General features: G+C 35.9%; 3 protein-coding genes across 7 annotated transcripts; 2 read left to right on the top strand and 1 right to left on the bottom strand.

Annotated features, from left to right (window-relative positions):
• The first annotated feature begins 18,476 nt into the window (after window positions 1–18,476).
• LOC131150950 (protein NLP9-like) lies at window positions 18,477–27,728 on the top strand. 4 transcript variants are annotated; one of them, XM_058102039.1, is made up of 6 exons: window positions 18,477–18,816; window positions 19,784–21,058; window positions 21,887–21,934; window positions 22,094–22,819; window positions 25,349–25,472; window positions 26,130–27,728. In XM_058102039.1, the coding sequence occupies exons 2-6, from the start codon at window positions 20,096–20,098 to the stop codon at window positions 27,260–27,262; spliced, it is 2,994 nt and encodes a 997-aa protein (XP_057958022.1). In that variant the 5' UTR covers window positions 18,477–18,816; window positions 19,784–20,095; the 3' UTR covers window positions 27,263–27,728. The 4 variants fall into 4 exon arrangements, with proteins under 4 accessions (XP_057958022.1, XP_057958021.1, XP_057958019.1 ...); XM_058102038.1 differs by having other exon boundaries at window positions 18,484–18,816; window positions 19,900–21,058; window positions 21,890–21,934; XM_058102036.1 differs by having other exon boundaries at window positions 18,491–18,816; window positions 19,900–21,058.
• Window positions 27,729–31,679: 3,951 nt separating this feature from the next.
• Window positions 31,680–39,829, top strand: LOC131150948 (peroxisomal membrane protein 13). The gene is made up of 5 exons (XM_058102035.1): window positions 31,680–31,753; window positions 35,345–35,578; window positions 35,692–35,996; window positions 38,669–38,761; window positions 39,340–39,829. The coding sequence occupies exons 1-5, from the start codon at window positions 31,729–31,731 to the stop codon at window positions 39,559–39,561; spliced, it is 879 nt and encodes a 292-aa protein (XP_057958018.1). The 5' UTR covers window positions 31,680–31,728; the 3' UTR covers window positions 39,562–39,829.
• Window positions 39,830–41,259: 1,430 nt separating this feature from the next.
• On the bottom strand, window positions 41,260–70,320 carry LOC131150947 (uncharacterized). 2 transcript variants are annotated; one of them, XM_058102033.1, is made up of 6 exons: window positions 70,055–70,320; window positions 69,452–69,523; window positions 66,234–66,267; window positions 50,958–52,755; window positions 41,996–42,089; window positions 41,260–41,721 (listed from the first exon to the last, which is right to left on the bottom strand). In XM_058102033.1, the coding sequence occupies exons 1-6, from the start codon at window positions 70,132–70,134 to the stop codon at window positions 41,682–41,684; spliced, it is 2,118 nt and encodes a 705-aa protein (XP_057958016.1). In that variant the 5' UTR covers window positions 70,135–70,320; the 3' UTR covers window positions 41,260–41,681. The 2 variants fall into 2 exon arrangements, with proteins under 2 accessions (XP_057958016.1, XP_057958017.1); XM_058102034.1 differs by lacking the exons at window positions 66,234–66,267; window positions 70,055–70,320 and having other exon boundaries at window positions 69,452–69,517.
• Between the last annotated feature and the right edge of the window lie 1,769 nt (window positions 70,321–72,089).

The following is a 72,089-nucleotide window of genomic DNA, read 5'->3' as shown; positions in this document are numbered from 1 at the left end:
TATTTAATAAAATTATTATTATTATTATTATTGGAGAGCGTCGATCCAATGTGGGGGCAAGAGCACACCAACTACTATGTTTTGGTGCAATTATATATTGCCAACTAGACTGAAAGAGACCCATCATCCTTTCTAATATTAAAATTTTGATGTGAGGAATAAAATAAAAGATAATTTTTTTTTCTCTTTTTTAATCTTTCACTACACTTTTTCTCCTTTTTTAAATATTTCATTACTCTATTTGCATATGAGAAAAGAAACTTTTTATATTGCCCTTCAATATTTTAATTTTGGCATTATCCTTTAACTTGTAACCAAGTTATAGTGACATCCATTCATGTTAAAATTGACTAACATATTTTATTCTATTAATTATTTTGGTTCCTTCGAAGTTCGTTTTGTCTGGACTATATAATAAGAGGCAATACATCTCTCATCTCATATGTTTTTTATTCTATCCAGTGATTCAAACTAGATATCTTAAACACGATAGTGCCAAAACCTAACTATTAATATGCTATTTAGATTCTGTTTGCAACTAAGGAAAATTTTAGGAGAAGGGAAGGAACAATATTAAGGTATTTTCGTTATCAAGAAAATGAAAAATATATCAAATTTATTAACACAATTTGATTTTATACATCAGTAATAATTTTTAGTCATATTAAAATAAACATTTATTTTTAATAATATCTAATAAAAAATGAAAATATAATGGAAAATGAGTTTCTTCTTTCTTTTATTTTTATTTCCTTTCTCCAAGTAAAATTCTTGATCAAAACAGACTCTTAGGCTCCATTTGGAACTGGGAAAAATGTTGAGAAAATGAAAGGAAAATATCAAGAAATCTACATTTTCATGTTTGGTTATCGAAAAAAGTGAGAAAAAAATAAAAAATATATATCAAATCCATAAACAAAATTTCGATTTTATACATCATTAATGTTTAAAATTTTTCTTAATTTTTAATCATATTAAAATAAATTTTTATTTTTAATAATATTTGATAGAGAAGAAAAATATAAGGAAAATGAGTTTTTTTCCTTATTTTTATTTTCTTTCCTTTTTTTAAAGTAAAACCCTTCATCCAAACAGACCATTAAAGAATTCTTAATCCATACTTTTTTAACTCGTGATAACATTTACATTTTTTATCCATCTAAATAGTTAAAGAAAAAAGAAAAAAAAAAGAAAGACAAAACAAAATAGTTGCAATGACCTCCAAATCTAATTACTCTCCCAATGCAATTGTCATCTAAACCTTCACTTAAATCAACAACACATGTCACTATTTTTTTTTATTTTTTATTTTGTAAGTTATTTCTAAATATTTTTTTATTAATAATATTTTAGAGTAAATAAAATACCATAAACATTGAATTATTCACGATCTGAAAGAAACATAAATCTTAATCTAATAAAGAAACACTTTTCAAGACATGACATAAGAGTCAATGAATTAATTCTTTTGCGTAAAAACAACATTAAATATTGTTTTAATATTAACAAAACGAGAAACATCAATATGCCGAAAGCCTATTATTTGTAGCCTTTATAAAAAAAAAAAATATGTGGCAATGATTCATTTGATGTATCTTAAGTAGTCGATTCACATACTAATGCATATAAAATTTATTGCAAAATTAGTAACAAAAGCATAACTAGAACTTACGACATAATGTGTGTATGAGAGAGAGAGAGAGAGAGGGAGAGATTAGTACTTGTAAAAATTTATTATGAAATTTGGGTTTGAAGAAAGATGTTTATTATGAAATTTGTAATAGGTTTGAAGAAAGCTATTTGGTGGATTAGTCGAGTGACTAAAAGGTTTCAGATACTATTGTTTAAAAAAATTAAGAAAAAAATTACATTTGTGTCTGACATACATCATTCCTCATCATTAGATGGGTTCTATTTAACCATCTATGGTTTTGTTTCGGAATTGCTTTATGAGTGTGCCGAGATGTGATGTTTTGTTAATATTATTCATTTGCAGTAAAATGGTTTAGGCGCAATTTACAAAATGAAGAGTAATGATGAATTTAGTAACCTATAGATGGATACATGTATTTTTTATATTTTATATTTTGGTTGATTAGAGACCCACACTTGACCAAAAAACAACCAAACGACATAAGGTAGGCAGTAAAATGTAGTAGATCCTTTTAGTGGTGAAGCCACGACCTGTCCTCGATAGGGGTAATTGTTTGCACGTTCAACTCTTCTTTGTAAAATTAAAATTTTGAAAATGTCCGTGTTGGGAAAGTAACACGACAACTAGAACGACGGATAAATATTTCCCAAAATTAAATTTGTGACGAGCAAAATAACGAACCAACAATAATAATAAATCACACACCACAATAGGAATATTACAATTTTAATGTAGAAAACCCCTCCAATGTGAAGGGTAAAAATCACGGGGCTTATGAGACCTAATAAAATTTTCACTATAATAGAAGCAAAAATCACAACAGTACAAACACAAAAAATGCTCATAAACTTAGAGCAAAAAAAATTCCTAAAAGAATTGTGATAAAATAAGAATGAACGGAGAAAAATCACTCAAACGCAGTTACGGTTAGTATTGCCAAATCGAGTCCTCCAAAGTTCTGAAACAGATTTCCACCGTTCAGATCTGACGAATCCCAAAGGTGCTCTCAAAATTTCAGAAAAATCGGATTACAAAAGATCTTCCTATCGTCCAATTGATAAAAACTGCGCAATACACACTTTTTTACCTCACACACTGCCCCACAAACCTTTTTGACCTCAAAATTTTTCTCTTTTCAGCGGCGCACACACACTGCCGCCTCTTTAATTTGGTTGCTCTAATGGGCTTCAAAAAGCATGGGCCCCCTTTTGTTTTTATTTAACGTGGGCTGGGCCCAACAGTTTGTTGTCACATACTACGATAACTCATATTATTAATTCGATCATTTTCTTAGCATGGTCAATGGGTTAATTTTTTTGAGCTTACTAGGAGACTTCCATTAGTATGTAAAGATGAAGGTGTGTTTGTACTTGAAAAAATTAGAGCATATGGACTGTGAATTTTTGCTTATTAATTAGGGTAGGGAAGTAGGGTTGAGCATTCGGCCAATATGGTTATTTTGGTTAATTAACTAAATTAATCAAAAATATTTGATTAAAAAAACTTATTAATCAAACCAAAACGAAATTCCAAATTAATAGAACTCAAAACTGACTGAATCGGATTTCAGTTAAATCGATTAATAGATTTTAACCGATTTAATATTTTAATATATATAATATAAATAATATATATAATATATATATATATAAATTTAGTACATACAATATATATAAAATATTTTATTTTATTAATTATTAATTTATACTATTCGGTTAATTCGGTTACTCCAATATATTAAACAAAAAAATCGAACAAAAAATAGAAAATTAAAATTTATCAAAAATGAAAATCGAACCCTATCAAATGAATTTTAACTGAACCGAATTGATTGAATTAACTTGATCAATTTGGTTTTAATCAAATTATAGTTCCCGAAACTTTTGAAATCATGTAAAAAGTTATTATCTTTTAACTATATTTTAGAAAAAGATAAATATATTTTGTCCTTTCAATTATGATTCTAATGAACTCCTAAATAAAAAAACTCAAATTTCTAATAAACAGTGTTTACTGTTTACGATAAACAAGGACTGTTTGGATACGAGTGACGACAGGTAACTTTTCTTCCATTATTTTTTAAGTGCAATTTAAATTAAATAATTAAAGGAGGATTCCCGTTCGGGGTGACCTAAGATTCCGGTGGACTTTTCCCTTGGAAAAGAATTCCCGGGGCTTTTGGAATTGGATTCCTCGCCCATGTCCTAGATTCCAGATCCAGTCAATTTATCACCTCGAACCTGACACGTGTCAGTCACTTTGCCCATTGGCCATCAATCCCATGCTGCCTTGCTGCCCTTTTCTTGCAACTTGCCATGCCAAAAATGACTCTATTACCCTTGAGCAATTATTGCATGGTTCATATTTATCATTTCTAAAAATATGTAAAATAGCCTAAACTACATTGAAAATTTATCAAATTATACATTACTTCCTGATTTTTAATTATAATATTTCTAAACTTGTTAATAAAATTACAATTTTGTACCGAGTAGTAACCCAATATATATATATATATATATATAAAATAAAATAAAATTTAATAATAAATAAATAAATATAATAATAAACATTTTGGAGAAGATATTTTTAGATATTTATATATAAATATCTTGGAGAAAATATTTTAATTACTTAAGAGTTAAGTTATGTATTTCTCTCTCTCTCTCTCTCTCTCTCTCTCTCTCACACTTCGATCTTTTGCCGATCGTTGCTAGTTCAATGATCGGAAGTTACCACGACTGTAAGAACCCGGAAAAATAGAAAATGGATTCTTGCAGATTTCGTCGACGAAGGTACTTTTCGTCGACGCAAACTGGGCGGGTCAAAGGGGGTATAAAAGGAAAATTTGGTTTTCTTCTTCATTAAGTTTCCCTACTCTCTCTCTCTAAACTCTCTCTCTCTCTCTCTCTAGATTTCCTAGTCGATCGTTAATAGAATCAGAAATCTGAAGTTACCACAAGGATCGTGGTGGGATTCTCTACAACTTCTGTGGATCGGAATCTCGATTCGAGCGTTTTCGGGTTTCGGGCCAAAATCGAGGTAAGGCTCGGTTTTCATTTCTGATTCGGTATGTGTGTAGTAGTATGAATTATAAGCAAGTTTAGTATTGTGGTTTGTAGATTTCGAAGTCTCCGTTCGTAGTTTTGAGGGCAGTAGAGTTCATGGTTTGGTTTCAGGTTGAGGTAAGGGGATTCTATTTATATCAGTTCACTTTTGAAATCGGGATCAGTAAGCCTGTAGGCTACGATCGTATGTATGTTTTGACTACTTATTTAGGAAAATCTATCAGGTAAAAACACGTGATTTCTGGATTATAGTTTTCGGGAAAATTGGAGATTTCGGGTATCATCTCTTATTTGATTGGAAAACTGTTTATGCTATTTAAACTGTAATATTGAGGTGACCGTAATCCATATTTGCATAAACTGTATACTTGAAATTGTAAACGATATGATTTGCCATAAACCAAATAAGTGTGGTATGTGTGTATGTTTGTACGTTGTTTCAGGTATTTGTGAAAAACAACTATGTGGCGGCTTATTACCGTACGCTGAAATGTATAGGGACGTGAGTTCCAAAGTGATTCCAGGTTTTGTGAAACAGTTAGGGGCGGCTAACTACCGTACGCCGAAACGGCTAGGGGCGGCTAACTACCGTACACCATAACAGTTAGGGGCGGCTAACTACCGTACGCTATAACAGCTAGGGGTGGCTAACTACCGTACGCTGTGCCATGCATCAGCTAACTACCGTAGGCAAGAGTGGCTGGCTCTATATCCGGGGTGCGAAATATCACCAGTATGATTCGATTGGTCACTGAATGTAGCAATGGACCACAATGGGCCTAGGTTGACGCAGCGTTGTTTGCACATGGTAACGTAATCGGGGTTAGACCAGGTGACCTTGTGTAGTTGCATATGTAGCAATGGATTCACTATTGGGCTTGAGTCGGAAACCTTCGTAGTTTAATGTGTTGGAATGTAACCGCTGTGAGACTAGGTGACTTGTGCAGTTGTGAGTAGTGTGACGACACTGACCATATGTATGTATGTATGTATTTGAGTATCGTATGAACTGGAATGGATTTTGTGGAAATACTGGAACTGTATGGAATTGTATGAAACTTCTTTTGAAACTGTACGTATGTGTTTCAAACTGTATCGTATGTATGTGTTATTAAATATGAAAATGACACTGGTATGCCACATGCTGATATAACCTGTTTTCTCCCTTACTGAGAGGTGTCTCAGCCCAAATATATACAAATATTTTTCAAGTCCTTCGGGTAGCCAAAACTAGCATCTTAGCATCCGGAAGCAGGGGGTGTGTTTAGCTACTGTTAGTACCTGATAGGTACGAATTTTGTACCGGGTTGTCCTGATGGATTTTGTAGACACCCGTGATTTGTATAGTATTTGTAGGTATGTTTAACCTTGTATGGTATAGACTCTGGTATGGTACAGTTTGATGTAAAGAAAGACCGTATTCCGCTGCATATATTGATGAGTATGGACATGTTTTGTATGTATGTATATAGGGCATCCGTTACCCCACGGGGTCGGACCCTCTTGTATATGGTATCATGTATGTTTTATATTGATACAGAGACAGGTTAGGTTACTTAATTCACCCCTGGGTCCCATTTCAGGGTTCGGGGCGTGACAACGACAATCAGGGAGTGAATATCTACAAGTCTAATGGAGCGGATTCTCGAACTCAGGAAAAAGTTAGGGTTTAGTTTTCGAGCGTCTTTCGAGCGTCTCAGGTTGTTTTTTGGGAAATAGGTAAGGGGATATAGTTAAGTCAACTTTTTAATGATTTTGAACTATACGAAATGTTTATGGAGTAAGTATATTTATGTTTTCAATTGAGGTTTCAAAAACCGGCCATTCAAAAGGTCATTTTTCAAACCTAAGATATATGGTATCCTACTTTAAGTACAAATGAACAGTGGGAAGGCCGGTTTTATGTTTTAAACCATAAATACTATGTTTTCATGGTTGCCAACGGGTTATATTTAAAGTATAGGAGATTGTGTGACAGGTAAATAGTATGTATGTATTTTGTTATAATTGAAATGATGAATGTTTGTGAAATATTGAACTGTTTGCGAAATATACTGGAACTGCTTGTGAAAATACAAGCTGATGTTTACGGCCGTGAGGGTCAGGTATATGTTTAACGGCTGTGAGTCGGGTATGATATGACGATTGAGGACTGGAAGTTACATGTCAGGTTTTATATGAAATGATTATGAAATATAGTTTTATTACTTAAATTACACGATATGCTTTAGGAACCCTAATGAACCATTATGTCAGAAGTACGGTATTGTTGCTAGGATTTATATATGTGACCATGTGTGCCACACTGTAACGCGAGAGTGGGGTGGTGGTCTATGTCGATTAGCCTTGGTAGAGGGTGTACCATACCTGGAAGGCTGAACTTTCAGGACACGGTAGGGCAATCGGGGCACGCAAGTACGTTGCGGATGCCTGCGTAGTCGGAGCTATGACGCGGATGAATGTTGACTTTGTCTGGGTTGATCACCCCAAACTTAGTCCGGCCTTCGGGCAGCACAATCCTGATCACAGGGGTTTATACATGATATTAGTCTCAGGAGGTGTCTTTTATGCATATTTGTACATTTATGTAAATGGTGATGTTATGAAATGAATGAAGTATTTATGTCAGGAAAATGAAACGAGTATTTCCAACTGTATATGTATGTATGATGTTAAGACATCTATTTTCGGTTATATGAAGAATGAATGTGTTCTCTGTAAGCACTAAAAGCATGCTGCCCACACACTGATATTAATTTGATCACCCTTACTGAGAAGCATTTCACTCCAATATACAAATCATCTTTTCAGGAAACTACATGTATCGTGCTTAGTAGGATCAGGGGGTAAAAGTTAGATTATTCCTTTTTGAGAGTGTCTGTAAAAACTCTGGCGTATGTAAGTTATGTTGCCAGGCTCAGGGCCTGCGCATTTTTTAATATTAATTTTGCTAAGTTATAAAGATTTGTCTCGCAAATTCAAACCCACTTCTTCTCATTCCCAAACCACCTAAAAATAGGTGATGTTATTAATATTTTAGTTTTTATTCATTCAATTTTATTAACTAGTGTTTCATTTCAATTCAATTAATTTTTATGTAATTTTTTAGTTAATTCAATAAATATATATTTATTAAATTAACTAAACCTACCAAAATGCACACCCCTAATCCAAAACATGAGTCCCATTAAGAACAAAGGGTGGTAATGATGAGACTAAAACTGAAAACTGGGAATTTGCATCTAAACTAACTAATCATTTAATTGTCTTGACAGTTAAATCTATGACTCTTATCACCATACAACGTACGAGAAATACCTAATGGTGACCATTACTTCATAAAAAAAAATAATATTATGACAGAATGATATATTTGAGAATTTCATCTTGGGATTCAGATACCGTGATACTTTTGTTTGGTTTGACGTGGGAATCTGAGTTGACAAATTCAAAATATTGCTTATGTTCTATTAATATCTAGAAAGAAGAAAAAAAAAGAGATGGTTAACATAATGACTAATATTCAGAGATCATATTATTTTCATTATTTTGGTTAATTTGATTATTAAAGTGTTGAGTTTTTCAAAATTATGATTGTTGAAATTTTCAGGGCATGTAATTAATTAAATACATATTCTTAACCTATGTTTGGGGGCCTGACTTGAATTTGTATTTGATTTAAATAAAATGTAATGTAAAATTGTATTAAACAAGTGTAAGATTTCATATCATGCATTATTTATATAATTTTCAAGAGTACAATAGTCATCTTGTAGAAATGTCTATTAGTGTTCTCATGTTAAATAAGACTAATATGGTAATTCTATGTACATTTGTGAGAACGATATAAGTATTTGCAGAGATCCCACTCTTAGAAACGAATTTTCTAAACATAATATTATCAATAATTTTTTTAACATTTTGTAGTCTAGCCGGCCAAGGTGCCTTATAATAGGGGTGAGCATAATTTGGTTTCGTTTTTATTTTGTTGAATTTCAATTTTTGATTTTCGATTCAGTTTTTGGGTTAACCGAATTAATTGAACAATATAAAATAGTAATAAATAATTATATATGTAGCGACCCTCAAATTCTTTAACATAAAATGTAACATAATAAATAAAATGGTTAACCTGAACCCATGGGTAACGGGGACACCTGTCAATCACAGCGGAAACCTAAGCAACAGTAAAATAAAATCTCAATCATTCAACCATGAAACATAATACCAAAGTTATTTACATTCCCCAAAATACTATATTTATTTACAATCTTCCAAAAAGACAAAATAACACTAGGATCGTACAACAAAAATCTCCTGATCCTAGTTCAACGCTTACCCTTCAAGTAGGGAAGCTAAACCCACTCAACGGCAGCCCTGACCTGCCGATCCCTCTGGGTTTCTTGAAAATCATTTAATATTCGGGGGTGAGACACTTCTCAGTAAGGGAAAATAAATTAAATACAGTTGTGTGACAACATGAATATTTAAGGCACTTATACGTATACAATACATTTCATAACTTTGTAAACATTCATCATATCATATTGGATAATCATATAACTTCATATTTATAAATAAATCATAACATACATAAAACATTTGTTATAACTGTAATACTGAAAATATACCCAGGATGAATAGCTAGTTGGTGTCATGTATTACCTCCCATGACGGGTTGTGCAGCCCGAAGGCGAGACCCGACAATGGCTGGCCGACCACTGCCGAGTCAAATAGTCTGTAAGTACGATGGGCCCGCCACACCTTGGTCCGGATTTCCAGGTGGACGTCCACACTCTACTGAAAGTCACATCGACTATCCATCTCCCATCCCCTCGTGGGATGGTTAGCACTAATCTGAACGTAGATATCTGATCTACATATAGCTACGGTACCAAGCTTTTGGAACTAAACTAAACTAACATTCGGGTTCTTATAACATATAATACATGATATAATAGCGGCCTCGTGCCAATCATTTTCATAAATACGGCCTCACGCCGAAATCATAAATACAAACGGCCTTATGCCGAAATAAAAAATACGGCCTCGTGCCTAAAACATAAATACGACCTCGTGCCGATAACATAAATACATGGCCTCGTGCCAGAATCGTTTCAGGTATATACATTTTGAAAATAAATCATTTATCTTATATTCATCAAAATCATCACAACATAATTTATCTTTTCATAATACCTGAAAACATGTTTTGCTCGTAAAATCTTTCATATCATAATACATTTCACATAAAATAATATTCATGCCACACATGTGCTGTTAAAAGTCATATTTCATATTCTAAAATCGTGCTTTTCTGACATCTCATACATACATATACATTTTAATCATCATAACAGTATTTTCCCAATCGTACATTTCATTCGTAATAAACAATTATAACATAAGTTTTTATGAAAATAAATTTACTCATAATTAATCATAATTTACATGGAAATTAACTGCTTTAGTTTATTCCCTTACGTGGCTATTGAGAAAGCTCCAAAAATATCCTAGGCTAACTCCCGTATGATTTCTTGATCAATACCCTGAAACTCAAAACTCTCAGTATTAAACATCAGTATTTTCATGCGTACATCATTTTCTATAACTATCACAAGACCAAAATTGGCTTAAAAAGTCTTACCTCAATTCAGGGATGATTTCCAACTTCGTTTTCCTAACAATCAGTTCCGGCAAACTCATAGAGAACTTCGCCAGGAGCGTCGTGGTGATTTCGGATTGTCGATCCGGCGTATATTTGACCCAAAAATGATGAGAGAGAGAGAGAGAGAGCACCGAAGAGGAGAGAGAGGGAGAAGAGTTGGCTTCTTTCGTAAGTTAAAAATCAGATTTTTTATATTTATAGAGCAGAGGATTCGTCGACGAGCCACGTCATTCTTCGATGAGTCCTTCACAAATTTCGTCAATGAAATTCAGTTGGCTCAAAACCCCCCTCTTGGTATTTTCTCATCGACGAAGCCCTGTGTTCGTCGACGAAATACTTAAAGCCTTCGTCGACAAAACCTTGTGTTCGTCGACGAAGCTTGGTAGCTTTCCTTCCATTCTTGGTTCCAGTTTTCCTCTCTCTTTATTATCTAAATTCCATTTTTATTCGGGTCGTTACATTCGCCCCTCCTTATAAAATTTCATCCTCGAAATTTGCTATTCACATAATTCATCATCCCTTATTAGGCAAAATGATCTACTTGTTTTATTACTTACCTCACTTATGGCGGAGGAATACCGTGGTTACAACTCAAGTCTTAGGGGATTACATATACCAAAAGAAAATTTCCCCCCAAAACTAAAATGCTACACTACTAAAACCATACATGTACCTGCCAAAGAAATATTACATATTTACTCACATTTCTAATTATATTTAAACTTCTTGGAATAATTGCGGATATTTCTGTTTCATCTGTTCCTCAGATTCCCATGAAGCCTCTTCAATTGCATGATTCCTCCACAAAACTTTTACCTGAGGAATCTTCTTATTACGTAGCTCCTGTACTTTCCTATCCAGAATCTGTACTGGTACCTCCTCATACCCTAGTGAATCACTAAACTCCAACTTGTCATAACTGATGATATGAGAAGGATTTGGGACGTATTTCCTCAACATCGATACATGGAATACGTCATGAATTCTGGATAATGAAGGTGGTAAAGCTAACCTGTAGGCCACCGGTCCCACTTTCTCTAAAATATCAAACGGACCGATGAACCTAGAGCTAAGTTTACCCTTCCTACCAAATCTCATAACTTCTTTCAATGGAGCTATCTTCAAAAATATGTGATCACCCACGTCAAACTCTAAATTCCTGCGGCGATTGTTGGCATAACTCTTCTGTCGGCTCTGAGCTGCACTAATTCTTTCTTTGATAAGCCGAACCTTATCGTATGCCTACTGTACTAGCTCTGGTCCCATAACTCGCTGCTCACCCATCTCATCCCAATATAAAAGGAGATCGACATCTCCTATCGTATAGTGCCTCAAACGATACCATACCAATACTGGACTAATAACTGTTATTATATGCGAACTCTACCAGTGGTATGAACTGAGTCCAGCTACCTCCACAATCTAATACACACACTCGGAGCATATCTTCTAATATCTATATCGTCTTTTTAGTTTGTCCATCTGACTGTGGGTAGAATGTTGTGCTAAACGATAGCTGAGACCCCAGAGCCTCCTGCAAGCTCCTCCAAAATCGTGACGTGAATCGGCGGTCTTGATCTGACACAATAGATACAGGCACCCCATGAGACCGAACTATCTCCTAAACGTAAATCTCTGCCAATCGGCTGAGGGAACAGCTAATCTTGATAGGGAGAAAATGGGCAGACTTAGTCAACCGGTCTACTATCACCCAAATCGCATTCTGACCATGCGATGTTGATGACAGCCCTGAAACAAAGTCCATGGATATATGATCCCACTTCCACTCTAGGATAAATAGCGGCTGCAACTGACCCGCTGGTCTTTGGTGCTCAGGTTTTACTTGCTGGCACGTCAAACACTGGGCTACATACTCGGCAATCTCCCTCTTCATTCCACTCCACCAGTAAAACTCTCGCAGATCCCTGTACATTTTCGTACTACCAGGATAAACTGTATACAAGGATCTGTGAGCCTCATCTAAAATAGTCCTCCTAATGTCAGCATCAGCAGGAACACATAATCTAGAGCGGAATCATAAAGCTCCGTCATCTGTAATGCAGAAGTCCTTTCTTTGACCACTCTGCACTCTGTTCATCACCTCTACTAATTCTGGATCTTCTTTTTGGGCGGCTTTAATTCTTTCATGCAGAGTAGGCTGTACCACTAGGCTGGTGATACATACTGGAGTATCACTCTCTATCAACTCAATGCCAAGTCTCTCCAGATCCATTATGATCGGATGCTGGATCTCCATAGTTGTCAACTCTGATACTCCAGACTTCTTGCTTAGTGCATCAGCTACCACGTTTGCTTTCCCTAGGTGGTAACTGATAGTACAATCAAAATCTTTAATCAATTCTAACCACCTCCTCTGTCTCATATTCAATTCCTTCTGGGTGAAGAAATATTTTAAACTCTTGTGGTCGGAGAAAATCTCACACCGCTCACCGTATAGATAATGCCTCCAAATTTTTAACGTGTGTACCACTGCAACTAATTCAAGATCGTGAGTAGGGTAGTTCTTTTTATATTCTTTTAATTGTCTAAACACATACGCCACTACCCTGCCATGCTGCATCAACACACAGCCAAGTCCCTTTAAGGACGCATCACTATAGATAGTATAACCCTCACCCCCAAATGGGATGACCAATACCGGCGCTGTGACTAGCCTCTATTTCAGCTCCTAAAAACTCTACTCACAACTGTCATCCCATTCAAATTTGGTATTCTTCTTCGCCAGTTGTGTCAAAGGCCCTGATAAAGCTAAGAACCCCTCGACGAAACGACAGTAATAACCGGCTAACCCCAAGAAACTCCTGATCTCCTGGATGTTCCTCGGTCTAGCCTAATTCACTACCGCCTCAATCTTACTGGGATCTACAAAAATTCCGTCTCCTGAAATAACATGCCCCAAAAATACAACTTTCTTGAGCCAGAAGTCACATTTACTGAATTTGGCATACAACTTCTTCTCCCTAAACATCTGTAAAACCTGCCTCAAATGTATCTCGTGCTCCTCATAGCTCCTCGAATAGACCAGTACATTATCAATGAAAACAACCACGAATTGGTTTAGGTATGGATGAAAAATTCTATTCATTAAATCCATAAATACCGCAGGAGCATTCGTCAAACCAAATGGCATAACAAGAAACTCATAATGCCCAAACCTAGTCCTGAAAGCCGTCTTCGATACATCTTTTGCTCTCACTTTCATCTGATGGTAGCCTGACCTAAGGTCAATCTTAGAATACACCCGTGAACCCTGGAGCTGGTCAAACAAATCATCGATACGGGGTAGAGGATACTTGTTCTTGATGGTCACTTTATTAATTTCTCTGTAATTTATGTACATCCTTATAGACCCGTCCTTCTTTTTCACAAATAGCACTGGAGCTCCCCACGGCGATACACTAGGTCGTATAAAGCCCTTATCAAGCAAATCCTGTAACTGATCTTTCAATTCTGCCAACTCTGCCAATGTTATTCGGTACGGTGCTTTAGAAATCGGCGTCGTACCTGGTAGTAGATCAATGAGAAAATCTACTTCATGATCAGGCGGCAAACCCGGTAATTCATCTGGGAACACGTCTGTAAATTTTTTCACCACAGGTGTATTGATAAGCTTTAATTCATTTTGTGACATTTCTTTCACAAAAGCCACAAATCTTAGACTGTCATTCTGAAGTAATCTCATCGCCTGAACAGCTGAGACTATTTGAGGTAAGGATTGCACTCGTGACCCTGTAAATCTAAATTCTGGTTTCCCTGGAGGTCTAAATATCACTTCTCTACCACGACAGTCTATAATAGCAGAATTCGCCGCTAGCCAATCCATGCCGAAAATAATGTCAAACCCGTGCATATCTAATACCACCAAATCAGCAGATAAAATCTTCCCCTGAACATCAACTGGACAACCACAGAGTACCTTATTACATCTCACTACTGACCCGGTCGGTGTAGCCACTAATAGCTCGACGTCTAATGATTGCGTTTCTGCCCCATATAATTTAACACATTCCAAGGACACAAACGAATGTGTGGCACTAGAATCAAAAAGTGCAATAACTTTAAATGAAAACATACTAACAGTACCTGTCATCACGTCGCCGGCCACCTCAGCATCGCCCGGTGTCAAAGTGAAAACTCTGGCTGGGGCCGTATTCCTCTACTGGCCTCCTAGTGGTGCCTAGTAACCTCCTCGTGCAGGTCTCAGAGCACTACTAGTCTGTGTCGGACACTCCCTCATCATATGCCCTGGCTCCCCATACCTGTAGCATACACCTTGCTCGGCACGACACTCCCCTAGGTGTCTCTTCCCACAAGATGGGCAAGCTGGAGATGGCTGCACACTCTAGAAACCACGATGCCCGGTCTCCTGTCTCTATAATAGCCACCTCTCTTCCACGTCACACGACCAACTCCCTACTGGGAACCAAAAGGTGTAGACCTTTTCTTCTGCCTCTGCTCCTCAGCCTCCAACCGCTCTCCAATCTCTGCTATAGTGGCTCTATCCACTAGCTCAACAAAATCCTGCAACTTCAGAATCGATACCTGCTTATAAATTTCTCTCCTCAAGCCTCTCTCAAACTGCCGTACCTTCTTCGCTTCATCTGGAATGATGTACAGGGCGAAGCGAGATAGCTCGATGAACCTCGCCGCGTACTGCTGTATTGATAGCTGTCCCTGCTTCAGATTCAGGAACTCTGCAATCTTAGCCTCCCTGGACGAGGTTGAAAAATACCTATCGAAAAATATTTCTTTAAACCGTTCCCACGTCATCTCCACAGGTATAGTCCTCTGCTGCTCTAATAATCTCACTACTGACCACCATCTCTCGGCCTCCCTAGTCAATCTGTAGGTGGCAAACAACACCCTTTGCTCTTCTGAATACTGTAGCACTGCGAATATTTTCTCTATCTCCTATACCCAGTTTTCCGCAACTGCAGGATCTGTCCCTCCTGAGAAAGCCGGAGGACTCATTTTAATAAACTTCTCTATAGAGCTACCGTGGCCTACAGACGGACCACCTTGTTCCTTCGAACTTCTGGAAATCTGTACCATCACTTGCTGTGCTACGCTGCGTAAAATAGCATTTGAATCACTACCCGCAGCGCCTGAGCGTCCAGCACCCTCACTCCTACTGGCGTGGGCACTATTGCCACCCAGGTCCATCCTGAAAAACATGTAACGTAACTCAAAACCCTCTTCACTATACATATCACTCAACTCATATGGTATATTCTCCTATTTAATTCATCTCTCCTAATCTTAATTCAAGGTTCAAACTTGCAACTTAGATACCTAACCCGATGATAGTTTACCATGACTTTCCTGAAATCATCACCCCAGGAAAATCACACAAACCACCACGGAAGTCCTGCATCTAGACTACAAAACCAGACTTCAAATTTCCTTATCCTATACTCTGGTATTATTACTGCTGCACTCTAGAGTCTATAGAACCTAGTATCCTGGGCTCTTATATCAAATGTAGCGACCCTCAAATTCTTTAACATAAAATGTAATATAATAAATAAAATGGTCAACCCGAACCCGTGGGTAATGGGGACCCCTATCAATCACAGTGGAAACCTAAGCAGCAGTAAAATAAAATATCAATCATTCAACCATGAAACATAATACCAGAGTTATTTACATTTCCCAAAATACTGTATTTATTTACAATCTTCCAAAAAGACAAAATAACACTAGGATCGTACAACAAAAATCTCCTGATCCTAGTTCAACGCTTACCCTTTAAGTAGGGAAGCTAAACTCATTCAACGGCAGCCCTGACCCACCGGTTCTTCTGGGTTTCCTGAAAATCATTTAATATTCGGGGGTGAGACACTTCTCAGTAAGGGAAAATAAACTAAATACAGTTGTGTGGCAACATGAATATTTAAGGCACTTATACGTATACAATACATTTCATAACTCTGTAAACATTCATCATATAATACTGGATAATCATATAACTTCATATTTATAAATAAATCATAACATACATAAAACATTTGTTATAAGTGTAATATTGAAAATATACCCATGATGAATAGTTAGCTGGTGTCATGTATTACCCCCTATGACGGGTTGTGTAGCCCGAAGGCGGGACCCGACAATGGCTGGCCGACCACTGCCGAGTCAAATATGTCTGTAAGTACGATGGGCCTGCCACACCCTAGTCCGGACTACCAGGTGGACGTCCACACTCTAGTGAAAGCCACATCGACTATCCATCTCCCATCATCTCGTGGGATGGTTAGCACTAATCTGAACGTAGATATCTGATCTACATATAGCTACGGTACCGAGCTCCTAGAACTGAACTAAACTAACATTCGGGTTCTGATAACATATAATACATGATATAATAGCGGCCTCGTGCCGATCGTTTTCATAAATACGACCTCGCGCCGAAATCATAAATACATACAACCTTACGCCGAAATCAAAAATACGGCCTGGTGCCGAAAACATAAATACGGCCTCGTGCCGATAACATAAATACATGGCCTCGTGTCAGAATCATTTCGTGTCAGAATTGTTTCAGGTATATACATTTTGAAAATAAATAATTTATCTTATATTCATCAAAATCATCACAACATAATTCATCTTTTCATAATACCTGAAAACATGTTTTGCTTGTAAAATCTTTCATATCATAATATATTTCACGTAAAATAATATTAATGCCACACATGTGCTGTTAAAAGTCATACTTCATATTCTAAAATCGTGTTTTTCTGACATCTCATACATACATATACATTTTAATCATCATAACAGTATTTTCCCAATCGTACATTTCATTCGTAATAAACAGTTATAACATAAGCTTTTATGAAAATAAATTTACTCATAATTAATCATAATTTACATGGAAATTAATTGCTTTAATTTATTCCCTTACCTGGCTACTGAGAAAGCCCCCAAAATATCCTAAGCTAATCCCTGTATGATTTCCTGATCAATACCCTGAAACTCAAAACTCCCAGTATTAAACATCAGTATTTTCATGCGTACATCATTTCCTATAGCTATCACAAGACCAAAATTGGCTTAAAAAGCCTTACCTCAACTCAGTGATGATTTCCAACTTCGTTTTCCCAACGATCCACTCCGGCAAACTTGTAGAGAACTTCGCTAGAAGCGTCGTGGTGATTTCGGATTGTCGATTCGGAGTATATTTGACCCAAAAATGATGAGAGAGAGAGAGAGAGAGAGAGAGAGAGAGAGAGAGAGAGAGCACCGAAGAGGAGAGAGAGGGAGAAGAGTTGACTTCTTTTGTAAGTTAAAAATTGGATTTTTCATATTTATAGAGCAGAGGATTTGTCGATGAGTCACGTCATTCGTCGATGAGTCCTTAACAAATTTCGTCGATGAAATTCAGTCTTCGTCGACGAAATTCAGTCGGCTCAAAACCCCCCTCTCGGTATTTTCTCATCGACAAAGTCCTATGTTTGTCGATGAAATACTTAAAGCCTTCGTCGACGAAACCCTGTGTTCGTCGACGAAGCTTGGCAGCTTTCCTTTCGTTCTTGATTCCAGTTTTCCTCTCTCTTTATTATCTAAATTCCATTTTTATTCGGGTCGTTAAAATATATATATATTATATTAAAATATTTCATACATTGTATATATACTAATTTTTTATATTTTTATATATTATATATTAAAATTATATATATATAATCTACATTTTATATATATTAAATTATTACATCGGTTCAAATCGATTAATCGATTTAACCGAAATTCGGTTCAAATCGATTAATCGATTTAACCGAAATTCGGTTCAATCGGTTTTAAGTTTAGTTAAATATGAAATTTAGGTCGGTTCGGTTAATGAGTTTTTTAATCAATTTTTTTTATAAATTTGGTTAATTAACCGAATTCACTCAACAGACCGAATACTCACTTTTACTTTTAACTTTTGAAAAGAAAAAAAAAAAAGAAAAAGAAATTGTCAATGAAGAAAGAAGTAAAAAGAAAAATAGGGGTATATTGGTCTTTTCAGCTAGAAATGGAATGGATGTCAACTTCCTAATTCCTAACAAGTACTAAAATTAACCAATGCCCAGTGATTCCTTCTAGATTTTCTTCCCTGAGCTCTGCACTCAGCAGGGTCTCCCTAGCTATCAGTATATCTACTCTGTTTGATTGATTGATTGTTTGTAACCATTAAGCTTCTAGTATGCACAGAGTATTGCATCAAACGTTCTATTTTTAGTGAAGATATTCTAATTGCACTCTTCAATGCCGTGAAGCCACCAGTGTCCCTTTTTATCTTTGTAAGCTTCCCTCCTCTGTCTCTGGTTCTCTCTGCGTGCGTCACATTTTGGTGTTTTCTTCAGAAATTGCTGGGTTCTGAGGATTAACGGACGTGGGTTTGAAGTACTTATTCTCAGGTGGGTGTCGAAAGTGTTCATTTTATTTTTAAAATTTTAATTTCTGAAGATTCGAGGGTTAGGGTTTTGGGGGTTTTGTATAAATATATATATTTGGCTGATGGGTTTTGTGTACGGTTCATTTCTGCTGTGTTTCCTGTGTTTTGTGCGCTGAATTCGACGAATTCCTCGTTTTCTGAACTGTGTTTTGCTAGTTGTAGCTGAGTGAAGGGTGTGGGCTTTTGCTGCAGTGATTTGAGGCTGCTTCAGCGACCTCAACTTTTGTTATTTGTTATTTGTCCCTTTCACGTCAGTTCAAAATTTCTAATCTTCTTATTGGAGAGTTGAACTTGTTTTTGGAATAATTTGAAAATTTTCTCATGTGATTGGTACTGTGTGATTGGTTTTGCTGTATTCCTTATTGTTTATTTAGGGATGTTTGGTATCGTTATTGTTTTTTGTTTCCTCTGTTTCTCCACAGTGAAAAGATAGATTGTAAAAATGCATTTGTTTCTGTTGTTAGTTTTCTATTTCTGTTCGATTTTTAGCTGTTTGCAAAAAAATTGAAAATCAAATTTTATGGTTTTCAATTGTTTTAGCAACCTGTTGCTAGAAATTTAAATATCCAGAAATAGTTTTTTTTGGATTAAATTATTTATTTTATACTCTTTTAAATTAAAATCAAATTTTAATGATCATATGAATTTAAATATAATTTTAAAATATAAAATTTTTATTGTAAAGTAAATTTTAAAGTAGAACAATTAATAAGCAAAATAATTATAATAAAATTTATTTTTATTACAATAAATTTTTAATGTGTTATTTGCAATTTTATTATTTTAATAATATTTTGATTTAAAGATGAAAATGAGCATTTTTTAATCAAGTTTTTAATTTGTATTAGTTTTGTAAATGTTAACCAAATATGTTGTTGGTTTCTAGTTTTTATTTTATTTTTGATTTTTGTTTCTCTAATTTTTTACAGTGATACCAAAGGACCCCTTAGTTTAAGGTAGTTATTATATGGGAGGGATGGGAGATCTGATTTGCGTTTCAGTTGGGGAAACTGAGTTTGTTTGCTACCTTGGATTGATGAATTAGGAATACTTTGAACTGAAGATTTCCAGGGGTGGATTCAGTGATTTAGTGAAGTTCAACCAAATTAATGGTGAAATTTGACTTTCTTGGTGGGTGTATGGAAGGACTTATAAGGGACAGAAGGATTATATTAAAAAAATTATTTTCAATGGAGTAACATTTCTTTTGTTCAAATTAGTTGGTGGGTTATCAGTTGAAAATGGAATACCCCTTTTCATCCATGGAAAAGGGAATGGGCTCTTGGGCTTCACAGAGAGCTCAAATGGACAGTTCAGCATCATTGGAGAGTGGTACACCTGGTTCACTTCCGGAGGACCAGTTAGACAGCATCTCGGAATTCTTGAATTTTGATAGTTATGCTGGATGGTGCAACAGTCCCACGGCAACAGATCAGATGCTTTCCATGTCCGGGATGCCTCCATTTCAAGTAATGCCAACAAGTTGTACATCTTTGGATGCATCAAGTTTCATTGAACAAAATTCTTCTGCCTTTCCTGTGACTGATGGTGATGGTATTTCAAATGCTGCTGGTAGTTCTTTCAATTGTTCAGACGAAATAATGTTTCAACAACCAGATACACAATTTGGCTTTCCACCGGATACATCTGATGCAGATAACTCAAGTGCTAAACCAAGTCATGGTTCTTTTCAGCAGAACAGCATTTTGGATGTGGGGAATTGTCTGGTTCCTAGACCACTTGGACAGACACTTGCTGAGAAGATGCTCGCAGCATTGTCCTTGTTTAAAGAGTCTTCTGGAACGGGCATTCTAGCACAAGTTTGGGTTCCAATGAAGCAGGGGGATCACTATATCTTGACCACTTCAGAGCAACCCTACTTGCTTGACCACATGCTTACAGGGTATCGTGAAGTTTCAAGGACATTTACCTTCTCTGCTGAAGAGAGACCAGGTTCTTTTCTAGGGCTTCCTGGTCGTGTGTATGTCTCTAAAATCCCAGAGTGGACTTCAAATGTAGTTTATTATAATAAGACTGAATACTTGAGAGTAAATCATGCTGTTCACCATAAAGTTCGGGGATCTATTGCTTTACCAGTTTTTGATCCTCTGGAAATGTCATGCTGTGCTGTTCTAGAACTTGTCACTGTTAAAGAGAATCTCAATTTCACTTTAGAGATGGAAAAAGTTTGTAATGCACTTCAGGTTAGTTCTTGTCCTCTATGTTATAGTAGAAAATTTCTCCGTTCATCCCTTGCCAACTCTGTATTGTTGTGTCAAGAACATATTATGCAATCCAATTCCAAAATTATGAGAAACGGGATGGCCCTTCCTTGAGATCTCTATTGGGTGAACTGAAATGGGGGCTGAAGGAGGAAAAATATGTGGCATGCTCTTGAATCTTTTTGTTCTTAATGCGTTGGTTTATGCTACCTTTTTCAGTGTCTTGGGACACCTCAAAGAAAAATCCAACATGACAAATACTTTAAGAAAATGTTACTTTCCTTTTCGTTTTTTTTTTTTTTTGAAAAACTCTTTAACAAATTTTTATCTTCTTCCACAAAAATACATCTACATCTCAGTGGCTCAGTGCATAGGGTCGGATGAAACATAAAACTTGTCGAGTTTATGTTTTGGTGTTAGAAAATGTTTTTGTTGATTGAAATTGTTTTTCAGTTGCTGGATGACCTATATGACATGCTTGGAATTTGCATCTCTTCCCTTGGTTAAGTCCTTGCGTTTTTGCCTCTTTACAACTGTTTAGGACATCCTGAGATCCATACGTCTCTAATTCAAGCCAGCACTTGCAACTTCTGTTGTGTTTGTGTTTTACCCCACCCAAAGCTCCCCGACCCCTTCCCCCCGCCCTGGGGGGGGGGGGGGTGTTGGGGATGGAAATGTATAAACTCAATAATGAAAAATGGCAAAGCCTAAGCAAACAACCTCACCCTGTATGTACTGCACATGTATTAATGCTCTTAAAGAAATGCATCGAATTTGATTATGAGAATTGTCTTGATTTTCTGTGTTTAGCAGGCTGTGAATTTGAGGACCAATGCCCCTCCTCGACTTCATCCCCAGGTACATATATTGGAATCTGTAAAATATCTTCCCTTGATTCATCGTGAAATAAAAAATTATAAATGAAAAAAAATACAGAAATGACAAATTGTTTCATTTGTTGACTTTATGGTCTAATGATATTGATTACTGCACTTAATGGTATATCTCATCTTCCAGTGCTTCTCACAGAGCCAGAGGGCTGCCTTGGCTGAGATAGTTGATGTTTTGCGTGCTGTATGTCATGCACATAGATTGCCACTTGCCTTGACTTGGATTCCTTGTAGTTACTCTGATGAAGCTGATGATGAAATCATAAAAGTATGTGTTAGAGAGGGTAATACAAATTCAAATGCGAAATTTATACTATGCGTTGAGGATACAGGTTGCTATGTGAATGATGGGAAGATGCAAGGATTTGTTCAAGCATGTAGTGAGCATTATCTCGATGAAGGGCAAGGTGTTGCTGGAAAAGCACTTCAATCAAATCACCCTTTCTTCTTCCCTGATGTAAAGAAGTATGATATTAGTGAATATCCTCTCGTCCATCATGCCCGAAAGTTTGGCTTGAGTGCTGCTGTTGCTATCAGGCTAAGGAGCACGTACACTGGTGATGATGATTATGTATTGGAGTTCTTTCTCCCTGTCAATATGAAGGGGAGTGCAGAGCAGCAACTTTTGTTAAACAATCTCTCGGGTACTATGCAGAGAATATGTAGGACTTTAAGAACAGTTTCAGATGCAGTTAGTCATCAGAAAGGAGAACTCCTGAACTTCCCTCCAATGGGTATGTCTAATAAAAGCTCTCCGCAGGCAATAGCAGATGGTGAACTGAATTCAGTCGACGGAGCACCACATTCTAACCCAAGAAATGATGAAATGAAAGCAGATGGTGCTCATGAGCAGGTACAATTCCTTGTGTCTAATTAGTTTTAGGCAAATTATTTTTACTTATTCAATGTTGAAAGTATGATTTTCTGATGTGATTTTCTTCTTAGCTTATATATATATATATATATATATATGTATGTATGTATATGTATATGTATATGTATATGTATATATGTGTATATGTATCTTTCCTTAATGCCTTTGAGGTTTTTTTTTCCAGCCTTCCTAAAGTTGCAATGTGTGCATTTGATATCCGGGACTCGTATATATTACTTGATCGAAGGAATAACTTGATTCTTCTCTCATATACTGTAATGTTTTATTATTCACTCTGTTTTGTTTGACATTGTGCTATACAATGTGGGTGCACCACCATTATTGTCTGTTATATGGAGATGTGGTTTGTATGCTGTGTTGTGGGCCATTTGGATGGAAGGGAACAATCACATTTTTAAGGGGAAGAAGACTTCTTAGGTTTTGGTTTGGGATAAGATTCAGAATTTGGCTTCTTTATGGGCTGTTGTTAAGGGATTTATTTTGAAGTTGTTCACCGTGATTGGTTCTCCTGTTTTTTACATTCCTTCTCTATTGATATACTTCTTCTTTTTCAATCGGGAAACACATAAAAAAAAAAGGGCAGCCTGGTGCACAAAGCTCCTGCGTATGTGGGGTCCGGGGAAGGGGCTGATCACAATCAGGAAAAACATATAGGGTTAATATTTGTTACTACGAAAAACTATCTGCATTCTGCAAATTAACCATGTGTGTGTACACATGTTGGTTTATGTTGATTTCAATGCTTTTGTAGGCGTGAAAGTGAAATATGAGTGATGCTGAATCACTTGATCGGATAGATTAGAGAAAGATTTTCCACTTTGGAGGGGTATGTCCAAGCCAAGGATTGGGCCTAGGCCCAGGCCCAAGACTTTCTGATCCAATAATAAGTTCCCTTGGTAGCAATTTAATTAATGTTTGGGATTACATTAGAGTTTATCGTTCTATTTTTAATTAGGATTTTTACCTTTTTTAAGTATTGCTCACGTGGTGGGAATTAGATTGTGATTTGTTTAGTTTCTTCATACATCTTTCTCTTCCTCCCTTCTCTCTCTCTCTCTCAATAGCTAGCACCACATCAATGAGTGCTCTTCTTGCACATTCTCACTCTCCTTTTTCCCCATTTCTTCCTTTTGTTGTCCTCTGGTTTATTATCCTTCTTATGTAATGATTTTTAATCCTATTTATGCTTTTGGCACATCTGTAGGACCATGCAGCTGCATCTTTTATATTTTTACCAATCTTGGCTACAAACAAGGTCTTAAATTTTGATTTTGACTCAAATTTCGAAGCTCCAAAAGTATAGAAATTTCGATGTCAATTTTGATTTTGATTTGAAAAAATAATGGAAATTAGTAGTAAAGCATGGAATTCTTTGTGAAACTTTAGAGATGGTTAAAGAACATAATAATATAAGTTTTAGGACTAATATATTACAAATAGGTGGAAAAGTTGTAAAATAGTATGTGTATCAAACATATGTGTAAAATAATATACATTAAACATATTCAGTTAATACAAATGGAATTCCTAAATCATTTAAATAATATTTTTTATACAAATAATGATAATTTTGACATGAATGGTTAAATAAAATATTACTATAAGTTTATTTTTTCATATAATTTTAAAAGCATTTTTAATAATCTTTTGTTTCGATAAAATAAATAAATAAATAAAGATAGAAATTTCACTTCACTCCTAAATTTCTCATTTGAATTTTGACAAAATTTCATCGCATAGTTAAAATTTCGACAAGTTTCGCTAAAATTTCGAGATTTCGATAAATTTCGGATGATTTGTTGATATTTCAACATAAATTATGCAAGATGGAAATCGATTGCCATTTCAATTTTGAAGGTGACGGAAATCGAAAATTTCGTGGAAATTTAAGACCATGCCTACAAAGCTTACAATCTAAAGGCTGCTTTCTATGTGTTCTTGCCTATCATATCATAGTGTCAAGATAGTCGGACCATTGAACAACTTGTTTGTGTATTTCTTTATTGCCTTCCTATATTTCCCCTTCCCACTTAAATTCTTCCTTTTGTGGACGTGCAGAAATCATATGGAATGCATAGAATGTTGAAATGGCCTGCATATGGGAAGAAGATTTTTTTTTTGGTGGGCGGGTTTTGGGGAGGGGGGGGGGGTGGGGTAGCACTCGGAGAGAAAATCGCTAGGAAGACTAAGAAAAAGAGAGAAAATGATGAGAACAGTTAAGTTTCTGAGGAAGGAATGGTTAGGATAAGTGTTTTCCTGTCAAAAAAGTGCATTGAAAATTATGATCTGATCTGTGTACACGTGTTGTCCTTCCATTCTTTGATCAGCACAGAAAGTATTAATTGAAGTGTATTCATCCATAGGCAATCTGTGAAGGCCTGGAAAACAATTGGTTTCCAGCCCCTTCATTGATTTTAGATGTTCTTGATGCATGATTTTGAGCTGAGTAAGATTTTGTGCTCTAACCTGTTTTCAAATATCTTCTAGGCTTCCGGGGTGTCAAGAAGACAGGTTGAGAAGAAGCGAAGTACAGCAGAGAAGAATGTGAGCTTGAGTGTTCTCCAGCAATACTTTTCTGGCAGTCTTAAGGATGCAGCGAAAAGCATTGGTGGTAAGACTATGCTAGGCATGCTCACTTCTCAAAAATGCTGAACTGACATGTCATTGCCGTGGATTTCCATGTTACACATTAGTACATTGCCCCCTACTACTCGATGAAAACAGAGAAAATTATATAGCTCTTTTGAAAGAAGTCTTTGCAACTTGTGCAGATAAGTTTAATTTAACATAGTAAATTTTTATGTAAAATTTTTTGTTAGTGTCAGTATTGGCTCTAAAGAATCTCTAATCTTCCAGCAAGCTTCTATGTAGGCATTAGTTACTTCTCTCATGCTCAGTTTCAGTTCTTTCCAACATATGGGAAGTTGTTTTGTCAACTTTTGAAGTCTATCCATTGCTAGTTTGAATTATTTTAACATTTGAACCAGGGGCAAAACTGTATTGACTAATTAAATAATGGAAAATGGAAAACTCTTTTTTTTTTTTTTTTGGTATGGGGGGTGGTGTAAAGATGCTGCCATTAATTTCATTAGAAGCTTGTAACTTGTTTGCTGTGAGGAGAAGTTCTACTCATACTTCAGAAATTGTATTGAATATTTTGCATCTTAACATTTCATTAAGGCCTTGTGGTTGTCATTTGTTTTATAATCTGCAAAAATATTTGGAAGAATGGGTACTTTGAATTTCTTGCCTTTTTTTTTTTTGGTAGTTTGCCCTACTACATTGAAGAGGATATGCAGGCAGCATGGAATCTCAAGATGGCCATCCCGCAAGATAAACAAGGTGAATCGCTCATTAAAGAAAATACAAACTGTGCTCGAGTCTGTTCAGGGGGTGGAAGGGGGGTTGAAGTTTGATCCATCCACAGGGGGGTTCATGCCACCAGGCGGCATCATCATCCAAGATTTTGATGCATGCGAAAGCCCTCTCTTTCCACACAGAAATCCACCTCTAAAAAGCCCTGCACCAGCTGCTGAAGTTGCAGTAAGAGTGCCTCCAGTCTCTTGCATTGACGTTGAGGATTCCGTGGTGAAGTTGGAGGAGGACGAGTGTTATATTGGCAGAAATGAAGTAGGGCCTCCTAAGAGTGTAATTCTGAAAGCTTGTAAGGGAGACCTAAAAACTTCCACTCTCTCTCTTGTCAGTGGCATCGAAGACTTCAAATCGGCTGCATTAGTTGCTGAGCCATCACAGATGGACACTATGCCTCAGGCTTGTTCTGGAAATGCCTCCACTGGTTCTCTTTTCGCTATGCGAGGACAAGAAGAATGGGGTCTAAACAAGGGGGGTGTGAAATTTGAAAATTTTGACTGTCAGTTCATTTCTCAGAGCTCGAGTTCAATGGCTGGTGCTGACGAGATGGATACTGGGGTGGATAGTGAGGATGGGGTGGTAGAGCCTAACAGACCTACTTCTTCAGGCATGACGGATTCCTCAAATGGATCTGCCTCAATGAACCACTCATCAAGCTCTCAAAGCTTTGAGGGGCCAAAGCAATCCAAAACCAAGCCAAACTTTGTTGCGGATAGTGGATCGAGAATTACTGTTAAGGCTACTTACAAAGATGATATGATCCGTTTCAAGTTTGAGCCTTCTGCAGGATATTCCCAACTCTACGGAGAAATTGCAAAGAGGTTTAAATTACAGACTGGGACATTCCAACTCAAGTATCTGGATGACGAAGAGGAATGGGTGATGTTGATGAGTGATGCTGATCTGCGGGAGTGTCTTGAGGTGCTGGACTACATTGGTACACGAACTGTGAAGTTCCTTGTCCGTGACATGCCTTATGCCACAGGCTGCTCTGACAGTAGCAATTGCTTCCGGGCAGGAGGCTCCTAGTATGGTAGAAAGCTGTATTGAAGCGACCATCTTTGGTGGGTTCAGTCCCAGTTATGGGGGTTGGAAATCACTGAAGCGGTGGGAAGAATAGATTGTGTGGGGGTGTTTTGAAACAAGAAATGACATGATGTTATTGCGGATGATGAGGTGGCTTCTTGTTTTGGTTCTTGCAGAACTTCTTAGTAACATGGGGTTTGAAATTTAAGGGGGGAAAAAAAAAGACAAAGAAAGAAAGAAAATTCTAGAGGGCATAAGGCTATCGGAATCAGCATCAATGTTAATAGACAGGTTGTAAAGGGTAGGAGCCAGGGGGAAGTGTAAGCAAGGATTGAGGCAGGTTGTAAATGGTAGGAGCCAGGGGGAAGTGTAAGCAAGGATTGAGGCACTCTTTTTTGTTTACTTGTGCCTTGTTTGTTTTGTATAGTGAATTATGTTTTGATCTGATAAAATAGAAATTTTTTATGTATGAGGCTGTTGATTCTTTGGTTTATTTGTTTCATTTGATCATCTGGAAGTGTTCCCAGACACATGACATTGTTGCCATTTTCATTGCTTACTTCTGTCAGGTCAAACAATTTCCTTGACCCTCCGGCACTGAGCAGGAGTTAGCTCCTATACATGGTTTTACGGCTGTGCAGAGACCTATGTTTTTGGTAAACAATCGTCCCGACCTGATCATTGCAATCCCCTTTGTGAGGAGGCATCCCTTCTCCTGAAATTAATAGACAATTTTGTCAAGTTTTTTAGAGAGAGTTGTCTTGTGCCCCTAGATATTCTTTACCTACTCACCTATGTCAGTTTCAGGTACAGGTATTAGAGCGGTACACGGTTTGATGCGGTTCAGTTTTGGCTAGAATCGAAAATCGAATCGAAATTTTCGGTTTTGGGATTTCCGAACTGAAACCGAAACCAAACCGAAATTATGCTTTAATTGAAAACTGAAAATATGGTGGTTCGGTTGCGATTTTTCGGTTTTAAATTGACTTTTTTTACAAAAAAAAAATAACTTTTATTTTTCATAAAGTTATTGAAAATTTATTGAGCAATTTAATTTTTTATAGGGACTCATAATTTTAACAAAATACAATTTATTGGGCACTTTTAACAAAAATAACATTTATTTTTCATAAAGTTCTTAAAAATTTATTGAGCATTTTTATTTTCTTTAGTGGCTATATGGCTATGTTGGCCTTACAAGACTTAACATCTTGTTTTGATGCTAACAAATAAGTAAAACTTAACATGCTTTGTTTAAGTGATGTATTATCAGGATTCAATGATGAATGCAAAGTTAAAGAATTCAGGAAAACTTATATTTTAAAGAATGATGATTTATATCAAGCTTGAAGCATGGATTCAAAAATGAATTTAAAGATAAAGTTTGAAGATCATGAGAGCATGAAAATTAATGAGAACTTTATGAAAGCTCAAGGAAAGATGAAGCAAGCATAAAGATCTCAAGGAATTTAAGAATTGGAAATTTGAAGGAGTTTATAGGAAATTTCATGTAAGTACTTCAAATAATTTCAATATGGATACATGAAACTCTTAAGTTAATTTATTGGACGTAGATACCTTTAAACATACTTGGAAAATATTTTTATAAGGTCAAAAATTATTTCAAAAAGGTTAAAATCATTTTTAAAATGAAAAGCATCAAAAAGAGGATTTTCAAAATGCTGATAATTTTTCTACGTCTGCATTGAGGTGCATTTTACTCTATAAAAATCTCTTTATTTTAAAAAGTGTTCAACATAAAAGTTGTAGGATTTTCTCTTAGCTTTCATGTGATACCAAGATCATCAAATTTGGAGTTATACAGAAAAGTTATGACCGAAAAACAGAAGGGTGCGCGAAGTTGACAGCAGCATGTGTGCAACCAGTTGACTGCGTAAACATGATAGGCGACTGCCTATGTTCTGGCAGATGACTGCTAGGCTATTGCCCCTGCTATTCCTTTAAAATAAACATGGTAGGCTACTGGAGGTTTGGGGCAGGTGACTGCCACGCGGCTGTTTTGATTTTTCTCATAACAGTCAAATTTTTAAATGGGGTTATTTATGGCTCGAAATTTATGGAATCTTGGGGGATATTTCAACACACTTGGGGACCAATTTACTCACCTTTTAAAGTTTATAAATAAGCCTTAAAGATTATTGAATCAAATAGATCAAGAATTCAAATTCAGCAAAAATTCAAAATCTCTCAAATTGCTCTCAAATTTTCAAGGCTTTCTCTTGATCTTAACTTGCACGAAGCTTACTGAGTTCTTGTTGATTTTACTCACCAAGTTTGTGCTACAATTCTGAAATCTTTCATTCATTGAAAGAATTAAATTGGTGATATATCTCCTTGGGCTTCAATTTGAATTCATATTGTTATTTACTTTGAAGTATATAGTTCTGAATTATTGTTATAATCAGCTCTTCTAGGAGCAAATTCTTTGTACACAAATATTTGATTTGTTTCTTGTAGATTGACGATTCCAAGGATTGTTTGGATCGTTGGTTAAGTAAGGGGATATTGCTTAGAGAGGCGGGCTCTAGCCTATGTAAGGAGTGACCGGACGAGGGGATATCGTTTGGAGAGGGCGGACTCTAGCCTTAACCAAGAAATATTGTAAAGGTTTGTTCCACCCGTCAACAGAACAAGTTTAGTAATCCTTTGGTGGTTTGCCAAGGGCGAGGACGTAAGCTGGGTATAAGCCGAACCTCGTAAAAATCTCCGTCTCACTCTCTTTTTCCCTATTCTTTATTTTCAGTACATATTTAATTGCATGGATGATTTAAATTGAAAATCAAATTTGGAAATCAAGTAAACTTAAAGATTAATTTTGATTTGGGTTGTGGAAACCGAAAGGGAGTACGTTGGTGAAACCATATCTTGCGGAAACCATACGGGAGTACGTTTCTTGGTTAAACACTTAAAGATAAATTAATTGAAAGTTTATTTGAGTTTTGAATATTTGGAAAGAGTGATTGAATGTTGTATTGAACATCATATTAAGCAAATCCATATATAGTGGGCTTGATTAAAGTTTATATATACGACTGACTACAAAAGCTTCATTGTGTTTGTGAAAGGATTGTTGAATATTAAATTACATTTTTCACAAGGTTTTCAAATTCATAATCACGGGGCTTATATAAACAAACAAACAATCTCAAGATCTTATATTACCAAAGTGCTAAATACTTTATATTTTGGTTTGGTTGTTTGATGTTTAACTTATACATGACAATTAAATTGATTGTTTGGTTTGAAGATTGTATTTAATTGATTGGTTGTTTAATTATGTTATTGATTGGATAAAAGAATTAAGTTCTTGTGTGATTGGTAAAATTAAACAAATAAGTTAAAGAATTGGTTAAGTGTTTAAAGAAGTTAAGGATTCTTAAAAAAGTAAAAAGAAATTTTTAAAAACCAATTCACCCCCTCTTGGGAATCTATTCCTGATTTCAGGTTATATTGCATGCTATATTTTTACTAGCCATATATATATATCTTATATAAATTGGTTTTTCGATTTTTTTCGATTCGATTTCAATATAAAACCGAAACCGAAACTGAAACCGAACTTTTTTATTTTTGGAAACTGTAACCAAAACCAAAAATCGAAAAACCGAACCGTTTATGGTTTCGGTTCTGTTTCGAGCCAGTTTTTGGTATTTCGGTAATTTTTGTACACCCCTAACAGGTACCTTATTGATAATGATACCAAACAATCTCCAAATTTTATAGTTTTTAATTATTTTGATAATCCATTGTTGTAATACTTTAATATTCAGAGTTGACTGTTATGGATTAAAGTACTTATTTTATACATAATTATTTTTTGAAAATAAAAGAAAAAGATCACGAGAATTAAAATATGATAAAACAAAAATATTCATAAATTTATTTAAAAATTAAAAAAATGATACAAGTCAATTAACATTTTGTTTTGCAAAATTTTAAGTGTCATGTACAATTAAAATTTTTTATCGCATTAAACAATGAGTTTTGTAATACAATAATTAAGTAAAATAATTATAATAATTTCTATTTTACTATAATATTTCTTAAATTTTTAATTTTAATTATATTGTATTGTTATTTGATTCAAAAACAAAAATAAACATTTTGTTCAATGACAAAAGTAAATATTTATTCAATCAAGTTTTTAAGTTATTTTTGTTTTAGAAGTAATAATAAAAACAGGTTGCTAATTTTTAATTTTTATTTCATAATTTTTAAATAATGAAATGCCCAAAAAATTCCATCGAGTTGAAGAGGCCAACCCATATGGTTCTAATACAGGATCCGAATATAACTTCTGGAATCGGGCCAGATCCACCCAAATCCTACTCGAATCGGTCCGGATTCACCATCGGACTCGGATCCAAATTATTGGCCCGTAAAGTTCGCCCATATTAAAAGCACACGGCTGACGCGTTTGTTGTGGTTTCTCTGTGACTGCAAGTCCCATGGAACCGAAGGCTTCCCAAGCAGGTCCGAAAACGAAAAACCCTAATTCTCTGCGTCTATTACTCTAATATTCTTTTTCCCTGATTGCTATTTTATTTTGGTTAAACTCCGTATGGCCCCTTAATTTTCTGTGTTTTATTTTTTCATCTCTTAATTATCCGTGTTTTATTTTTTCATCCCTGAATCGATTATTTTTATTTATTGATATATCTGTTTATTTTATTCAATTTTTGTAGAGCTGATTTATTTGGGGTTTGACTTGAAATCGCGATAAATTTGTAATTTTAAGGTCTTGATTGGATTATATCTCGTGTTTCACTTCGTTTAGGCAGCTGAGAATTCTGAGGATTGGAGGAAGAAAATATTTTTATCTATTTAGAGAAAAGAGATTCTGATGTTTGTTCCAACCGTATAATTTTCATTAGTATCAGCCAAGGGGAGGACTGTCTTCTGCCCTTTTTATATATTAATAATAAATGCAATAACTAGAATTAAAATTCCCTCCTTTTCATGTGGCTTATTCCCTCCTTGGAAGTGTGTTGTTCAGATAAAAAACATGTTGTGGCAATGGATATTGGATTTGTTTTTTGGGAAGAGGCTTGGGTGAGGAATTATGCATTTTTTATTTCTTTTCCTCACTCATATTATCTCCCCTTGGCGCAGAATAAGTTCATTGCTTGCTCTTATATATATGTAAACAAATGGGTAGGATTTTCACTTTTGTAGGTTGCTAAATTTTAGGGAGGTGGAGGAACTCTTTTTGTTGTTATTGTTGGAGGGTTGTTGGCTTTCAAGTGAGAGAGATAGCTAGATTTGGGATTTTGATTTTTTAGGAATCTATTCATCTAAGTCTTTATTTGAGCATTTTACAAGAACCGTAGTCTTTTCACCTCCATCATTTTGTTTGGAAAGCCAAAGGACCCTAAGATAAAGGCTTTTATTTGGTTGATTGTTCATAATAGAGGTAATACCAACAATCAGTTGCAGAGTAGGAGGCACTCAAAGGTGTTATCTCTGGATGTTTGTTTCTTGTGTTCTGATAGCTCAGAATTTTTATCACTTCTATTTTTGCATTGCTCTTTTCTTGGGGAATTTGGAATAAGTTGTTTGGTATTTGGGAGAATTGGGTTTGTCCAAATTTAGAGGAGGAATTGTTACATATCTTCTTACAGGATTTGTGAAGAATGGAGATGATTTGGTTTTTTGGACTTGTTGGCTGTTTGCAATATTTTGGGGAATTTGGTAGGAAAGGAATGCACTTATTTCCTCAAGAAAGGAGAATTTCGGGTTCTTTGCTGTGGGAAGGGAGGTGATATTCTTTATATGGTCTTTTGCAGTAGGCTGGTTTTAAGGGATACCCTTTTTTGATCTTCTGTGAGATTGGAAGGCACTTCTATTTTCGATTGTTCTCTAGCCTTTTTTTGTTTTTTCTTTTTCTTAGGAGGATGTTTTATTCTCCTCTTTGTACATTCTTCCCTCTTTAGTGAAATCTCTCTTTTTCCTTAATATATATATTGGGGTTGAAAAAAGGCCATCTTTTGAAAGGAGGGATAATCATTCTCATTCAAAATACTGTCCAACTTGCCCATGTATTTCATGTCATTCCGGGCTTAGTAGCTAGTAGGTTGAATAGCTGGAAGTATTTAGAAGAAATTTCTGTGGGGCAGCAGTGAAATGATCAAGTGGGGTTGAACATATGCTCAGCTCAACTTCAAATTTCAGTTAAAATTTTTCATTAAACAAAACATCTTAATTAACCCAATATATAGTTACCAACTGGAAGTTGCAGCTTATTTTTCTGTATACTTAATTAACACACGCACACATAAAAGCGCTTGTGTGACTCTGTGCGACTGAATTTGTGTGCATGTCCAAGCCTGTGTAGGTTAATTTGGTTTACTGGTTAAAATTTTTTCTCGACCAACCTGAGAAGTGAAAACCAAAATTTTCAAAAGTCCATGCATGATCAACTGAATTATCTGAATTTTTTGGTTAAATCAGTTTTAACCGAAAGTGATGCCCTTATGAAGTATCATTTGGTAGGTCGGAGGTGGTGCAACAACAGTTTTGTGAAGGATGACTGGGAAGCAAAGATTCAATTTGCTTTAATAGGGCCTTGTTGGGGAAATGGTTATGAAGATTCATGGTCGAACAGAAAGAGCTTGAACAGTGGTGGTTTGGGAGTGCTTTTTTAACCCTGTTTCTTGAGAGCTAGGAAATGGGAAGTCTCTCTTTTGTCAAAACCTCTGTTAGAGAGATTTTCCTATGGAAATGCAGTTTTCAGATTTGTTCTTTGCTGGCTAGAAATAAGAATGCATTGGTGAGCTTCAACATGCATGCAGACTATTGAATTACATGGGATGTTCCCTTCTTGAGATGGGACCTTGATGGGATATTAAAATATTCTAGACTTTCTTTGACTGTTTGTACATGGATTCCTTTTAATTGGGCAGGAGAGGATGGAGTTAAATGGAAAAAGACACAAAGTGGCTACTTTGAGGTGAAATCGTTTTTCAGAATTCTTGATGCTGGATATTGTGAAGAAGAAAAAGATTCTTTCCTTGGAAAGCCATATGGAAGACGAGAGCTCCTGCTAAGGTAGCTTCCTTTGCTGGGGAAGCTGCTTGTAATAAATGCTACTTGTGCTGGTTAAAAGATATTTTTTGTTCAGAAATGAAGTAGAGACAGTGCGCTACGTTCCGATAGGTTATAGCTGAACTAGTAAACCTGTGGCACTCAGCCTGAGCCTTGGCTATGTTTGGTGTTAAATTGGTGGCATTTGGATATGTTTTGGGGAGCAGTGAACTTGGAATGGTGGTAGGTGGACGAAGATATGAAAAAAAATGTGCACATGATTCCTCTTACTATTTTTGGTTAATATGGAAAGAAAGAAATCATATAGGGCCTTTGGGGTGGCAATAGTTCCCTTAATACTGTAAATATGTCAAATTTACAACGCTTTTTATTTTTTTGGCTTTTACAGGCAGCATTTCGTGAATAGTCTGAAAGCCATTGACTCTGTTGATATAATCTCTCTCTAAATTCCTTTTTTCTTTCAGGTTGCAACTCGCAAATTCTTCATGCTTCTAATGATATTTCTCCTTGTTTATCCCAAGGGGGGAAAATTGTTCCCACAATTTCTGTTTTTTTTTTTCATTTAGTTGTGGGTGCAGACTCAACTCTGGTACACAAGGTGACACATCTATTGTGATGCCAATATCTTCATAAATAAGTAGTGGCCTTATGGCCTTTCAAAGAGTCATTCTTGCAATGTGTGGTTAACCATGGCATGTTTTATTTAATTTGGAAGGTGAGGATTTTTTTTTTTTGGGTGGAGAATATGAAATATTTATAGGAATGTTCTTAGGTTGCGCTGCCAGCTCTTCAATATGTATGACCACTCCGCACTATGTAAATATGTAAACATGAAATACATATTAATAGATCATGTGCACTGCTTTCTAGCTACGTATCCTAATGTCATCTCTTTTGAAGTCTTGCATACATTATTCTCTGTATGAATACTGGTTTGTTACTTTGCCATTTGCCTATGTCTCTGCTGTCTATTTACTGCTCCTTCACTTTTGATTTGAATAATGCTGGTGCGTAAAACAGCTAACAGCCCTCCACCGAAACCTTGGGAACGAGCAGGAGCTTCATCTGGTCCTGCACCTTTTAAACCACCATCAGCTGGTTGCACTAGTAATGTAGTGGAGGCTTCAGGAACTGCAAAACCTGGAGAAATTATTTCTACTTCAGAGAGAAATGCCACTGTCAACAGAAATTCTCTTGGGAGGCCTGTTCCCTCAAGGCCTTGGGAGCAGACTTATGGAAATAATAGTTATGGAGGTAATAGTGATTGCAATCTGCATTATATTTTTACTTTTTTTTAACTATGCCTTTGTTGTATATATCAAATTAAAAAACAGCTTTATTGCTTTTGTTCTCATCTTTAAATGCAGGTTATAATTCAGGCTTGAACTATAACTCGGGCTACGGTTCTGGACTGTATAGCTCATATGGTGGTGGTGGGATGGGAGGATTGTACAATGGAGGGATGTATGGTAACTCAATGTATAGAGGAGGATATGGTGGACTTTATGGATCTTCTGGGATGTATGGAGGGGGAACATATAGTGGTGGTCTGGGAGGTCCAATTGGTGGTTATGGAATGGGTGTGGGTGGCCCCTATGGAGCTCAAGATCCGAACAATCCATTTGGTGAACCTCCGTCCCCTCCAGGGTTTTGGATTTCGTTCCTTCGGGTGGTAAGCAATGATTACTTGACTAGTTCATAATTGGCATAAGAAGTTCAATCAAAGCTTGGTGGGCTGAAGTCGAACAAACTTATTCTCTTAAATTCACCAAATATGCAGAAGGAATCATTATTAATTTATCTTTAATTCTTCCACATGGTTTTGCATGGTTATGTGCCTGTTTAGTTGTGGAAAATAGTTTTCACTTTCTGTTTTGTTTATTCCAAAGAATTACAAAAAAGGCAGCTTATTTTCAAATTTTCAACATTTGTAGTAAAAAAACTGGAAACAATAAAAAAATTGACATTATACACTTGTGTTTTCCAATTTTTCAAATAATTACAAAAAAGCCACATTGTTTTCCAATTCTCTAAATTTGTGTAGGAAAGTTGGAAAACGTCTTTTTATTATTTTCTATATTTCTGATTTCTTATATAATTTTAGAAAATTGGAGAACAAGATGAGATTTTTGTAATTATTTGGTAATTTAGAAGTGCAAATAAAAACTTTTTTCCATCACTAAACAAACACTTTATTCTTAACTTCTTAAATCCTAAACTTGGAAAATCGAAAAATAAGCTGGCATTTTTATAATTCATTGGAAAACCAAAATGAAGAATGAAAATTGCTTTTCACGGAAACGGGCCCTAAATGTGGCAATAACTGAATCGCATGCTGAGTGGATTACCCATATCCAACATTGGTCATCTTTGATGCAGCTCAACTATTTTTAGTTGTCTTCCCTGCTTTTACGCAACATCTTCTGTAAAATTTAGCGATTTTTTTACCTACCAAATAAATGCATATAAATTAATAAATAATGTTTAATAGCCCTCAGCTAAAATGTTCACATTGTTGATTGACATCTCCTCTTGCATAGCATATAAGGACAGGGATTGGTTTAATCACTGCCAAATCAAATTCTTGAAGAGGGTAGTTTGAAATCACCTTTGGAGGAGACAAGGCCTGTTATTAATACCATTTATTAGGAGATTCCCTTTTGAGACTTGTTTTTTTTTTTGGCTTGGTCTTTCGAGACTTGGTTGGAAGTCGAGTTTCAAAATTTGTAATTAGGACTTAGGAGGCATGAAGTTCTGAGTCATGGCAGTCTGTTTCTAGATTCAGGCCATGCCTAGCCAAGAAGGAGCAATTTCGACAGTAAAAGGAAAAGCAATGTTGCAACATCCATAATTGGATTTGATTTCAAGGGTTTAAAGAATGGTGGATTGGGGGTCATACCTGGTTTAAATGGCGCAAATAGAAGGGTTTTCTTGATATCTTTGGTTGGGGAGAAGAGGGTGCAGGAGGCGATGCTGTGGGTGAGGAGAGAGGAAGTTAGATACAGGAAGGTAGAGGAGAGAGGGCATCCTTTGTCAAATTTTTTTTTTTAGCCTGGATTGGCCAGTGGGGGAGGACAGGCCAAGTTCCCCTTCTTGGCCAGTACAATTCCTCTTGTTGTCCGCATAAAACATGGGATAAGATTCCTTAGCCTAGCCTAGCCTAGTCAATGAACCAAATGCACCCTGGAGGCTTTAGGATAGGTTGAAATAAGATTGAATATATGAAATGTAATCTTGGCCACATAAGTAGGAATGCTGGAGATAAAATTAAACTTGATAATCAAGAAATTAATAACACTAGTAGATCTCTATATCTAAAATTTATTATGCAAGCGGATGGAGAAATTGAAGAGGATGTAACATATGGAGTTAAAGCAGGTTGGCTATAATGGAGAGTGCTTCAGGTGTGCTGTGTGATCATAGAATACCCTTATAATTAAAATGAAAATTCTATAGGGCGGCTGTAAAACTGACCATGCTCTCTATGGATCAGAATGTTGGACAATTAAGAAACAACATATCCAAAAAAAATTGCCAAAATGCAAACTTTTAGATGGATGAGTGGTATAACATTGAAGGATAACTTAAGGATAGAATATATTTGCAATAAGTTAGGTATAGCACTGGTAGAAGATAATTGAAGGGTTAGTTGGTTTGGACACTTGAAAAACAGGTCTAGTAGTACACTAGTGAGAAGGAGTGAGCTAATTACTTTTATTGGTATTAGAAGAGGTAGCGTAGGCTAAAATAATATTAAATGACATAGTGAGGAAGGATTTAATAGCTCTCAAGCTTTCTGAGGGACTTGCCTTCGATTGTGTAAGTTGTTGGAAAAGGATTCATGTATCCCACCCCATCTAGAGGGTTTTAAGACTTCTTCTTGTTGTTGTTGATTGTCGTGTATTTACTGTGTTTGAAAGAATGCAAATTTTAAACTATTCATTAAGGAAGCAGGTTAAAGTTAGAAGGAAATGATTCTGCATTTTTTTACCTTTCTTATTTTGAAAGAGATTTTTTTTTTAGAGATTTGTTTAGATGACGATAACATAACATGAGGATATTTTCTTTAAGACTTGAGTAAATTTATACTTGTATTATTTTGGTGATTTTGAAGTTGAATCCAATTTATTCAATGAACTTGTGTGCAATCAGAACAGACAGGAAACCAAATTATACCTACCTCTGTCATGTCCAGAAATTTGTAATGAAATTCAGTGTGTTGAATTTGGAGTTTTTATTTGAGATTTGGCTTAATACTTTTGCATTCCATAATGCCAAGTAGCATTTCTGTAGGTGTCCTATTTCAGTAGCATATTCCACATTCCTTCTTTCTTGTAATGGCAGATGCAAGGTGTGGTAAACTTTTTCGGCCGAGTTGCCATTCTCATTGACCAAAACACACAAGCATTCCATATGTTTATTTCAGCACTTCTTCAGGTATTCTTTCTTCTCTCCTTGAATCTGTCTCCTGCTTTTTATTTTCAGATTTAACCTTCAATATCCATCATTAATAGGGAAGCCTACCATTTATTGTTTAAAAATTATATGCACCACATGGTATTTGGCTGAGCTATCTGTGTGTGTCAGAAAGATTTTTGCATCCCTGACAGCCCCTGAGGTGGCAAGCCCAGGCAGGGAGTAAAAGTAGGTTTCACCATGGCAGTGAAAGGTTGGGGAAACATCCAATTTATCAATGGGTGTGTGGTTCGAAGGAAAATTTAATGAATCTGAACATCCAATATGTCGGCGTGTAGTTGAAAGGAAAATTTAAAAATCTGTTTATACACCACTGCCTAAACCTCCACATATGTAGGTGTGGTGTACTCCATCCAAAAAAATGTCAGGGAACACCTCCATGAACAGCCTTCCATTGAGTGATACATTTCAGTACTTTTATCAATTTATTGCGAGTAAAGGTGCTGCAAGACCTGCCATACAGCTTCCCTTTATCATTTTTCAACCTTGTTATTTTGCAGCACAATATAGCTATTTTATGAAACATGGTATTGTTGCAGCTTTTTGATCGCTCTGGCTTATTATATGGAGAGCTAGCAAGATTTGTATTCAGGCTGCTGGGAATTAGAACAAAGCTCAGAAAGGCCCATCCACCCGGTCCAGATGGACTCCCACTCCCTGGTCCACCCAGTGCGCATTCGGGTCAGAACTACATGGGGAACCCCAAGGCTGCTCCAGGTGATTCTTGGGACAATGTGTGGGGAAATGATGGCAACAAATGATGAATAAGAGATTTCTTGTCGGGTATGATACCTGGGACAGTGATGCTATTGAATGACATAAAGGTGAGATAGTTTTGCTTGGGATTGCATTGGATCCTCCCGGAACTCAAACAAACCCTTCCCCGGCCTCGTTCCTAGCCTGCACCCACCCTCAAAAGAAAAGATCTGTTTATTAGTTGTAACAATAGTGGTTTCCCCAATGGTCTGTTGTAATGAACACAAATGTACTAAAGAACATTATTTGCAAAATGGAATTACATATTTGTTACCCTGTGTTGTCTTTGTTGTTGTTGGTGATAAATGACACTAGAAGATAATGGAACGTTGGGCTCATATTTACTCAATTGAGATTGTGTTTGAAACATTCTTGTCAAGTGACAAATGCCCGACTCTGACTGAATGCTTGTAGGGTTGCCACCCTTGATTGTTATGTTGGGGGATTTGTTTAAAAGTTGACCACTTTGCTAGTGCTCCTGTTACTTTTGGTTGGGGGAATGAAATGGGGAAAAAAAAAAAAAATAAATAATAATAATAATAATAATAATAATTTTTGTGCAGGAACTTAGTAATTTAAAATTGGTTTTTTAAAGGGGTGTTTGGTTAAATTAAGTGAATAAAATTTAATTCAAATATGATTTGTGAACTAAATTTGGATGTTGAATTGTTTTAGCTGCTCGACATTTAATATTTGAATCTGTTAATTTCTGAATTTTAATCTTGTATATTTCAGTTAAGTGAAGTGTTTTGTATTTTAATTTTGGTCATTTTCATTTTTCATAAATTGTAAGAATGGAAGAAAGACATTTGGATTTTTTCACTGGTGGAATCTTATGCGGGATTATATGAGTAATTTTAATAACATTGACCCTATGTTTGGACAACTCTTGTTGTTAAGAGTTGTATTGGTTTTTGGAGAAGATGCAATATAGTTGACTATATATTGTTGTAGTTGCGCTTCCATGACTTCTTAATTCTCAATTCAGCTAATCACGAACTCTTTCTCACACTTTCTTAGGATGCACAAAGATGACTTAAACATACTCAGACCAATCACTAATTTTCAATATAAAAAATAAAAACCCAATCTTAGCTTTACTAATTTTCATTTTCTGATATCAACTAGCAAAAATTGAAAAGTCAAAATTTATGATTTTTAATGGGGCTAACCTACCATTTTATTACTAGAATATGCAGAATTAAGTTCTGCCAATTAAGTCACTCATTCCTTATAAAATTTTCAATTAAAATAAAAAATAAAATGGCCATGTAAATTTACATTTTAAAATGTAATTAAACCAAAAATAATCACAAATTTTCTTACAATTTGAAAAAAAAAAAAGCGTTCAAAGAATTATTATTATTTTTTTCAATTGTCATGTGCAACAGTATTGTTCTTGGAGCACTAAAAAATATGCTTAAAATATAATAACTAGATAAAATAATTGTGATTGATTATATTTTTATTATCATACTTTCCAATTCGTATTTTTTTCGATTTTATAATTTAATTTTATTTCTTCATTGTACTTTTTTCATTATCTAATTTTATAATTTGTTCCACTTTCATTCTCACTGTTTTGGTCATTTAAAAAAAATAATCTGATCCGAAGCCAAAATAAAGCATGTATATGAAATCATTTGAATGATAGTAATAATGGGCAATCAGCAATCCTCCACCTCATTTATGCAGACCAAACATAAAATTAGAAATCGGGTTCGTGTTTCGATTCTTCAGGATACCCAGAATCAGTGAAATAGAGACCTTATGCCAATGCTGTGGGTGCATTTTGCATTACAAAAATTGAATAAGTGGGAAATAAATGAGTGAAATACATCGATGCTACAGAAAAAGATGCTGGGACAAAGGACATCAACTGGGTAATTGAATATTTGACTCAGCATTTGGCCATTCCTCAAAATTGAACTGCAATTTTGGGACAACTCTATTACAGACGCAACCAAAATTGGGAAAACTGTAGTTTACAGTTATGTACAGATTCTCAAACGCTGAACTCCTTTACTCACAGAGATGAGTTGTTTCATAACATGAAAAATTCTAAATATAGCTCCAGGATACTAGCGTACTATTTCTCAAAAAGCTTCATCACAGCAAATTAAAGCTACCGTAGGCCCATCAACTCCTTCAATTTGTCCATTTGACTGCAATGAAAATATAGAAATTATTCATGTTCTTAAACAGTGACTCAATTTAATGGGCAAATGGTTTTCAAATGTACAATAATTTAAGATCAGTTGTAAGAAGCCTCAATTGGCACAGATACCCTTGGAATGGTCATTTATGCTCCCCATTAACTCAACTAGCATAACCATAATTTGAAATTAAGCTTTCTAAACAGAGATATAATCCAACATATAGAGAGAGGGAGAGAGGAAAACACGTGTATAGAGAAAATGATAGGACAAGCAAGAGTACCTCTTAGGAAATGAAGGTATTTGCTCTTCAACTGCCTGAAGAATAACTGAATCATCCACATCTTCTTTGAAAGAGGTCTGCCTCTTTTCTGCGACTGCATGTGATAATGGAAAACATCACTATTTCTAATCATCATAGCATAAAAAGTGTATTAAAAAAGAAGAAGAAATATCATATGGATTGGGTTGACAATCCTCAAAGTGGGTGGCATCCCTCAATATTTCCAACAGAAAGAATTTTATGGCCGAAGTTTTGACATCATTAGATGACTTAACATCTCAGATGTGTTATTCATCAGGCGTACAAGATCTTGCAGTCTGTTCAATTCAACAAAGCATACTTCAAGGTGATACAAAATCAACAGGCTCGATGATGCACTTGAACAAATCAAGGGTTTCTTGGGGCCTGCTCAGGATAGCTTCAGAGTATAAGTGATGTGATTGTTAATTTGAACATCAATTTTGGAAGAAGCTTCAATAGCCAACCTCTTCAAATAGTGATTACAACTCAAAACAATTTCCAAAATTGACCAACTAAATTGTCGGAGGCTAGGCAAAGCTAACTTGCACTATGAGGTCATTTTATATTGGCAAGTTCCCCAAGCACCCAGTTAGGTACTGTACACGCTAGGAATCTTTACAGATATATACAAGGTCTTAAATATCGATTTTGACTAAAATTTCGAAGCGCCAAAAGTCAAAAAATTTCAATGGAAATGCTGATATCAATTTTGATTTTGATTTCAATTTTAAAAAGTTATGGAAATTTAGTACTAAAATATGGAATTCTTTTATGAAACCTTACACTATTAATAAACATAGTAATGTAAGATTTAGAATGAAATATTAATAAACATAGTAATGTAAGATTTAGAAATGAAATATTATAAACAAAACACATGAGGATTGTTACATGGTGCGTAAGGTGCAGTAATGGTATTATAATGTTGTGATATGTGGCTCACATTCTGAGAGGATGACATGAACAAAGGGAAAACATGATGGAAATCAACATGTAGCAAGGAAGACCACCGACGGTAGCCCTCTAACCGTCGATGGTAGCCCTTTAACCACCGACGGTTTGGAGTAGTGCCTGAGAGATTTTACTCTCAGCCTGAACCCGTCGATGGTATGACACAAACCGTCGGATGATTGGGCTCAGGAACCTAGCGCAGATTTTCAAATTTTGAATAAGGGACATTAAGTTGGTAGGGGTTTGGAGGGAAAGCCTTTGGGAACTCTAGTCATATGTCATTTGTTGTATTTGAAAATATTTATTCATGTTTTTGGACAAGAAGATGGTGAATATTGCTGATTGCTCCCGTGGATGTAGGCATTACCGAATCACGTAATCCTTGTGTCTCTTTTGTCATCGCTTACATATAATCTGCGTGGTTGTGTTATTTTGTATTTTCACTGTTGATTGCTGCGTTATATGCTTGTGTTATTTTGCTGTGCATTCGATTTTATACAATAAATTTGTATTAGAGCATTGTTGTAATGACCTCTGGAACTTCATCTACAAAATTTGACGTTGTCAAATTTGATGGAACCATAAATTTTGGTTTATGGCAGAAAAGGGTGAAGGATTTGTTAGTGCAGTAAGGAATGGTGAAGGTCTTATACGGAGTTCAACTAGAAGGCATGAATGAGGCAAATTGGAAAAAATTGGAAGCAAAAGTTGTGGCTATTATCAGATTGTGTTTGGCCAATGATGTGTTGTATCACGTCATGGAAGAGGATTCTCTTGCGATTGTTTGGCAAAAGCTAGAAAGTCGGTATATGCCTAAGTCTCTTATGAATAAACTTTTTCTTAAGCAAAAGATATATTGGCTTAAGATGGTGAAAGGTTCGGATTTGAACTAACACATCAACACATTCAATCAAATCATAAGTGATTTAATGCGGGTAGATGTGAAATTCGAGGAAGATGACAAGACATTGATGCTACTCAATTCCTTACCAATGTCTCACACGTATGAAAACTTGGTTACGACTCTAACATGGGGTAAAGAAACCCTGAATTTGGAAGAGGTAACAAGCACGTTGTTAGGCTTTCATCAAAGAAAGAAAGTCAGCGATGAAATTTCACGTGGTGAAGGGCTTGTGGTGAAGGGAACCATGAATGTGGGAGAGGAAAATTTAGGAATGGATCGAATCTAAATAAGGCTCGATAGCAGTCTAAGAATAAGAAGGATATCTGGTGTTTTAAGTGCAGTAAAAGAGGGCACATAAAATTGTAGTGTCCGAAATTGAAAAAAGGAAATGTTGAAAAGCAAGAAGGTACTCCAAAATCAACGAATGTAGTTGAAGAAGAAAATTCAAGAGTAGTGATGGTGATATACTTTCAGTTTCATTGGGGTTAGATTGCCTCACGGACTCTTGGATCCTAGACTCGGCGTGTTGTTACCACATGACACTAAATAAGGAATGGTTCAAACTCTTATAGGTCAGTTAATTCTAGTTTTGTCCTTATGGATAATGGCGTTTCATATAAAATCATTGGAATAAGAAATGTAAGAATTAAGATGTTTGATGGTGCTGTGAGAACCTTATGTGATGTAAGACACATACTAGACCTACGGAAGAGTTTAATTTCATTAGGCACTTTGGATTGTAAAGGATTCAATTACAAGACTGAAAGTGAAATTATGAAGGTGTGTAAAGGTGCTCTAACGGTGATGAAAGGGCAAAAGTTAGAGAGAAACATCTATGCACTGCTGGGCACTACAGTTGTAGGTGGACTTGCAGCCGTAGATTCTGAATTTGATGACACCGTTTTGCAGCATATGCGGTTAGGGCATATGGGTGAGCATGAGATGAAGGAACTTCGTAAGAGGCAACTCTTGAAGGGTATGAAAACATGCAAACTGAATTTCTCTAAGTTTTGTGTTCTTAGGAAGCAAAATAGGGTGCAATTCAAAACAGCAACTCACAAGACAGAAGGTATTCTTGATTACATTCATTCTAATGTTTGGGGGCCGGTGAGAGTAGCATCATGGAGTAGACATATGTATTTTGTAAGTTTCATTGATGATTACTCATGGAAGGTCTGAGTGTACTTCATGCAGCATAAGTCAGTTACATTTTCCAGGTTTAAATTGTGGAAAGCTGAGGTGAAAAACCAGATCGGGAGAAGAATTAAATGCCTCAGGTCAAACAATGGGACCGAGTACGCTGATTTGAGGTTTATGGAGTTATCTGAGCAGCAGGGCATAAGGATACATTTCACAGTTCGTCGGACACCACATCAAAATGGTGAGGCTGAAAGGATGAATCGAACTCTGGTTGAGAGAGGTCAATGTCTCAAGTTGAATACAGGGCTAGCAAAGAACTACTGGGCCGAAGCAGTTAGTATGACTTGTTTCTTGGTAAATCGATCGCCAAGGGCATTACTAGAGGGGAAAGTTGCAGAGGAGGTATGGACAGGTAATGTGGTAGACTACCCCGTTTGGGGATATTCGGTTGTCCAACCTATGTGCACATATCTTGTGAGAAGAAATTGAAGCTTGATGCAAAGTCTAAACGCTACATTTTTCCGGGGTATCAAAAAGATGTGAAAGGGATCAAGCTGTGGGATCCGATGACAAACAAGGTGGTGATAAATAGAGATGTAATTTTCGATGAGAAAGTTATGGTGAAGCGTACTTAAGAAGATGACGAAGAGAAACAAAAGCCAAAAAACTGGAGCAGAGATGAGCATGTTGTGCAAACTCAGGGCAATGATCATGATCCCCCGATTGTAGGGAGTTCTAGCTCGGGAAACCAGCAAGTTGACAGTGTTCCTATACGGAGATCTAGACGCATTATCAAACCACCGCCAATGTATGGATTTGATGATCCGGTATCATATGCTTTCATTACCAGTTGCAAAGATCCAACTAATTTTCAAGAGGCAGTGCCGGGCAAGAGAAAAGTAGATGGATGAGATCTATGATGGAGGAAATGAAGTCATTGCATAAGAATCAAACTTGGAATTTGGTGGAATTTCCAGACAGGAAGAGGGCGATAGGTTGCAAATGGATATATAGGAAGAAGGAAGCAATTCAGAAAAGGAGAAAAATTCAAGGCACGGTTAGTGGCAAAGGGATACTCACAGAAAAAAGAAGTAGATTATGATGAAATCTTCTCACCTGTAGTCAAAAATACTTCCATCAGGTTAGTGTTGGGATTAGTGGCACACTATTATATCCATTTGGAACAAATGGACGTGAAGACAGCATTTCTCCATGGTGACTTGGAGGAGCAAATCTATATGGTACAGCTAGAAGGATTCAATTAACCCGGGTAGGAACATTTAGTTTGCAAATTGAAGAAGTCTCTTTATGGGCTGAAACAGTCTCTGAGACAATGATACAATGGTTTGATTCCTATATGATCCAGATAGGCTATAGGAGGTGAGTATGATTGCTGCGTATATGTGAAAAATCTTGATGATGGTTCTCTCATTTTCTTATTGCTGTATGTCGATGACATGCTAATTACTGCGAAGGACATAATTGAGGTAAATCAGTTGAAGAATTGAATGAAGAGTTTGACATAATATATCTTGGGGCAGCCAAAAAGATACTTGGGATGGAGATTTGTCATGACAGAACTACTAAGAGATTGCAGTTATCTTAGGGCGGTTATGTGGAGAAGGTGTTGGCGAGGTTCAACATGGCGGACGCAAAACCGGTATGTACACCTTTAGGGAATCACTTTAAATTGTCTACCGCTGAATGCCCAAGGACGGATGATGATATCTGGGACATGTCAAAAGTCTCCTATGCCAGTGTTATGGGATGTTTAATATATGCTATGGTATGTACAAGACTGGACCCGGAACATGCAGTTAGTGTGGTGAGTAAGTTTCTCTTAAATCTGGGTTGACAACATTGGGAAGCCATTAAATGGATGTTTAGATACTTACAAGGTACTTCTAACTATGGCATCATGTTCGGCAAGCAAGAGAGTAATCCATCAGTTGTGAGGTATGTTGATGCTAATTATGCAGGAGATTTAGAAGACAAAATGTCTACAACGGGGTATGTATTCACCATTGTGGGAGGACCTATTTGTTGGAGGTCCATAATACAGTTTCTAGTAGCGTTATCAACAATTGAATAGGAATATATGACAATCGCTGAAGCTGCAAAGGAAGCGTTGTGTGGCTTACTGGTTTAGTCAAGGAGTTGGGCATACAACAAGGTGGAGTTAAGCTGCGTTGTAATAATCAGAGTGTCATCTATTTCGCGAAGAATCAAGTGCATCATGCTAGAACCAAACATATAGATGTAAGGTTCCACAGGTTTCGGGAGTTGATTTCTCCAGGTGAACTTGTGCTTGAGAAAGTTCACACTTTTGAGAACACAGTGGATATTTTGACGAAGTCGATTACCACGGATAAGTTCAAGCATTACTTGGACTTGCTTCATGTCTCTAGTTGTTAGAAAGGAGACGGTCCTAACTTAATGTCCCAAGGTCAAGGTGGAGCAGCAGGTTTATATTTTCAATTTCTCCTAAGGCGGAGATTGTTGTGATATGTGGCTCACATTCTAAGTAGAGGGCATGCACAAAGGGAAAATATGATGAAAATCAACATGCAGCATGGGAAACCGTCGACAATAACCCTCTAACTGTCGACGGTTTGGAGCAGAGATAGGGTTGGGACAATTTTAGGTTTATGAGAGAGTTCAAAAGCATAAGGAGGGATTAAAGAAGTGGAATGACAATAGAAGATGAGGTGTCCCCCCCCCCCAAACTTTTTCTTGGTAGCAAAGATATTTTATCAATATATAAAGAATTTACGTAAAGAAGAATACGACATCGCCTAATAAAGTCCAGAATAAACCAAAAGGAATATCCAGGAACAACAAAAAAAAAGAAAAGAAAACAAACAAAACTACAACTCCCAAAATCAAACCAACAGACCACTCCAATCTCGCTGAACTTCCAGAAAGCTCACACCATTGAAATACACAAACCCAACACGCCACAATGATGCCAAATAGTGAACTTCTTCCCCGAAAAGATCCATACATTACACTCCAACCATAACCCCCAGAACACTGCAAAGAAACCACATTTCCATAAAGCAAGCCTATCCTTCCTCCTTCCAATGCCCACAAATGAATATCCAAAAGTTCCTCCACTGATTATGGATAAACCCAACTTTCTCATAGAACACCAAATAACTTGTTCCGAATTCTCCATGCAAAATCACAATGCGAAAAAAGATGAGATGTGAATAGCAAAGCACACAAACATCTGGAGAAAATGCATTCAATGGTCTCCTAATCAGCAACAAGTATTAGTACTGATTCTATTAAGCACAACCAACAAAATAAAAGCCCTAATTTTGAGGGGAAGGAAAGGAGGAATTAGACTGGGTTCAAGAACTCAAAAAATGATTTACAAGAATATACCCCCAAGCTCAAATGGAAAGACAAGGAAAAAATGTGGATAAGATACTATTCCACAATCAAAGGTCTTTCCAAAAACGAATTTGTGCAATTTTAATGTGAGGGGTGAAAAAGGGATAAATCTGCGAGAGCGATCTCCACGGAGTCTCCAAAGAACATTGAAAACTATCATTGGCATCCCATCCATTCTCACTTGACCCAAACTTGCTTCTAATGATCCTATGTCAAAGGGAAGAATCCTTTTTTTTTGTTGGGGGGGGGGGGGGTTTGGGTTGAATGCAATAGCCATTTAGCTAAGAGAACAGTGTTTTTAGACATACCAACTTTTCAGGATCCACCCTCCAATTTAGACATGCACATCACATCCCAATTCAACAAACTTGAATAAGAGAAAAGAGCCCCCTCCAACAATCTAAATGCTTCACCATGCTTTCCACTACCAAGTTCCAAAAATCCATGGATCTAGGGTTACCTCCCAAGGGGATAAGTCAACAAGGGGATAAGTCAACATCCAATCTAATAAACAATGCCACACATTAAAAGACCACTCCCTTGCACACACATCACACACAAACCACTCTTCCCCATGTTAATCTTAAGCCCAGACACCCTCTCAAAAACATGAAGAATACCCAAAATACTCTTGAAAGAAGGGCTATGATCATTTAAGAAGAAAATGGAGTCATCTTGTCAAATGCATTTTTCACATCATTATTAACGGAGAACCTAAATTGTGGTTTAGGGCTTTGAAGGGGGTTAGGCAAGAGGATCGACTTTCTCGTTTGGGTGGTAATCCTAGGCCTATTGAGTTTTGAGATTCTCTAGCGAAGGTGTATACGAGATTAGAAAGATAGAAAGGTACTTTATTTTCTCTATGTGGCAGGATCACCCTTAATTAGGCATGTCTTTTGAGCATTCTTCTCTATTCTAGTATATTTTTATAATTCTAGTGAGTGTAGCAAGAAATATCTCTTAAAAGAGTTGTTTGTTCTAAAGTAGGGAAGGAAAATGAACATTTAGTTAGTTAGGACATTATGTGCCGCCATGTAGCTCTAAAAAGAAGGGCGATTGGGCCTTGGCAAGTTGATGTTGCTTTAATGGGTCAATGGCTTTGGCCATTTACCTTAGAGGAGATTTCCCTTGGGCATAAAATTATTTAAAGTAAATTGGGCACGTAAATTGTAAAGTAATGGGCGGGATTCTAAAATGTGCCTAAAATGAACCAATGAAAGCCTTTGAAAGTTATTTTGTAGATCTATCCTCTTTTTATCCCTTACACCATATTTATTGTGGTACTGAGAATTGCATTTGGTTTTTAGGAAGACATTTCGTTGTGTGATGGTGTGCTTCGCACTTCCTTTCCCCATTTGCATAGGCTTTCCTCGTTGCACAGTGGAACTATCTCTTCCTTTATTTGTATTTCAAATGGGGATGAGATTTCTTGGGACTTCCATTCCCGTAGGTCTCTTGATAGTAGGGAGGTGTTGGAGCTCTCTTCTTCATTGTGCTTGTTGGAAGGTAGTCATCATGCCGTTATGAGAGACTATCAGTTGTGGGTACCAGAATCTAGGGAAATCTCTTGCAAGTCCGTTTTTGAGCTTTTGATCCAAGAAAACTTTTCTTTCCTGCTTCATTGTACCATTTGGAAGGCCAAATCTCCCCTATGATTAAAGCTTTTATTTGGATAGTTGTACCTAATAGAGTTGACAGTAACAATTTGTTGCAAAGGAGGCTTTTAACTTTGTGTTCTTCTAGTTCAAAAATCTACTTCTCACATGTTCCTTCACAATTCATTTTCTTGGAGAGTTTGGAAGAAAACTATTTGGTTTATTTGGAGAGAGTAAGGTTTGTCCAGAGTCAGTGGAGGATTTATTAATGAGAAGTAGATTTAGTTCAGCTTTGTAGAGGTGCGGGTTTTTTTGCTGTCTTGCAAGGTATTTTGTTGGAGAGGAATGCTTGTAATTTTAAAGGGAAGAAGATGACTTGCTCTGTGCCTGGGATAGAAAGAGTATAGGGCCTCCTTGTTGGCTTCTGCAGTAGTTGTTTAAAGGGCCATCTTCTTCAGATCTTTTGCGTGATTGGATGGCAGCACTGTTTTGATTTTTTTTTTTTTTCTCTTTGGTTCTCATTTCTTATAAGGAGGATTTCTTGTTCTCCTTCTTGTACATTCTTTTCTCTTCAATATAACTTCTTCCTTGATTTTGAATTCTCTTTGGTTCTCATTTCTTATAAGTAGTTTGAGCATCTATCATTGGCAATGGCACAGGTTGGGTTTGGAAGCCAAGGGAAGTAACTTTACTGGCACAACTACTACTATTTATCATTTTCCAATTTTTTAAATTAGCAATTGCTGTGGTCCAATTCACCATGCTTTGGGAGCATTCCATTCTAAGTGCAGGGATATATTTGACAGAAAACTACAGCATAGTGATTCCAAGAATTGCAAACCATAATGATGATAGTTAGGTTTTACCACCCACCAATCCCTCACCAATCCCCAACCTCAAAAAGAAAAATTGTCTAAAGAGTCGAATCAAACAAAGAACATATTTTCATTACCTTGGAAATCTTCAGAAATTAAGAAATTGCCTCTGAGATATGATTCAGCACTAAAGTCTAAATCAAAACCTTCTCTTAGGGCGAAAAGCTCCAATGAACGACCAATGAGATGATATGCAACCATACTAGTCTTGTCACAAACTTCTTGGAAGGCAAGATACTCATTCCTAGACATGCTTTTGTTGTCGGGCAAAATTTTTTCTTCATTTGCAGAAACAAAGTCCTGTCTTTCTACAGAACCAATCCCTGTATTTGCTTCAACGTCCTGTCTTTCTACAGAATTGTCATTTAACCTTCCATTTGCAGAAACAAGACCAGGAGAATCACTCATATGCATTGTAGATGTAACCAAATTAGAATATGTCGGTCCTCTTTCATCCATCTTCTCTACTTGATTTGTACCCATGGTCTGCACACTGTTCAGAAATTTTGATCGCTGAATGGGAGAAGTTTGGGGATCTATTAAATTCATGTCAGAAATATTACCAGGTTCAGCTCCCTCAGTGGAATCCCCATTAGACCTTCCAATTGGAGCAACAAGTTGTGGGGAGCCTATTTCCTGGTTGGAAGAGGTGGATGGCTTACAGTCAATTGTATTTGAGTCCCCAATACTTCCCATTAGCTGACATGAATAACTAGAATGAGAAGTACTAATTTGAAACTTGCTAGAGTTCTGCTCCCAATCATCATAATTATCACTATCATAATCTTCATCTAGATCCTCCACATATGCATCAGTGAAATCTTGATCTAACCCACGGTCGGGAAGCAAGTCCCATAGAATCTGCTTCATCTGAGCACTGACACTCAATACATGTTCTACCTCCTCTTCTATTTCCTTGTTTGAAAAATATGAATGCCTTGAACTTTGAGACCTCCTGTTGATAATATCAAGGGTTTCTAATAAAAACTTTGGGATGGTATCCAAGTCACCGCACTCAAATAGATATTCAGTCAGCAATTTCCCAATCGCTGTTTTTAGACTCCTCTTAGATAATTCAGCCTTCGGGTCAAGAACAAGTTGTAAATTCTTTAATTCTGCTGGTCTAACTTTATATTTTAGTAACCAAATAGCCTTTATTATGTTGTTCTGCAAGGACTCTATTTCTGGGGGAAATTGTTGGAACTCTGTTACTAATGAATTAGGATTGCCTGGTGTTATCTTCAGTGACAAGTTAGCAACTGCCATTGCTTTAGCTAATGGCTCCTGTAGTACATCCCCTTCACCAAGTTCTGAAAGCATCTCCAAAGAAGTACTCCTCACCTGACAGACTAAACGGTCTCGACTCCAACCAGATTTGGAGTGATGAAGCTGTGGGACTCCTCCCTTGACACCTTTGAGCTTCCTGTGCATTGCATTGAGGGTTTGGAAAGGCATGTCCTCAAGTCCGTCCAGTACCTTCATAACAGCATCATGATGACATTGGGTTGCAGCAGTCCAAAGTGTGATATAATTCTTTCGGAAATTATCTCGATCCTCAAGAAGCTTAGATAGCAGTGTACTCAAATCTGCTTGGTGATGGTTTTGACCACGATTATTAAGAATTTTTGAGAGAGATTCCCTGATGAGCTTCTTCATCTTCCTGTGGGTTTTTTCAAACTTAACAGTCTCTCCTGTAAGCATCTTGGCAAAAAAGTAAAGTCCTTTATTGGTCAAATCATCTAGATGGGAGAAAAGAAATTTTTTAATATGAGGCAAATCCAGTTGCATATTGTTGTCGACTACATGATGCCCTCTTCCCCAAAAACATGCTCCGAATTCTTTTTCAACACAAGTTTTGACAGCCTCATAAAACACCTGAAAACAGAAATTAAGAAATGTCACAAGACAGAAATTACGAAACATCACAAGATGATAGTGAGAAAATTATGGGACAGTGTAAAAATTAGTCTAACAAGCTATGCATGAGAAGATAAACCCACACAACAACCACAGATTAACCAAAAGAGACATAGCAGGTGACAATTGTAGATGCAACTATATATCAGTCTGCTTTTTGAAGGAGAAAAACGATCCTTCTATACCTGAACTTGGGCAACATCTTGATGCCAACAGGTAACAGGTAACAGGTAACAGGTAACAGCATGCAGCCCCATATAAAACATAATAGAAAACAAGGAAGACAAAACGATTTTGTAATCACATTACACTATCTTAGGACAATCTCACAAAATAAAACATAAGACCTCATTTGCAGCAGCCTATAGTACAGGAGTGAAGATATCAATTAAACTTACAAAATATTAAAATTCTGCAACGTGGACTAAAGTGAGTCATGACCAAAACACATCTCAGCCCATGACAGTTTTTCAGATCTAGTCATTCCTTTCTATGAGTTTCTTTGAATGACAGGAATCAAGGATACAGTTCTATATTGGTGCTTGGTTAAAAGAATTTTTTGTTTAGTTTAGGCTCTATCGGTCACAAGGAGCAGCCTTGCAAAGCAGGGAGCCTTGCGGCCTGGGGCACCGTTTTTTTTAGGTCCTACAAATAAAATTTAGCTGTCCAACTTAAATCTAGAAAACAGCTACTTGGCGAGTTTAAAGTTTGATTTTAATTGTAATTTAAAGGGAATAGCAACTACCTTGGTTAACAATCAATTTCTATGGCAGCTTTGCTGGTTATGCTACACAAGTCATAGTGGGTGTCCGTGGATGTGCATCGCGGCATCATGTGTCTTTACATGATACAGAGCTTGTATAAATGCAGAAATTGACACATAAGCAGTTGCACTAGTTATTTAGCAGGTCACCATGACCCTGCTTTCAGAAACTTACTGAATAAAAACAAGAATTTTTACACTAATGATATTAATGATATTTTTAGAGCTCCTGTCCTCCGAATTATTTGTCCCTTTATTCAATCATAACTGTGCAATTTAGGTTCCAAAGGCAGTCTAGCCATCCAATTTCTTAAACTTTACAGGTTTTCAAAAGAAAAACCACCAGTGAAGTTACTAGATTTCAGTAAATGTGCAGAAAAAGGCTGTCATATACCCAATTGATGAGCCTACTTCTATCAAGCATATGCTGGACACTCATCAGTATGACCATCATTAAAATCATTTATAACCCTTTGTTCTACAATGTATATGCTGGATGACCATCAGCATGAAATCTTCATAGATTTTACTTTTTTAAATACAGTATCACACGCCCCGCATTAACATCCATGTTGCCCCATTGCCATCCTCTCTCTCAAGATTTGACAGGTTCTTGGTGTCCAGGGGTTGGAAAGAGCATTACGCAAAAGTGGTTCAATACATCCTCCCAACACCAATCTTCAATCACCATCCTATTCTTCTCAATACTGGTGGAATTAAGTGGGGCTGACACCATTTTACTTTGAGAACATGTGGTTCAAATTGAAGGATTTAAATATTCAATTAAGAAGGTGGGAAAATTTAAATCAAACCAGTCTAGATAGAGAGAACTGATGCCTGGAAAGGGGCCATTTAATCAACATCCTCTCGTCAGAGTCATTGAGGCACAGGATAATCCATAAAAATTCTTGCACCTCATGAGCCCTGCCCAACTTTATTTTTTGGTCGTCTATTGCCAATTATTTCCCCTTTGCAGGTGGATGTTGAAAGTAGAAACAACCAGGAATTTTTCAAAACCTTGCTTTTGGCTTTAAGCCTTCAACCCATGTTGATGCCTCCCTTCTCAGTTACCATCCTTCTTTTCAATTGTTTGCTTCATTGCTTCCTTCACTAAGAGTATTGCTGCAGTGGAACAGACACAATCAGTCATCATTTTGCATCACCTGCACTATTGCTTGCTTCTTCCCCTCAGAGATGTCAGCTCCAGCCGCAAAATGAGTTCACTATGCCTCCACATCTTCTCCATGAACTAGGATGCCCAAAACCAGTCCTGGCTATGTCTGCCACCATAACTGATCTCTTGGACAACCAATATTCACCTAACTCTTGCATTGTTGAGTCTGGCATGTTGTGAAACTCCTTATCGAGATCTTGGGGTAGCTCAATGACAGGCAAGACATCTGCATGGTCTTAATTTCCATGAAATTGTCAAATTTTCCATCAAAATTTCTGCCTTCTATCACCCTTGAAATCAAAATGGCAGTCAATTTCCATTTTACAAAATTTCTACAAATTATTCAAAATTTATCAAGTTCTCAAAATTTCAGCAAAAGTTTTTTAAATTTTAACTAGACTGAAATTTTCTTGAAATCAAAATTTTGAGATTCAAACCCCACAAAAAAAAATCTCTCTTAATTTATCTTCCTTTTTTCAGTAAAACTAAAGATTACTACGAGAAAAGTATGAATTATAGCTTTCAAACTTTAAAAATACTAGTATATATGTCATGTGGGTTGCACATGATTGTAGTGAATCATATTCTGTAAATGTTTTTATTAATTCTTAATAAATTATATACATTCTAAAAACTAAAAATATATTTTCATAATTTAGTTTATAAAATTAAAGTATGAATATTCAAAGTTAGTTATAAAAGTTCATATTTTGTTTAAAAGTATTAAATACATAAACATAGACATGAATGCTCTAATTAAAATTATGCAAAATATTTAATTTTAATTTCTATATATCCTTATAAATAAAAATTTTAATATATTTTTATTATTTTTCATTTTATAAAAAAATCAAATATATGATTTCCTCTAAAGAAAATATTAATAATTTTATTGCAATTCTAAATTTTGATTTGCTAACTAAAATATTTATAATTTTTATTTTTTTCTTAATTAATGATAATTAATGAATTTTCTATGTTTCAAATAAATTTAAAATTTATTATTTGGAGGGCACTTCTAGGTCAATACTTTTTTTTTAAATTCCAGCTTTTGAAAGAAATATAATAATTTATCCAAATGATATTAGGCACTTTATGATAATTTTTAGAAGATTTTAGAACTCAAAAGAAGTACCTATTTTATTTTAAGATATACCATTTATTTAGCATTTATAATACCATTATGTTTATTTTTTATTTTTTTAATCATATGAATTTTTTTTTATGTGCAAATCTTAAGTTTTAAAATAAAAATTGTAAATGTAAATCTAACTATGAGAGACTTCTTATGGTTTGGAGTTGGGGGTTTTCGGGATCACTTAGTACGGTGGGAGGAGGTCTGTAGGTTTAAAATGGCAGGAGGGTTGGATCTTGGAAATTTGGTGTTTCAAAACATTGCTCACCTAGCTAAATGGTTATGGTGCTTTCCCTTAGAAGATCATTTCCTTCAGCATAAAGTGGTTAGAAGTAAGCATGGGTCGGGGGTGAATGGGTGGGATACTACTATTAGTTTGCAATGTTCTTTGGAGAGTCCATGGAGATCTATTTCTCAAATTTGTCCCTTATTCACTCACATTAATTTTGTGGTGGGAGGGGTTCTTGGATTCGTTTTTGGAAAGATTTGTGGTTTGGGAATGATGTTTTATCTACATCTTACCTCGTCTCTTTTGATTGAGCTCAGGGCGAGATACTATGATTTCTTTCTTTGTGAATTGTGATTGATTTGATTAGCCCTTTGGTTTCTTGGAATTTTCATTTCAGAAGATCTCTAAATGATAGAGAGTTGATGGAATTCTCCTCCTTGTTGTCGTTATTGAATAATTGTCATCTTTCTTCAAATAGGGTTACTCGGTCTTGGGCTTTGGGTCATTTAGGGGTTCATACTTGTAAATCTTGAGTTTTTAGCATGTTCCAACTCTTGCTTTCCTCTATTCTCACATATTTGGAAGGCCAAATCTCCCCTAAAAATTAAGGCCTTCATAGCTAATTGTGCTTAATAGAATCAATTCTAATAATCCGTTTCAAATTAGGAGACCTTTGAAGGCCTTATCTCCATATGTTTGTGTGCATTTTTACTTGAATTCTAAGTCGGCATCTCATTTGTTTTTACATTGTGATTTTGCTTGGAGCATCTGAAATAAATTATTTGGTGCATTAGGAGAAGCTTGGGTTTGTCCAGCATCGGAGGAAGGAATGTTGGCTATTTCTTTTGAGGATTTTGGAAGAAGGATGGGGCTGCTCTTTGGAAATGTGGAATTTTCGCAGTGCTGTGGGACATACGGCTGGAGTGCAATGCATATGGATTTTTCAGGGGAAAAATTGAATAGGCAGTTGGCTTGGGAAAAGATTCATTACCTGGCCTCTTTATGGTGCATTGGTTTTGGATGCTTTAAGGAAGCGAGCTTTTCGGATAACAAGATTGGAGGAATTGTTCACTTTGATACTCTAATGTATTTTTTTGTGCTTTTTAGAATTTTTTTTTCCTGGATTTTCCCATAATTTTGATTAGAGATATCTCAATCTCCTCTCTGCAAATTCTTCTATTTCTAATGAAATCTCTTCTTTTTCTATAAAAAAATGTAAATTTATCTCATATTTATAGAATTTTTTTTATTATTTTTTTAGTTTTACTATTAAAAGATAATAATATTTTTGTCTATAAAATAATTTACACTACTCGTACTTTATATGTGATATATATGTACAACAACAATAACAACAACAAGCCTTAAATTCCACTAGGTGGGGTCCGCTACATGAATCCTTTTCCGCCAATTCACCCGATCCAGAGCATTTTTCTCTATTAGATTAAGGGCTATTAAATCCTTTCTCACCACATCATTCCAAGTAATTTTAGGCCTACCCCTACCCCTTTTCATGCCAAAAACCATAACTAACTCACTTCTCCTCACAAATGCTTTACTAGGCTTGTGTTTTAAATGCCCAAACCATCTAAATCGCCCCTCCCTTATCTTGTTTACAACCGTTGCTATGCCTAAATTTTCGCATATATGTTCATTTCTTACTTAATCTTTTATGTTAAACCACTCATCCACCTTAGCATACGCATCTCAACAACTTTCATTCTTTGTATATGTTGTTTCTTAGTTGCCTAGCATTATGAACCATAAGGCATAGCTGGCCTTATAGTCGTCTTATAAAACTTTCCTTTTAATTTTAAGGGTATTCTACGGTCACACAACACACCTAACGCACTCCTCCATTTTACCCAATCTGTCTTAATTCTATGTATTGTATCTTCTTCAATTTTCCCTTCACCTTGCATAATAAATCCAAGATATCTAAATCTATCAGTGCCATTAATCTCTTCATTATCGAGTTTAATCTTCTCTCTGTTGCAACTCTTTACATTACTGAAATTACATTTCATATATTCAGTCTTATTCCTACTTATCCTTAACCCTTTAGACTCTAATGTGACTCTCCAAAGTTCTAGCTTAGATTCCACTCCACTCCTACATCACCAATCAACATGATATCATTTGCAAACAACATACACCAAGGGATCTCATCTTGGATATTCCTAGTAATTTTATCAATTATTAAAGTAAAAAGATAAGGACTCAAAGTAGAACCTTGATGAACACCTAATGAGATTGGCAACTCTCTAGACTCTCATCCTACGGTCCTAACACTAGTCTCTACTCTTTCATACATATCTTTAATGACCTTCGTATATCTACTACAAACTCCCTTCTTTTCTAATACTTGCCAAAGCACTTCCCTAGGTACTCTATCATAAGCTTTCACTAGATCAATAAAAATCATATGCAAGTCCTTCTTCTTTTCCCTAAACTTTTCCATTAAACTTCTTAAAAGATAAATAGTTTCTATTGTTGATCTCCCAGACATAAAATCAAATTGATTTTCTAAAGTCTTTGTTTCTAATCTTATTCTATGTTCAATTACCCTTTTCCATAATTTCATCGTACGACTCATAATCTTAATTCCACGATATACAGTTTTGAATGTCGCCTTTGTTTTTATACAGAGGTACTAACGTACTTTCCCTCCATTCTTCTGGCATTTTATTGGGTTTTATAATATTATTGAATAGATTAGTTAACCAAATAATTCCTTTATCCCCTAAAAATTTCCAAACTTCAGTTGGTATTTTATCAGGTCCTATAAATTTCCCACTTTTATCTTTTTTAATGTCATATTAACTTCAAGGACTCCAATTTTACTAACAAATCTCCTATTTTTAATCTTCTCTTCTTTTGTCACTTCCAAGTTCAATCTTTCATTTTGTTTTTCATTGAACAACTTATCAAAGTATCTACGCCACTTTTCTTTTATGTATTCTTCTCTAATTAAGACATTATCATTCTCGTTCTTTATACATTTTAAAAAACCTAAATCTTTGCATTTTCTTTCTCTAGCTCTAACAAGTCTATAAATGTCTTTTTCTCCTTATTTTGTATCTAACTTAGTATATACATAAGCTTTATGTTTAACTTCATTGATAGTCTTTTTTGCATTTTTTCTAGCTTCTATATATTTTTCAAGATTTTCTATATTTTTACAATTTTGCCATATCTTATACCAATTTCTTTTTGTCTTAACGACTTTTTGGACTTCTTGATCCCATCACCAACTTTCTTTACTACCCAAGTATGTTCCTTTGGACTCCCCTAAAATCTCTTTTGCTGTCCTTACGATAGAATTCGCCATTTTATTCCGAACAGTATTTGCATCAACCTTATTCCCTATTGTCCAATCACACTTTTTGTTCATTTTTTCTTTGAATTTTACTATAGTATCTCCCTTCAAGTTCCAATCTAGTCCTCTTGTGTTGATTTATGTCACTCCTTCTCTTTCATTCTTTAATATGTATATCTAATACTAAGACTCTATTTTGTGTAGTCAAACTTCCACCTGCGATAACTTTACAATCCTTGCAAGATAAACAGCCCCAGTTCTTAGTTAAAAAGAAATCTATTTGGCTTTTATTGTTCCCACTCTTGAAGGTTATTAAGTGTTCTTCTCTTTTTTTAAAGCAAGTATTCAATATAACCAAATCGTAAGACATGGCAAAATCTAAGATTATATCACTGGACTCATTTTTATCTCCATATCCAAGGTCTCCATGTATCCTCTCATACCCTATATTATCCTTCCCAACGTGACCATTCAAATCAGCTCCTATGAATGTCCTCACAAACATCGAGATCCCTTGTAAAATACTATCCACATCTTACCAAAATTGTCTTTTCAAATTTTCTGCTAAGCCTATTTATGATATGTACAATGCCAGTTTATTCGTTCTTTAGTCTAATGAAGTTTCTTTCTTTAGATTCCAATATTTAACACATCTAAAACGAATTTATAAATATGCTTTTATCTAATTTTGTTTGAATTTACTTTCTTTTAAGAATGTTTTGTAAAATTACAAGGTCATTTTTGCCACAAAACAATTTATTGTATTTTTACTTTTAATCATAGCATAGACATAGATATAGATATGAATATATATATATATAATAGTTTATTACTTTATTTTATTTCTTAGCCAAGTGGAAGCTTTTTTCTTTTAAGACCAAACAATAACTCACATTCTAAACGTAATTTTATCTAATTTTTGATTGAATTTACTTTAGACTATAGAAATTTACTTCTTTTAGCGATATTTGATCTTACTTTTGAAAGATAAAGGCTATTTTTGTCTACAAATTGATTTACACTATTGATATTACTATATATAGTATATAAATTTAATTCTTGTAGAATGTTTGGTTTTACTTTTAAAAGATATAGATATTTGTGTACACAAATTGATTTGCATCATTGATACTTCTACATATAGTATAAGAAATATACCTTTTTTACCAATATTTAGTCTTAACTTTCAAAGACAAGGATATTTTTGTCCAAAAAAGATACACATTTTCATACTTTTATATAGTATATATATATATATATATATATATATATATATATATATATATATATATGAAAAACTAAACTTTGATTTTTTTTTTCCTATTAGAAAAAAGAAAATATATTAGCAAGGCATTAGCAAGGCATCAAGGGGATGCCAACTCGTGGTACAAAACATCAACCACTCTGAAGAGTGTCGCAAACATAAAGAATTAAAAAATGACCATTAGCAACTTTTCCACTAAGCCGGCTGGAGACAGCAGCAATCCATTGGTCTTTGCAGGTATGGATTTTCCCCTCCAACTGAATTTTATGTAACCCACTGCTGCCCAGCCAAGGAAAGAGCCAAACTCCACAAGTTCCTCGTCCAGGGGCAGTGGAGGAGAATGTGGTTGACTGATTCTGCATCAGCCATACAGAGAAAACACCAATTCATGACTGTAAGCCCTCTTTTCTACAGAATACAGATTGTCAGGTGTTAAAATATTTCCATGTATGGACTCCCAAGCAAAAAAAGACATCCTTTGAAGGTGCTTCTGCCCTCCAAATGTGAATCCAAGGGGAGTTATTGCAATTTGTTCCCAATGGTGAGAGCTTCTTATATAAAGAATTAATGGTGAAAATGCCATTTTTGTCCAAAGCCCATTTTGGATTGTCGGGGATGTTTTGGTGACCAAATTTGTGGAGAAATATGTAGAAGTCAGCAAGTGTGTGAAGTTCCCAATTTGCCACATTCCTTGTAAAAGGAATGTCCCAGAAAATTCCCTGATCAGTGATTTGGAGATGATGACTGATAAGGGCATTTCTGTAACAAGCCAAGCTGTAGATGAAAGGAAATGCAGCTCTAAGATTACAGTTCTCACGCCACACATCATGGCAAAAATAAACATTGGCCCCATTCCCCACTTGAAATGTCTCAAATTGGAAAAAATCATCCCATCCTTTCTTGATGAATTTCCATACTCCCACTCCATAGGGACCTATTCTATTGTGAGTTGTCTAATCACTGTGCACAAGCCCATATTTAGAAACAATAATATCCCACCAAAGGTGGTCTTTCTCTTTCATGAACCTCCTCGAACACTTCCAGAGGAGGGCTTTATTGAAAGTGAGGAGGGATTTCAACCCCAAACCTCCTGAACAAATGGGTTTTTCCACCACTCCCCTCTCCTTATCCTCTTTCTGCAAGCCTTAGTCCTCCCCTTAACCTCTTCGGTGCTGTGCATCATGTGCAACCACAACCCCCTTGCGCTTAAGCAGTTATCTCCCTTCCGAGCCCTAGTTCAAGCAGTCCTCTTTGTCTCGTTTTGGGCCTTCCTCTTCGACCTTTCTCTCTGGTTTTTTGGTGCTAGCTTGCTTCCCACTGGTTGACTCTGTGACTAGATTGCAAGCTTCTCCTTATTCCTCAGTTTAGCGAGCTTTCTCTTGGTTCACAAGCTTCTCTGGCTAGGAGCTCTGTTTGTTGCCAGACTTGAAGTGATGCCAAGGGATGGGGAGCGCACTGTGGTGGTCAAGTCTTTCAACCTGATTTAAGAAGAGGGAAGTTATGATTTGCTTAAAAGCACGGAATACTGCAGGGGAAGAAGGATCTCCATCTTCCAAGAGATGGCTGAATTCAGATGGTTTCTTGAATCTTGGGAAGAATTCTGGGCTCTGAAAATATTCATACCCCAGGCAAATTCTTGGTTTTGTCAAACAAGGAACAAGGGTAGAAACCTACTTAGAAGCTGAACTCAAAACAAGTTTGGGAACTACCTTACTCTTATGGAGACCAACAGCAGTGGTTGGAGAACCCTTACATTTCGGGAGGGGTTTGAATCCAAGGGATGGATGAAGTTCTCCTCCTCAGCAGCTGAGCTGGGCCACCGTGTTTTTTCTCCCACAAAGAAAGGCTCAACATCTCAGTCATTCAGCAAGTAGAGAAGAAGTAGATATTATCTAAAAAAAATTATTTGACCTTATGTCTAAATTATCTATAAATAATATTTAACTAATTTATGATTTTAATTTATCTTAGTAAAATATGTTTAGTATAATTATTATATTACATTTATTGGACAACATACCCCATATATCTGCCCTTGATGTATTTTACTTAAATATTTATAAATCATGCATTGTGTTTATTAATGGTTTCTAAAATTTCATAAAAAATTCCACGCATTACTACTAATTCCTATAATTTTTTAAATCAAAATTGACATCAATATCAAAATTTCTGTACTCTTGAAGCCTAAAAAATTTAGCCGAAATCAAAATTTAAGACCTCAGTTATCCAATGAAGCCAATTTCCCTTCTAAGACCGTGACAATCAATTTCTCTATATGCTACATTTCTCTTCATATCTCGAGCCATAGACTCGTGGACTCGTGGCTAGTTCAGCAGGCTTTGTTCTTATCTTTCTTTGCATCAGAATGGTGACCATGGGTTTTCTCATAGTCCATATTGCAGTCCAACACTAAGAAACAATCTTTTGTTGTTCAGGCATGTTTCCCACCACACAAGACTTCAGCTTGGAGGATTTAAAATTCAAAAAGAAATTCTTTTTAGCTTTATATCCACATTCTGCCTTCTGCCAACCTACCTAATCTGGCACCTGAGAGCCACATAATTTTTTCCCTCCTCAATTCTGCTAAGGTTCTCATCACCAAGGCTGATTATGCCCACAAAGAGACCTCCACAGCTCATGAGTCACTTCGATGCTCGCCATGTCAGACATTCTTGACCAGCTTTGATAAGGATTCTGGCCCAGATGAGATCTAGCCCTTGTTTCTTTGTCAATCTTCAAGAAGCCACCTCAAGCATTGGCGATGGCTTCAAAGGTTTCCTCATCCAAAAGCCCCACCACTCCGATCCATAAGGATTTGGGCTGTTTATCCACCCTGTAGCATCATAACTGGATACCACCAATCCAGCAGTAGGCTTGCCTTTCACTGTTTCCTCAATTCCCACTTTCTAGCACTGAGCGAGATGCCTCATCTGATAAAGGAAGAAAATTATCAAGCATTTCCATCATCCTAACCCCTGATGCAAGTTGCTAAGACATGTTCCCCATGCTTCTTCCTGTTTTGTTGGCACACTTCCGTCTCCAACCAACCTGCCCACCAGAGAATATACCAAGCACTGAACCCTAGATGTGCACAATTTGGGATTGACCACCATTACGATAGTGGATTTCCTTTGCCTTACTCCCAGTCTTTCTCCTGGGCAGATTCCTCTTTGAACACCCCATCTTACTTCTAATGGCCCATTTGGGTTGTGCAAGGTAATCCGATAACCCATCTCCTTCCTCATGAGCTCTTCACAACCATCAGAAATCTGCCGATACTGCCATCTCTTTCAAATGGTCTGAAGACTACTGTCAAATCAACAGAATTTTCTAATCCCTTCTCCAGAGATCCAATAAGAAATGCTGGTCATATAGTCACAGGTTCAAAGGATTGAGCAGCAGTGTTTTGAAAGGCAAAGGTGTAAGGCAAGGCATCTTAACTCTTATGAGGCAAGGTGTAAACCTTTTAAGAACTTTCTTTTTTTAAGAAAAAAAAATATGTACATAAAATTTTTAAAAATCATATATAATTTGTAAACTACTAGTTGCCATTGGCCATTCAAAAAACGCTAACTAGAATTCATTAAATAAATCAGGCCAATAGACAGCTGCAACATTATAAAGTTTTAATTATTTTCATGATCTAAGATGCCCCCTAAATTATTTTGGAAAGGTTGTGCTTCAAGAACTTTAGAGAGCAACTCAATATTAGGACATTCCCATCATATAAACATGTGATTAAAATTTTCTAATTAAATCTAACTTGAGATTCACACCTAAAATGCGCAAGCCTCAACCAAAGGGGACAAGAGGCATGTCTTTTGCATAAATGCACGACCCTCAGTGCATAATGGGCAGTGTTTTGGACTATGATTTTGGGCATGCCTTGTCTTGAGACAAGCTTTGATTGAGCCTTTTAAAACATTGTTGAGCACTACCAAGTGGAGGAAGTCTCAATCCGGCTCAGTAACTCTGAAGTTTCTCCTTTTGGCTCTATCACCATTGTCAATGAAGTCAAATCTCCTCCTCTTGACCAGGGCCCTCATCTCACAGGTTGCCACTGTTGTCTATAAGTCTATAATTAAAAATGTAATCCCAAAAAATATTACAGTAAATATAGTAATATAAAACAAATATAGTAGAAAGGGTTGGAAAGGATGAAGCTACATACAAAAAAGAAGGGAGGACATTTCGAATTTTTTTTTTTTACTTTTCTTTTTCGGTTTTGGGGTTTTTCTTTCTTTGTGATTTTGGGGTGACAGAGGGAAAGAAAGAGTGTGCGCCATGAATTCCAGAGTAAATGTTAAAAAAGAGTCAACCCATCAAGCTTCATCTATAACCAATAAGATTAGGCCCTCGCAGTGGCTTATTTATCATTTACAATGACCCCAAAGACTTCCAATGCAACAATAACCATGTTAAGTGTAAAAGGAACAATCACAGGACAGATTTGCCTACAATGTTTTATAATATGTAAAACCTGGCATATTACATCTAAGCAACAGACTGTAGACCTGACAAATATGGTTATCTGCAATACAACTTAAGAAGAACAGCATTGATCTAGAGTGAAATCATCACAATTATTTATTCTTACATCTCATTTTCATGTAATGCTACCAAAACAGGTTGGTTACTTGGGTCCATGATTGTCAAAATCACACAATCTTGATTTGGAATCAGATATTCAATTTGATTTACTAGCCTGTCTCTTTGAATCTGTTAGTTGAAATTAAGAATGCAATAGAGACTATAAAATCATACAATTCTCAATCCAAGTCATAAGATTTGTGATTTGAATTTTATTATACATAAATCAATAAGTAGTCAGGTCTATATCAAGTTCTTAAAAATTGAGTTGATTCCTGGCAAACCCAATTAGTTAAAAACCCAAAATTTCACCATTTGTAATACAACAATAAGACTTAAAAACCTTCTCCAAGGGCCTCAAAAATTCAAATATACAAAATTCTTCATACTATTATCTCTCCTTTGAATTTTTTTTAAGATTTAAAGGTTTGTAGGCTTTTCAGGTTGGAGTTTGAAAAACTAATGAAAGCTTTATTTGTTGATTCTCCTCAAGCATAATCTATTCAGAAGCTAGAAATGTTACGGTATGAAGATTTTTTTAAATTGTGTTATTTTAAAGGCAAGTTATTTCTACTTTTTTGAGCTTTCTAATACAAACATATGCATACATGTATGAATATAAGGTTGCATGCATGTGAGGATACATGATTATTCAATGTTAATCAAAATGTTTTCTCTTTTTAAAATGCATTTTACTTATTCTACATACATCATACATGTGCAACTTCAAATTAACTTCTAAAATTTGTGCTTCATCTTACGATTCAATTAGAGTCACGAATTTCAATACGCCAAATCAAGATTTCATTAATCAATTTGAATCTCAATTGGCCACCTATGCTTAGGTCCCATACAAATATTAATGACCTCTTTGTAAATCATTCACAATCATCAATAACTTCATGGGATATATGACAATCATTCTGGCCGCATCACTTAGGTCATAGGAAATAACTTACGTCGTCTTCCCTGAGAAATGATTCAGATACATATCTGTGCATTTAAAAAAAAATACATTAATTATATTAAAGTAAAGGAAGAAGAAAATATTTAAAATGCAGAGTTACAGTTTACATAAATAATCAATATTAGCTTAGGCACTACAACCCTACAATCATATAGATCCAGTCATGGGATTTATCTTAAAAATACAGTTGCAGTTTACATAATAATCAATGATTCAATATTAAATTTGGCACTACAACTCTACAACCATATAGATCCAGTCATGGGATATTTTTTGTTGGATTTTATTGTTATCTTTCAGAAGTAATAACCTAAGCCTGGTCCCTAAACTATAGCTAAGCCTAAAACCTATTCTTGGTCCCTCACCTAACAACTTAAGCTTTTATGTCGAGTTGTTACTTAATGAAACTAATAAACAAAAGAAAGAAGATATCAATCATATTACACTTTACAATTTTTGTTGATAGGGATTTTTTTCTTAAAAAGTAGTTCTTTTGTAGTTTGTGGATAGCCTTTTTCTTGGTAGTTCTCAACTCCATAGTGACTTGACACTACTATTGACATGACAAGAGAGGGGATTGGGAAAGCAATGAAAGTACAACATTCACCACTCTTTGCCACTATGACTGGGCTATACTGCTACCAACAGCCTTTTCTAATGCATCTAATCACTAGCACACTAGCACTACATAAGGAAGAAAGGCACCCTTCACTACTCAGACTTATGCTTCCTGCTACTTATATTATCAGTTCTAATACCACCACTCTAACTAGCCCTAAGGTATCTTGACTTTGAAAGAGTTTAACACCAAAAATCATTCTTAAAATATACTTGACCAAGGAGGCATGAGAATATTTGATCATCCAGAAATTTTCGCATTTGAATTTAGTGATGGGATAGTTGCAGGCTTAAATAATTTAATCCAACTTCAGACTCTTGGTGCAAAAGGTTCTAGATATTTTTAAAGTTTCTGGAAATAATTAATTTGCAATATTTATGCTGACTAATATGGATACAGCCCTCTCTTATTATTACAAATTCAAAAGTAATGGGACACAATTCACTAGAGTGGAAATCCTAAAAATGTTGAAGCCTGTGATTGTTAAACAACATGAGACATGCTGTACATGTGCAAGTTTTTAAGGTTTTCCTAGGAATAGAGTTTATCAAGTATGAAGGTGTTTCTAAGCCTATCTAGAGTGGAAGCCAGGATCATAGAGATATTCAAACTTTTAATACAGTTTCACCAGGAAAGTGGCTTGGAAATTTAGGATGGACAAGAATGGTTTATAGAGATCAGTCATCGTTGAGAAATATAGGTCGGATGCTGGTGGTTGGTACAGTGAGGAGGTTTCTAGCCCCTCTGGGTGCAGCCTCCATAATGTTATTGTGCTCAGAAGACTTGACTTCTCCCAATTTATGGGGTGGTGTTTGCAGCGGGGGACAACCAAATACCAATAGAGTTCACTTTTGGTTCATATTTGGAGTGGTAATACTGCCCTCAAAAAAACTTACCCACCATTGTTTAATCCTATCAGAAAAAAAGATTGTGAGGAAAGCAATCACAATTCATAACATGAGATAACTTCAGGAAGAGAGGGGTCATTTTGATAAATTGGTGTCATCTTTGTAAAGAAGCAATGGGTTGCCATCCCCTTATTCACTGCATGTTTGCAAGAGTCGTGGGGTTTGCTTTGGAAATGGTTAAACATTGTTTGCGTGGTTCCTGAGTCAGTGTAATCCCTTCTGCTATGACAGAAAGAGCGTGATCTCCATGGCACAGCCGATGAAGTTCAGATGAAAAAAGCCCTTTTGTTTTCTGGAATATGTGGAGAAAAATAAACACTTTATAGGAAAGGAGTTTACAATACATAGGATCAAGGATTTACTCACGGACTCTTCCCGTAGGAGAGGTCTTGGATTTAAATTTGTGTGGATTTGAAAAAGACGTAATTCAAAAATTGTATTAAATTTTGTCCAAATTCACCCAAATCCAAATTCAAGACCCCAAATCAATGCTCTCAAATGCAGCATTCATTCTTTTGGAATACTAACCTCCAGCCTTAGTCTAACTGATTGGCTGGACCTTTTAATCTTTGACTCGACCTGTCTTGTAAATGAGTTGGACACCTCCTAGGTGCCATTTTAATACGTTCTACTTATTGTAAAAAGAAAAAAAGAAACTCCAAAATGTAAAGACAAAGAAATGACTTAGTTATTAGAGTGTACAATTTTCTTAATCTCTGTTCTCTACCATATATACAGTACAATGACATAATGTAGCATATATTTTTAGACCTATGCACCTCAGTAAATTGTAAAATTCACCCTGCATCTTTTTTTCTTCAAACCTTTTTGGAGAATTAGGCAGTCATTTCAAGTTTTTCCTCTGAAGAGGAAAAAAAAGAAGTCGTTGTCTAGAAACATAAAAAACTGGTTATATTTCTCACTCAAAACTTGGTCAAATATTTGTTTGCATTTAAAAGTTACATATGCGAATGACAGCCACGTCAGCGATAATACCATATTTAAAGCTGCCTAAATATAACCACAAGCCACCCAAATTTTGGCAGGTCTGAATCGACTTCCATGAATATGACGTAAGAGCCAAAGACTGCACAGAACCACTGAGCTGATAACTTCTTAGCTTTAATTAAACATATATATTTCTATGAAAGGTAGACAATTCCTGGATGGGACATTATTTGTAATAAAAGTTAGTAAAGTGTGGGTCACATGTTAGCTTAGAAATTTGTATCATTTTTGCAAAACTACAATAAACTATTTGTGCTAGTGTAAATTTAGTGCAAGAGGTCTTCTGTTCTCCTATGTCAAATTTCAGTCAACAACCATGTATGCTTCACTGCCAATTTATGATGGGCTCCAGCACACTAGTTGTCAGCAGTGTGATGATAATTCCCAATGCCTAAATTTGGATATAAAATTCTCTTTGTTTTTTGCTATGCCTACCATTGAGAAAGGCTAATCACTTATTACTTACTATAAACATAGCATTATCAAAAATAGATAATTATATTTAACTTCTGAAGAACCAATATAAAGATAACCGGTGAAGTTCAAAACTTTGATATATACAAAAAATTCAATGGGAGTCAATAAATTTGTTAATATAAATAAATTGCATGAAAAATATATTGTTTTAAATGGAAAATTAACAATAATACATTTATATATTTTTTCCCAAATTACCTGTCTTCTAAGAACTTTGACCCCTTCATATTCTTTTGCTCGGATTTGGATACAGGAAGTCCCATTAACCACCTGAATGAAAGTAATTTAAAACTTTTTCATATGAATTAGACATATGAACACCATGCAATTGAAAAAATTCAGATCCATATATATGTATATAGATATAATACAAAAAAACACACACACACGCACATACACACACATAGAGTTGAACATCTTGCACGGACAGACGTAAAGAAATAATTTCGGCGAAAACAAAAATAAAAAATTTAAACCCAGTGTTATAGTAAGCCCGCATCTCTCTACATTTAACGAGGTGACTGGCTCATAAACCAGTACACAGTGAAAACAACCATCCACCTCTTAGTTAGCCAAAATTTACAAATCAAAATTGGTCATCCCACAAATAAACCAGTCCAATTATTTCAAAATTGGTTATCCTACAGATACACCGCCCAATTACATCATATCCTCTGAAGAGTCCATTAAATTAAATCATTGGTGATAAATTTAAAATCAAAACTTTAAAAATACACATATAACTGTATAAACTGTGAAGGGTTGCATCGATTGTAGAGTCAAAATAAGGTTAGAATTGACCTCCGTTTGCTTACGAGCTGCTTCTCTTGGTGCTTCATTTGAGAGAGCAGCGATTCACAATCCGTTTGAAAGAAACGCATGAGGCTGCTGATGATGCGGACCGACGCAGAAAGAATATGCGAATTAGGGTTTATTGCTTGATCTTAGGGGCGTCGTATGCTTGGGGTTTAGGGTTTAGGAATGCTGCTTGCCTATTGCAAAGGTGAAAGGGTTTTGGTCCGAGTATCCTTGGCCATTGAAAAATATAAAAATAAGAATAAACAGACCGACACAATATTGCGTTGGCCTACGGGCTACGGTTTCTGTTTTGGCGGGAAGGGCGAGCCGTGTTGATCAAGGGTGAGCATGGGTCCCGGCCAATCTAACCCGCCATTCAATTAGTTGGGCATGATATGGTTAAAATTAAATTAAGTGAATTAATCTAGTAAATTCAATTGATTTGATTCGGTTTGATTTGATTTTTATTTTCGTAGAATTTCAATTTTCAATTTTCGATTTGATTTTTGGCTGAATTAATCAAATAGTATAAATTGATAATAAATAATTATATATATATATTATATTACAATATTTTATATATTATATATCTTAAAATTTTATATATACTATCGATATTATTTGTATTATATATGTAAAGATATTAAGTCAGTTAAAATCGGTTAACCGATTTAATCGAAATTCAATTCAATCGGTTTTGAATTAGTTTAAATATGAAATTTCCATCGATTCAATTAATGAATTTTTTTAACTAAAATTTTTCGATTAATTAACTGAATTCACCGAATTTACCAAATGCTCACCCCTAGGCCACATAATTTACTAAATTAGTTATTTAAATTATTTACAATTTAACATGTAGACACCCTAATTTTTAGTAGTTTGTTTTAATTATGAAACAGGGGTCCTGAATCAAATACGTCCAAATTTTGAAGGTTGGGATTGTTCATCCTTAATTGACCGTTCCTAAGTTGATAGGATTGCAATTGATTTACTTAGCCATGTTCGTAAATGTCCCTCGCTAGATTTTTCAAAATCATGTCATGGAAATTTAAGTCAAGTTAGGAATTTTTAAAATCATTGCCTTGGCAAAATTGGTTGATTAACTAAAGGTTCTTGAATTCTTAACTCATATTTGTTTCCAAACACGAGTAAGGACCCTAAGTTGATACAACTACAAATGAGTTACTCGCCTAATCATGTTCTTAAAGTGCCGGTTATTTCAAGACTAGGTCCTGGAGTTTAAGAGGTGAAAAATCATTTTGTGTAAGAACCCGAACCTTGATATATGGAATAATAAATAAAGAGAAGGGTAAAATGGTAAATTGAGCATGCTTCGTCGACGAAACCAGAGTTTGTTGACGAAGGCCTCAGGTTGCTCGACGACGAAATGTAGGAGCTCGTCGACGAGAAGAAGCTGAGAGGTTTCGGGAATCCGAAAATCTCAAACTCTTTGACGAGGTCACCGCCTCGTTGACGAATTGTCTTTAGTGACTTGTCGACAAAGACACCATATCGTCGACGAGGTTTGTAGTGACCCGAAGAATACTAGCATTTTAGTAATAATAAGAGGGAAAGAAATAGAAAGAAACAGAAGGAGACCGTAAACTTCATTGACGACATTGCATTTTGGAGATAATATTAAATAATCATAATTTTAGGAAATTGCCCAGCTTCGTCGACGAAGGTCTTCAGAATTTCGTCGACGAACACAGGGCTTCGTTGACGAGAAAATACCGAGAGACGGTTCAAGCTGCTCTGAATTTCGTCGACAAACACAGGGCCTCGTTGACGAATTTTGTGAAGGGCTCGTCGACGAGGTGACGTGTCTCGTCAACAAATCCGGTCTTATAAATAGTGGAAACCCAAGATTTTTGTCATTCTCTCGCCGCTCTCTCTCTCTCCCCTACGACTCTCTCTCCCTTCTCTCTTCATTTCCGGCCCCACCAGTCGCCGGATCGACGATCCGAGGCTACCACAACGCTCCTGGCGAAGTTCTCCACACCTCTACCGGAGCGGATCGTCGGGAAATCGGAGT

This window comes from Malania oleifera, chromosome 3, assembly GCF_029873635.1.
Source record: "Malania oleifera isolate guangnan ecotype guangnan chromosome 3, ASM2987363v1, whole genome shotgun sequence".
NCBI classification, from domain to species: Eukaryota; Viridiplantae; Streptophyta; class Magnoliopsida; order Santalales; family Ximeniaceae; genus Malania; species Malania oleifera.
The sequence above is the reverse complement of the archived record's forward strand: the minus strand, read 5'-3'. Positions and strand labels throughout refer to the sequence as shown.

Excerpts from the sequence above, each read along its gene's own strand:
- LOC131150947 (XM_058102033.1), bottom strand. The coding sequence starts at position 70,134 with ATGCGTTTCTTTCAAACGGATTGTGAATCGCTGCTCTCTCAAATGAAG. Across the intron at positions 69,524-70,054 it reads CAGCTCGTAAGCAAACGGAG|GTGGTTAATGGGACTTCCTG; the intron begins GTCAATTCTAAC and ends ACTTTCATTCAG. Across the intron at positions 42,090-50,957 it reads AATTTCTGAAGATTTCCAAG|TCGCAGAAAAGAGGCAGACC; the intron begins GTAATGAAAATA and ends TATCACATGCAG.
- LOC131150948 (XM_058102035.1), top strand. The coding sequence starts at position 31,729 with ATGGAACCGAAGGCTTCCCAAGCAG. Across the intron at positions 31,754-35,344 it reads ACCGAAGGCTTCCCAAGCAG|CTAACAGCCCTCCACCGAAA; the intron begins GTCCGAAAACGA and ends TGCGTAAAACAG. Across the intron at positions 38,762-39,339 it reads TTATTTCAGCACTTCTTCAG|CTTTTTGATCGCTCTGGCTT; the intron begins GTATTCTTTCTT and ends GTATTGTTGCAG.
- LOC131150950 (XM_058102039.1), top strand. The coding sequence starts at position 20,096 with ATGGAATACCCCTTTTCATCCATGGAAAAGGGAATGGGCTCTTGGGCT. Across the intron at positions 21,935-22,093 it reads CTCCTCGACTTCATCCCCAG|TGCTTCTCACAGAGCCAGAG; the intron begins GTACATATATTG and ends CTCATCTTCCAG. Across the intron at positions 25,473-26,129 it reads TGCAGCGAAAAGCATTGGTG|TTTGCCCTACTACATTGAAG; the intron begins GTAAGACTATGC and ends TTTTTTTGGTAG.